This window comes from Pinus tabuliformis, chromosome 3_2 (assembly GCF_031772625.1).
Source record: "Pinus tabuliformis cultivar Carrire ecotype Pingquan chromosome 3_2, CPIR1, whole genome shotgun sequence".
NCBI lineage: Eukaryota > Viridiplantae > Streptophyta > Pinopsida > Pinales > Pinaceae > Pinus > Pinus tabuliformis.
The window spans coordinates 250,080,409-250,152,497 of NC_142302.1; the positions used below are offsets into that span (position 1 = coordinate 250,080,409).

A 72,089-nucleotide genomic window follows, 5' to 3' on the forward strand; every position below is an offset into this window, starting at 1 on the left:
TCTATTTCAACTAATTTGAGTTATCATTAGTGTAACTAGTTCTCACTGTCAATAGAACTAGCGGAGGTCTAGTTAAGGGTGTGTAACTTTTTTCACACTGACTAATCATCCAGTTAACTAATCAATCAGCCAAAAATAATTAATGCATGCAGAGAATTCGAGTTACACTGTTAAGATTAGAGTTCAAGGGAAATGTACTATCAATTGTAAACTATTCCAAGTTGTATAGTTCATGCATGCAGTCAAAGAAGGACCTACAGGAATTGCGGAATCCAAATTGAGGAATTTCCTAAATAATAAGGGGTTAATTCCTTGACGAACAATGCAAGGAAATACGAGCTTGGAGGCTTGGAAAATTGGCAAAGTATTGACCAAGGTCAGTCAGTCAAGCAGAGGATAGAAGATACAGGTGCAGGTTGAGCTCAAGCTTGAGCAGAGCATATTGTATTCATCCAGATTCTTTGATTAATTCAATACAGATAGTAAGGGGTTTTGAGCGTTGCTTTCCCCTAGATAAATATTTGTGTATGTGTGTTAAATCTTGATGCATGTTAAATATTTGTGTTCTCGATCGTGGATTTACTTCAGCAGATGAGTAGAGTAGCTTCAAGTCTTGTGATTTAGTAAATTTCATGAGCAGTTTTGAGTCTACACATTAATTTCTACAAAAAAAAATATAGATATAAGTTAATTCCTCGATACCATCTTCTTGTTTATGTTATTGCTCTGGTAGTGATTCATGAGGGTGTCGAACATCACCTTGGCTATCTTCTTCTCAGACAAGTGAGGAATTATATGACCCTTTATTGCATCCAAGATTACCCACATGCCTCTAATCTCCTTCTCATGAACTTCCAATTGCTATGAACTTGTTGGTGAAATAAATACTTTGTTAACAATATATCAAACATCATTTTCCTCCATAATCAAAGAAACTCTCGCTTTCCAGGGCAAGAATTTTGAAGCTCCATCCAATTTGTCTTCAAACCTAAGACTAGTTGCTACCATCTTCCAGATCTAAACAAAATTTCCCTACAAATGTGCTTATTCCTTAAAGCGCCTAGTGAAAAATAACGTATGGTCCCTAGATCTCTTAGATTTGATTTTTGTAGACCTATATCTACACTAGATTTGTCTACTTGTCACTTAGATCTGCAATATATGCCTATTGTAAAGCCATATATGCACTAGATTTGTGTTGGTCATTAAAATCTGCAATATTTGATTGCTTGCACTAGATCTATCTATTGGTCACTCAAATATGCAAGATTTCTTGCTATCTTGCCGAGCTATGCATTAGATTTTTTTGTTCGTCACTCAACTACAGAAGATCTTCTTGTTGCATACCTATATTTTCACTAGATCTATTGGTTGGAAACTCAAATTTGTAGTAGTATCCTTCATATCTGCCATTGTAACCTTTAGATATGTTATTGTAACATATAGGTATGCTCCAGTAACCTCCAATCCTGCTACTGTAGCCTTTAGATATATTATTGTAACCTTTAGGACTGCTATAGTAACCTTTAGGTGTGTTGATGTAGCCTTCAAATCTACAGTTATAACTACTTAAAAATCGACTTGTCTTAGAGATTAGGCATCAATACCATGTTAAAAATTTTATTCCAGGAACTTAGGTAAATTAATTCCTTATGATTTCCTTATTGAAAAATTAATTTAGATTGAATTCTTCAATTCGTAGAATAAATACACTTGTTGGAAATTTAGCTAAAAATTAAAAATTAATGGAAGTTACAAGAAACCAATCTCCAAAATACACAAAAAAATTATGCCCTTCAAATATCAACTTTTCATTAAAAATACTTCAAGCTTACAAGAGCTCCCAAACTAGGAAAATATCTCATTGAGAAAACAAGAAAACATTACAGCCAAACTTAGTTATTATGGTGCATTGTACATCTTATATGACCTTGCCAAACCCTGTTGTAAAAAATATTTTGTTGTTGTTGAAATATGTCTAAGAAATTTGTACAACCACTCCTCTTTTGTTGGGTCGTATAAACTTCTAAAGTAGCCTCTACACTATGTACGACCCTACAAGAGTAAAAATTCAATATCAATAGGTGGATTTGGTGGAGATGCCCTTGAATTTACTTGGTGTGGTTGTTGGGTGATTCTCAACCACAAATTTATGCTTGCATTACAATGTTTCTTCATATATGGATGAGATTGTACTATCTTCCATCATTAGCAAGTTGGACATTGTGGAGATTCCTAGGGAAGAAGAGAACAAATTAAGTCCAACAAAAGTGAAACATTATGAGATCAAAAGGATAAAAGGGAGAGAATACATCCTTCGTGGAATGAAAAATGTTCCAGAGTTGAATTGTACAAGAACCCTGCAAGAGTGAAAATTCACCTTGGATGGATCACTTCTTAGCAATGATCATCATCAACCAATAAGATATGTTTGTCATACCAAATAATTCATTCTCAAGTATTGACACATTTTGTAGTGGAGGGGATTTTGTCTTCTCGCCTTGTATCTAACAGGGGGGGATATTAGTGATTGTTAGTTGGGCTTCAAGTTTCAATGTCTTACAGAAACAAGAAAACCTAAGCCACACCTAGAACTAGAGCCAGTAAGTAGAGCCTAGAGCTAGAGTCATAGTTGTAGCCTGAGACAAAGTCATGTTCCATAAGCATGATCTGGTTTGTAGTAATCCCAAAACCACCATTTGGTTTTTGGTTGTCCTTAAACCACCATTTAGTAGAAGACTTAAACTTATACTAGACAAGAGTTTATGGTCATCTTTAAACCACCATCTGAGAGCACTTATGTTTCACCATAGACATTGTTTTGGGATCTGCTTTGATCCAAGTTCCAGAGTTAGTAGTCGGCATTAAACCATCATTCAAATTGAGAATTTGACTTATGCTATCCATTTGGTTTGTTGTCCTCAAATCACGAGATTTAGAGAGCAATCAAACCATTGACTTGTTTCGGATAAAGGCATGGAATGTTGGAAACCTAATCCTTAAGGAATATGTAAATTTGCATTATTCACTTGACAAGAAGATGAAAAGTCACAAGTAAATTGGAATAGCCATTTCAAATTTAAGAGACCTCATAGAAGATGGAAAATTTACCTTATTAATGAAATGAATCTCATAATTATCTATTCATCTTATAGTTTTGAACATTATCAAATTTTTATTTTCTTATAAATTATACCTTAGTAAAAATTTCATAAAAAAATTTGTAATACATTTATCAAACTTTTATTTCATTCTATTTCATTACTAGTTTATCTCCATTAAAAAATGAAAATAAATATAATATTCATTCGGTAATATGCCACTTTTAATATTGCGAAAATTACATATTTAATAATATCGGAAAATAAAATTATAGAAAAATATAATCGTACGTTTACACACTACAAACATGAATAAAGATGATTGCTGCAAATTAAGCAATAAATGAAACCAATAATTCATCTTAGTAATGGTTAAGATATATCTAGAAGTTTGTTCATGGATCTCATTTCGTAACCATGGGCCTATCATAAGTCTTGATACGTTGAGTTTCAAATAGCATTAACATAGTCTTCTGATATTTATCATTTATTACCGTGTATTGCATCATGCATAATCTTCTTTTTTTCAGAAGAAAAAGCAGTATATATTGAGGTAATAAAAAGAAAAAAAAACTGATAAGGTACATATCGATGAAACTTGTGGTTTTCCGAGTCGGAGGAAAAAAGTAGCAGAAACTATAGAAGGACAAATATTACAGATTTTGTGAGGTGCAAAAGAAGAACACAACACATTGGGCCATCCATATAGAAACAGAATGCAACAAAGAGGACGTTGTTGCGTGCTGAAAGGAAGTCTGATAGTCCAGATAGTAGAAAAGACAAAACTTAGACAAAAACAAAAGATTGAAACCTGAAACATGCGGGCACTCAGAGCTTATTTCGGCAGCCTTCTAGGGATGGCATCATGGAGAGCCGAGATGTTGAGCAGAACAGACTTGAATGGGAGCTTTGAGTCTTCAAAGATCTTGAGATTCCTCCATTTCCAGACACACCACAACATAATGGGAAGGATGACTCATGGATAGAAATAAAACTTAGATTCTTCTTGCCTTCCCCACCACCCGAACGCTGCATGGATAGAAATAAAACGAAGGTGAGGAAAATGAAAAGAAACAGCCAGGTCGTACCAGATTTGTTGGGAGGCCTCGCATTGGAAGAACATGTGAAAATTTGTCTCCTCATCAGCTTCACACATCACGCATCTGCTTGGGCCGTGCCAACGTCTTTTCCTCAAATTTTCCCATGATAAGTTTTTGTTGTTGAAAACTAGCCATGAGAAGAAAGTCATTTTAAGAGGACAACCCAATTTCCAAACACCATCGAGAATTTCTGTCTTGTAGGCGACAGCTTTTTAGATGCGAGATCATAGTAAATTTCTTTAACTTTTGCTATCAAATGAGAATGAGACAGTGACCAAACTAAGTGATCTTTTAGCCCATCACAAATGATCCCTCCTTTGGCTAAGGCAGCTTTGACATTGTCCCATGATAACAGCAAAGCGACTGACAAGCCAATATCATCTAATAGCACCTCTCCATGGAAAGGAGACTCATGGACTTGTAGACTGAATTTCTTTATGAAATAGAAGAATGATGGATTCATTTTGAGGTTTGCTGTACTGCAATGTCAATTATATTACTGAAATAACTGTATTCTAAGGAGTTTGAGTCATTCATCACAAGATTGGATTTAAAAAGAGAAGAGAAAACCGTGTATAAATTTATATTTATCAAAATTTTAAAATATTTTAATTTCAAATTTTTAAAATATTTTAATGTTTTAATTTACTTGTGTTATTTTTGGAAGGTTTTCCAAGTATATTTTTCCGTTTAATATGCTTAAAATTTGGAAAAAAAAATTGGAGTCACAAGTTCTATCTAATAAGTTTTTCAGAATGTTTAATCTACATATACAGTCAAAATCCCATTTAAAAAAAAAAAAAATAAGATTTAGCTGAAACTAATTTCGCCAAATTAAATATAATATGTTTAAACAACACCTATTTTAAAAAATTTCACTAATTATGCTCAATTTAATTCACAAGTTACCCAAAAAAAAAATTGATCTAGATTGTGTTGGAAGTTTTTCAGTCTGATATGCGCAGATATCTGGATGAGGTTAGAATTGTCACTTGCATGGGAAATGCAGAGATTTTCTAAGAAAACAAGGGAGAATCAAAACAAAAAGTTAGAGAGCTGAAGAAAAAGTAGAGACCCGACTTGGAAAGTGGGAATAGAGCAAGTGCGTTAAATTTGTCAAGCCAAAGTTTGGATGTGGCCTCAACAAAGGCCCTGGAATATACATTAAATTTTATAATTTCATATAAAATGATACCTGTTAACATCATAGGAAACTCGATAATTTTATAATTGCAGAGAATAATACTAGATTAGCATTATAGTAAACTTGATTAGAGATTTTCTGGATGATATATTTGAGGAAGTAAGGAAAGAGTGCGTAGTTACAGTAAGAAGAGCCAACCCACCAAAGGAAAATATCAGCCGTGAGAAATTGATCGATTGAAAATTTTGAGAGAAATTAGGCGTATAATAGTGCTAAGGGTAGACAAGGGCAATACCATTGTTTCCATGAATAAAATGATGGATCATTTGACAACATTCGATAGGTACAGAAGATTAGGGGACTCAGAAATAAGATTACAAAGCAGGTAGAAAAAATTATTAAAAACTGCTAGCTTGATAAAAATCTACAGAAAAGACCAACTCCAAAAAATTGCAAGGTTCCTTACATATACAGACTCATTTATGAAAGACTACTCATCTAGTTAATGAAATGACAGACTTAAGAAAAGACTAACTCCAAAAAATTGCATGGTTCCCTATATATATAGACGCACCCATTTATCAAAGACTAAACACATCCAGTTGATGAAATGACAGGCTTAAAGAGTGGAAAAAGAACGCTAGATTTGACGTGGTATTGGGGTATTATTGTTCACTGAAATTGAAATCCCCATGAATGATGTCATAGAAATAATCAGAAACATCACAATGATGAGATTGCAAAATTGGCAGAAGTTTGTTTGAACACTATGAACCAATCGAAGGAATGGCAATGGGTTCTTTACCTAGACCTACGTCATTCCAAATTAATGGCGTTCACTCCCTACAAAGAATGTGAATTAATGGAGAAAGCTAGTCAGGATTGCAATCTTGGAGATATGAAATGGGTTGCAATAGCATTGATCATCCACAGCTGGCATCATTACTACATAAATAGAGCCTCTTCTATATATATTGCTCCTGAAGTTGTGTTTATCGCTCCTGCCTCTCAATGATGAAGTAGAATTGCTCTCTGCTACTAATACTCTAGCTAGGGGTATTTCAGTGTTGGTTGGGCTCAATGACTTCAGATTTGCATTTCCTTGAACGAGACTTGGACCGGATGGCTCAACTGAACGACAAGCTCCTGGAATTAGTAGCATTTTTGTCGAAGCTCACGAATCAGCAAAATGGCCTAGCAGATAAGGAAAGGGCACTGCAATTGGTGCTACTGAATAAGAAAATTAGAAAATTGAATTGCTCCAGACAAATTTTGAAAAGCTCCAGGCTTTCATGGAGGTAGAGGCAACAGTCCTAAACTTAAGAGTTAGCAGAATGGAAGCGGTGTTCAACCAAAGTCTGAAGTGTAACCATGTGAATGCAGAGACATGTTCTTTAGATAAGAAAAAGAAATTGTGGCACACCCATCTAAGCTTTGGAGGTTTCTGGACAAACTGTAGGCTCGAGCAAAGTTGATCTGGAAGTTGGTCCATCCAGCTCAAACCTCCCCGAGAGACCTAATTAATGTATTACAAGTATGTTTTGTTGTTGGGTTTCTTCTTTGGAATCCTATGGTAGATATGAGTGTCAATACCTAATCCAGAAGTCAGTTGGTTCATCCAGCTCAAACCTAATCTGAGAGACCTAATTAATGTATTACAAGTATGTTTTGTTGTTGGGTTTCTTTTTTAGAATCTATAGTAGATGTTATGTCAATCCTTAATCTAGAAGTCTGTTAGATATAGGGAAGCTTTGTTTTGGAGAAAAATGTTCAGTAAAAGCTCTCAGAGATGTCTGAAAAATGTAAAGGTACTGGCTTGTTTTTTATACAAAATTCTCTACTCATTCCATTAAAAAAAACAATTACGTGAATTGGACACATGTAAGGCAGTGTTTAGGTAGCTTTTTATTAGTTGTGTCAATAGGCATGTTTATTATGGAATAGGTTCCCGAATTTTTGTTTTTAATAAAAAAATAAAAAGCATATTTTTCCTCATCTTCACATATAAAGGGATTAGATTAAACTACTCTGATCTGGATAGCTGATCAGTTTTTCGTTTATTAATTTATTTCAATTACTTTAACAATAACGCATACATGCTTATGCTCATATCTGCAAAAAAGGCATACATAAGCACCTAGAAGTTATAGTGGTAGCGATTGCAATCACATATAAAAGGATTAGATTAAACTACTCTGAGCTGGGTAGTTGATCAATTTTTACTTTATTAGTTTATTTCAATTACTTTAACAATAATACATACACGCATCATAACTATTACCTATGTCTGCAAAAAGGGCATACATAAGCACCTAGAAGTTATAGTGGTAGTGATTGGAATTGACCGCGTGTCAAGCAAGTACGAAACCAGCCCAATTGTGGATTTCTCTGGTCACAAACCGAATTTAAAAAAAGAGAGAGAGAGAAGAAAGAGAAAACAGAAGAAAAGAAAAGAGATATACTCACAAATATTTGCACATGGACACATACTACTATTTGGCACATACACTTTGACATTGTCAATACTTTGGTGACACCTTATGTGCGAATATTAGATAAATAACATCTAAATCAAGAGATGGAACACTTATCTATGGTATCTAAATAATGATGAAGATTCAATAATAATAAAAAAAAACCCAAAAGATTGGAAAGGAAACTTGCATTACAAAACATGACGATGAATACATTAATTATAAATATATTGAGAAGGATCATCAAAGTAACATTCTCCCCTCTTAATATTGACATGAATGTACTTAACAAGCTTAGACTAGTCCAACAAAACATAAAGGGTTTTGTACTATCCCTTACAACTGTGTTAAGCCATCTATTGAGGAAAGGAGACAATCAATGAGTGAGGTTAAAATAATAACCCATCAAAATCATATATACTTTATCAAAAAATTGTAAATCATATATACTTTATCAAAAAATTGTATGGTCAGAGATTATTATAATGTCAACACAATTATATGAAAAATGTGAGAAATTATTACAATTTCAACATATTTATATGAAATCTTTGGAGTGCAAATCTTTTGGAGTGTTGGAAATTTGAAAAAATAATTGCACTTAATATAATTGCAGTGCTTTTCTCAATTTTGACTCTGAAAATGGTTTGCACTCCTAGAGATTCAGTGGCTTGACACTGGATAGATCCAATGGCTAAAATGGATACATACTTGGGGTATTCTAGACATCTATATGTTAAGAGGGATGAAATCTTTATTTCTTAACATCAGTAAATTTAGATTTGCACTCCAAAGATTAAATTTAAATTTAGATCATTATATTTACCTGACCTATATCGCATCAACATTTGTATCACATTACCCACTACCCCACACGGAAATGTAGAAAGTGCCTCTCAATACAGTGGCATGGATAATTTATCATTACCACCCCGGTCATACAAATACCAAACTAAATATCAAGCTTCCAATTGGTTTCGTGCCCAATCTTTCCTGGAAAATCATGAATGCATTTAAAATAAAAGAAAAAGAGCAATCAAATTATCAATAGACAAAAGGCGTTAAATTAGATTATTTATTTGTTGGACAAACTTGGTACATTATTTAAAGCAAAAGCTGTGTTGGTGATTGAAATTGAAAGTTTGAGCTTCCTGTATCTTGATTATAATCGTTCGATGACACCATTTCTTCGCCCATTCTTTGTTAGAAGACATTTGCTACAAAGTAATATGGCCAAATACATTGAATAAAATATAACTCAATCAAATTGAACACTTATAAATATGCCAATAATACACTTCAATATGTTATTGATTACAGAAAGATGGCAACAATAAAAACTCGTGTATTTCTTGATATACGAACAGGTCACGTCAAACAATAATACTGCATTCTTTGTGTTTTATGGTTAAATATAATTATTACAGAAGCCAGAACACGTTAATACTGCATTCTTTGCGTTTTATGGTTAAATATAATCATTACAGAAGCCAGAACACGTTACTAGATTTATAGTTCTGCCTCCTCGTGGCAAAATTCTGCGCTATTAATTAAAAAATCAAATCGATAAAGTAATGCCATTACCGACATTATTACATTCCAAAAAATTACATACACTGAAGGTGTATGATCAGATTTAGATAACAGCTGCTGCCAATATATCAACGTGCACTGACAAGAAAAGGGTGTTGGCATACACCACACTCAACCGTTTCTGTTCCGGAGCTTGGCACTTGAACCTGCAAGATAAATTCAAAGAAAAGTTGAGGCACTGGACAGATGATGAAGGTTATAAAAATTCCCTAAGCAATACTACTTTGATGCCAGTTATAGAAAACTAATTCACCAAGCAGAAGCTATAGAAAAGTAGCGTAAAACTTCAACAACCATGAAGCTAGACAAAACATGAGTTTCCATTAGCTGCTTTACCGATTCCTACTTCTCAAAAGAAATAATAATGCTAGCAATGGGAGTAAAGTTCTCTTTGTAATCCATAATAAGGTCAAGAAAAGAAAACCTGTAAGTGAACCGTGCAAGTAGGGCAAGCAACCTCTCGCATCCGTTTACCCGTTCCATCGGAAGTAGACTGACTAGACCAAAGTGGAGATGAACCACTACCAGTATCTGAAACACATGCTAATAATAAGAGATTAAAATCTATTTCAAAAACAATAATCTCCAAAGAGGGATTGAACCACTACCCATATCTGAAACACATGCTAATAATAAGAGATTAAAATCTATTTCAAAAACAATTATCTCCAAAGAGGGATTATCTGGTATTTCCCATAAACCTACCAGAGCTTCCCTTGCGATTTCTCCCCATTTCCTCCTGTTATCGATCAACACAATAACAGCATCAGAAGCACAATAACAAAAAAATTAACAGATGCCACCAACAAATGCAACCTTTTTATGATCTCCCTTTAAATGCAAGGCCTTGTATGAAGCAGCTTCAAATAATATGGGGCCTTGTACAGACTTAATTCTAAATGCCAAAAAGCGGCATACACATTTCCATATTGTTAAAAAATCCAATGTGGAAAAAGTCGACCTCGGGAATAAATCGGCAAGGGTCCGGAAATTGAAAGTCATTAAAGTCGTAAGGTCTTTTAAAAAATCGGCATTGTTAAAAAAACCAATGTGGAAAAAGTCGACCTCGGGAATAAATCAGCAAGGGTCCGGAAATTGAAAAAGTCATTAAAGTCGTAAGGTCTTTTAAAAAATCGGCAAAATTTAAAAAATACAAAAATATTAATTTTTTAGCAGCTAAAGTATCCATAACATCAAATAAATGCATTGTCACATAAATATGAAAATAAAGCTAATATATAAAATGTATAAAAAGTCTAGTGCTACATCACATATCAACAGTGAATCAAGTCATGAATCTTGAGTCTTGACTCAGTTTCAAGAGTCAAAATATCAACAAAAAATATAATAAATGTATATCATCCTCATGAGTCATCTACATGTTATAAACTAATCAGTCATCAAGTTCCTCTGCCCATTTTACAGAAATAGAAAATGGCTTTTCCTTTTCCTCTAGAGGAAAAGGGCCTTGCTCCTAAAGCTAAAATGGACTTTGTCGTCCTCTAGAAGCAAAAATAGGTGGTCGCCTCTGTCCTCTGCTACTGTCCATCCTAGATGGTGTCACCTCCTCCTCTACCTCTCTTTCCCTTGCATCGGCTACCTCCTCCAGCTCCAGTGCCTCCTGATCCACCTCACAAAACTGGTAAATCTCCTCTTCCTGGGCAGTGACAAACACCTCCTCTCTCCACAGGCACGAATCACAAACACCTCCTCTCTCCAGGCACCTCACTCATGAGTTTTTGGAAAAGCTCCCGATTTTATCCCAAGATTTTCATTTTTGAAAAATCGTGAAAAGCTCGGCCAATAACATCGGCAAGTTGAAAAAATTGTGACTTCCCAATGTTATCGGGACTTTTTCCACATTAAAAACACTGTCAAACATGAAGGGCCTAGTTTATATGACCCTGCTTAAGGTGTGTCTCACTCCTCTCGATGCAAAATAGCAAATCAACTTTGAAACGAAATCTGTAGATATACTTTCTCACAACTCTAATACAAAATAAGGAAAAACAACATAATTCAAAATGAGACATCAGTTCTTTTTCGAAACGGGCTGGCTACCAAATGAGGGGTGGCAGGTGGTGGTCCCAAAGGAAGAACACACTAACCTATTCCTGGGAAAGAGGACAAGCTACGAACAACCAAGCAGAAGCTTTATGCACTCCTACAAGGTCTTCACCTTGCAAGGAAGCCATGTTATATCCTTCATAGTTATTCAAGATTTCACTATGGTCATTAAAGCAATGTTAGGGAAATCATCTCCCTTGAATAGCAGGTTTGCAGTGATCAATGCTTGTTAAAAAGGAGGCCAGCAACCACCTCAAAAATTCATTTTATCATGTACTGCATGCCCTCAACTCGGAAGCTGATTCATGTGCTAAGAAAGCCACTAAGTACAGGTGAATTGGAGAAATATGGGGTGAGATCTTTCTGTTACATCCCCAAAGTCTTTAAGGTAACAACACAGAACCCCCATTAATTCTCACATGAATTTCTATCTAACACATCAATCATCTAACAAGACGATGAGACTAGCAAGAACATTATCCCATTATTTCAGCATGCATGCTCTTACCTCGGTCCTGTCCTCTTGAATGTGGCTTCATGGTTATCTATTGGCATTATGAGATAATGAATCAGTGGTGGTTTGGAATTTGCAGCTTCTGCATATATAGAAACAGGATGAATTTTGACCTTCTTGGCATTATGAGATAATGAATCAGTGGTGGTTTGGAATTTGCAGCTTCTGCATATATAGAAACAGGATGAATTTTGACCTTCTTGGCATTATGAGATAATGAATCAGTGGTGGTTTGGAATTTACAGCTTCTGCATATATAGAAACAGGATGAATTTTGACCTTCAGGTAGGAACCTGTTCAGTTCTTGGGCTGCTTGTCTGGATTTATGATTTGGTCATATCAGATTTGAGTGGCATCTGGTTGTATCAGATTTGGTTATATCAGACTCGAAGAGAATCTGTCAATGTTTATGTCTGGTGAGATGTGTGAGATACTTGTATTCTGGTCATGGTTTGTGTTTTGGAAATGGCTCAGGGGCATGTGTTCCAGCACCATATTTGAAGCCAGGTTATCTATTTGTTATGTATATTTTGTGGAAATTCATGTGTTCACTTTCTTCTGGGGATACTCAGGCCAAAAAATTTAACAGGCTTCAGTTTCTGTATAATTACAGGGTGCCTGTAACTTCTGTCAATCCTGTAGGATGGAGAACCTCTTCCTGGTATCTCTTTCTTCCTGGGATCTAACAAATATGGCAAACAAAGACATATTGTAATGTCCTCTTCTAGTTAAGTTGCCCAAGAGAGGACGAAGTAGCCTGTCCAACCCTGTAGGCTATAGTAATTTGTCAAATGGCAAACCCATTATTTGATGCTATTTGGGTAACATTAGCTAATTTGGGGTAATTGGAGGAAAATTTGTGGCAAAAGCCAAATTTGGGCTCAATACAGGGAAACTTGTTAGCCCCTCAAATTAAAATTAGGAGGAAAACCCCAAAAGGAATCTATGAGAAGGAGAGAGAAGAATCATTTTACTCATCATGGATTGTTGATCTTTCTGATTTGTGAGCTGGGGCTCTTGAGGGTTTTAAGACCCCTTTTCTTTCACTACTTTTTGGTGGTGAAAGATTCCACCCTAGCCAATCCCTCTCTCTTTACTTAGCATAATTTCTTTGGCATCATTCATCTATATGTGGCAACAAGAGTTCTGTGGAAAAATCTGTGGCATTATCTGGGCAGCAAAGGACTATTTTGAGATAGTGTAGGTCTGTCTGTGGCAACGAGGGTTCTAGAGCTCTATCTGACAGCAAACCACCCTTGGGACAGTTCTTGAAGGCAGCGGCCTATCTCAGGGAATTTTGTGTGGCATCATGGTATCATAAGATCAAATTCAGTGACAGCATGGGCTCCCATTCAAGCTCTGTTATCAACCACGGACTACCCCTGCAGTGTTATTTGTAGCAGTGGATCCCTTCTGAGGTCAAATTGGGCAGCAGACCCTTGCTAAGGGATCAATCTTGGCAGCAGATCCTTAGAGGGTCAAATGTGGCAGCGAAATCCTTTCTGAAGTTTGGTCTGGGCAGCAAGGCCTATTAGGGCACCTCTGGCTAAGCAGCAAGGTGTAATCTGAGAATTGAAGGGCTTTGTTAGGGTGTTTGCTGCGGCAGGAAGGAAACAGGTGATCTTGTAAGTTGAATTAGCCAAATGCACAGTTTGCTGATAGGATTAACTGGTGTCATAACCCTTGTGTAAATGGCTGGTGCATTCAGTGAGTGGTTGCCACTGTTTATAAACTTATGAGTACTGTACAGTGTACAGCTGGTGTAACAGATTTTTAAATCGGTATCCTGTTATGTATTATTGGTGATGCTAATGAAATCTACTACTTGATTATACTGATTTTGCATTTAATATCATCTCTGTTTGCAAAAGCTGAAGGAATCCTGTGATACTAGCTAGAATACAAAATTTCATGTGCTCTTTTCCACCCTAAGGGATATTACACATATTGGAAATTAAAAGAACCCTCAAAAGACATCAGGAATATAACCAGTACATGTTCACCATTCACTCTTGTGGACCAGCACGCCTGTGCAAGCAGGCCATTTAATGCAGATAGGGCCAGGTGCAAGTCCTGAGTGTCTCTGGCAGAGCAGATACCCCCCACTTTAAGGCTGCTTGGCCAATGTGTACCCTCATAACATGTGAGACATATCTGCTTCATTAATGTCCCCGATCAGATGATGTCATCTGCAGGTGTTGATCAGAAGCATTCATACAAAACAATACACATTGATAGAAATGTGTGAGAGATGAGTTGTCTATTTCAAAGAGGCTGTCAAAAACAAATATGTCAAGACTCAAAATCACAAAACTTGAACCATGGAATCAGACTTCAAGCACAAATGATGGAAACAGATTCCAGAATTTCCCTCCTACCCACAAACTAGAAAATAATGCTTCCTCTCAATCAATGCCACTATTTGCTCAACAGTTTGCCACAAAAAGCAAGAAAAATGATGCAGGGGCCAATTCATAGCATTTGACATCAGTGAGAGAGGGAGAGATTGTTGCACACATTTGTTTATCTTTTTTTCTTCTGGTAGACCGTAGATTTGAATAATTGCAGACTGTTAGGTGCACTTCTAATTTAAGATGGCATTCGAACCTGCATTTAGTGCTAACTTCAAGCATCTGTCAGGGCATAGTAGATCACAGATACTTATGGACCAGCTCGTGGGTCCACACCAAGAACAGACTGTGCCTAGGCACTTTACACTCCTGGGTAGGATCAGTAACCTTAATGGATGGCACCCATGTTTATGAATAAAGCACTGCAATAGAGCAAATTGCAGGTTATACTAAATGTACAAACCATGCATTCAATTGAGTACATGTAGTGAGCTATGGATTAAAGGGAGAGTTTATGCTTCAGGAAACATGATTTGTGGAGTTAACTACCTACAGATTAAACAAGTTTAAGGAATTGATGGACCCAAGGAGCAGTATTTAAATCCTGCAGTGGGTCACGAGGCTGCTCACAAAGCATCACTATTCATAAATAATCATCTATGTTCAACTTCATAGAATTCTTCATGAAGACCTATGATTAGTGGACAACAAAAAATTAATGTTCTTGAAACTCTTATCCATTGGATGAAGCCTCTGTGTGCATGTTAATGTTGAATACTTGATTTAAACATCAAAAATTGAGAACCCATCTAAAGTAATTTCTATCGCACCATAAGCCTTTTCGCAAGATCATCATGACTTCGTTGTGTTGTGGCTTTGCTGCTTGTCTCCTTCGTACTAGTCAACCTTTGTGTAACTTCTGCCTGTACACACAATTTGAATTATCAGCATACATATAAATAATGTTTGTGTATATTTGCTATTTGTGATTAAGTACTACTTAACAATTACATATCTCACTCCAAACTCACTATATTAAATGAGTTTCCTGTGTATAACTACTTTTTGACCTGATAAACATTTTTATTAACCCATAAAATAAAATAAAAATTAAATTTCCAGTAAGATAATTTATTCCAAATCCTGCTCTTAAGAATTTTCTAAATTCTTACTATATCATTACCAGCATTAAAAATATAAAACTTAAACATGATAGTCACAAAAGACTGTGCCAACATACCAAACATCTGTCACAGACTCGAACTGGTTGAGCATCCTTGTCTGCAGTAAGTGCAGCTCTTCCTTGTGTACACTTGTCACAAAATATATCACCACAGTTTCTACAATGATGCTGCAATATACCAGCAATCAGTTCAGCTGATGGAGAGAAACAAACTCAAAGCCCAAAAACTACAGGAACTCAACAACATAATTAATGGGTAGCCAAGTTACCCTTCGGATAAATGCTCCAAAATCTGTCCCGCATCCTTTACAACTTGTCACAGCTTCATCAGGCACCTGAAATCATAAAGACAGATGAATAATACTAAATCTTCAACGAAATGATTGAAATAACCTTAAGACACAGGCATCACTCATTATAAGGTTTGTTTTCTTATTCTATTGTCTCATCAAAATATGAACACAATATTACTTCTAATGTGACGTGCCAGGCAAACAAGGAAGAAACCTGATATATTCTATCATAATAAATATAAATTCTCCTTGTCTTGGAAAAGCAGTTATACAACAGGAATTAAAGAGCAACAACAAAAACTGGGAAGTAAAATGATGTTGCCTATATTCCTTCTTGGTGAATAAAGCATGCCCCTGATGTTTGGGGACTTATGTAAATCCATGACTAAAAATTAAGAAACTCCATGGTAACTGGACCAATGATTTGTGATCAGGAAGGAAAGCACAACACAATGCTCATGATAGTAAACCAGCTTTCTCAGAGGAGGGCGAGAAATTATTAAAAAACATAAAACATTCAACCAGATATAAAATATTGAAGCCAAAATGTTAAGCCTAACAAAATACCCTTTCATTATAAAGTTACATCTACAGTGAATTTTCTGATAGTTAAAACTCGGCACAGAAAATAAAAAGCAAGAATAGCAAGCTATGAACCTAAACCATTGGCCATAATTTAGAGAATGTGATTGGAAACAAACATACCCAATGCTGTTTTTCTTCCACGGGTCTCTTCAATGTCACCCAGTCTGCAAGTGAACTTCTCCTTTTCTCTGTGAGTTGGTCAGATGTTTTGTTTGTGTCACTATTATTTCCACTAGATTTGTCATCAACCATCTCTCGAAGCTGTATCTCCAAAAAGAAAAAGCATCAGATAAATGTCATAAGCAGTATACACATCAGGGAAACACCAATAGCACCAAAGATTCTGTAAGCATTATTTAAGCACATAAGTTGGAACATAAAGACTTGCAGTGAAAATAAGAAACAGTATATGCTGGTTGGTGACTTTCTATGGATCAAGCTGGAAATCTATGTGGATCCCCCCAAGTGTGTGCGTGCATTTACACTTTCTCAGGTCAAAGGGGTTGTAGTTGTACAGCTGCCAATTTTTCCCATGTTTTGCTGCCCATATGTACTGCTCCAAGGTTGCACTGATGCTATACTATCTTTTGATGGATGCTGCCAGTCAGATTATAAATCAAAAGCCAATTAAACGATTCCACCAGTACCATTTTCTGTTATGCCCAGGGTGTAGCAAAAACTTTTAGCTATAGTTAAAGTTAATACATTGACTAATAACAGCTGACAACTAGTTTACTCTTGCGATTAAGTTTGCCTGTGTCTTTTGAAATATCTCTTGTTTGCAATATATTGGTTGCATAATGCAGTGTCTTATTTCCTCATGCAACAAATAATACCTATATTGATTTTGATATAACTGCTCCTAATAACTACACTCCCCACCTATCGAACAAAGCTTTGATATTTCTGTTCAAACTATATATAGTTCAATAATGAAATTCAACTAGAACCATTAAACAAACATCAAAACTTTGATCTTTAAATTATAACTTCCATCTCAGAATATGCAAGTCTTGAATGAGCAAGGGTAATAAGCTATAAAAATTGCAGCAATAGCTTCTATTTGCAACAAACAAGTCGATCAGATCAGTTACACTTTGGCTAAAACTAAAAAGATGTGTCCCAATAACATTCTGGCAAGTTGAACCAGTATTAAGAAATTCTTTAATTGGAATAATTAGGATATTTTTATGTTTTAGACATTCCAGATGGTGCCATATAAGGGATGCGTTACTTCTTATTAATAGTCACTGAAGGATGAATGAGCATTTGTCCCTAATTCAAAATGAGTTATCATTATTTCCATGTTGTCAAAAGAAAACTGCAGGTACTTTAGGAAGCTTAGATTATTTGTCCATTTATTGATTACTATTTGTTTATGTTTTAGGTTGTTTTGGTTAGAATGACCAAAATCAGTAGCCTCTAGTATGCAAACAATTATCAAGGGTAATTTAGAAACCTAAGGAGATCCCTTGGCATAAATCATCGCTAGGCATAAATATAGGCTAGATGTGACCTCATACATGTGAAATCTAAACCACTATCCATTGTAAATGATGGCACAGTCCAGGAAGTCATTGCAACAGGGGACCTTATGTTTTGAATTTTCATTTGAAAGACAACAAATTTAATATAAGATCATGCCCACCAAGGGAAAGGTTAAATGTCACTCTAGTATCTAGTCCAGCTACTCTCTGAGAAACAATGAAGGTTGATTGTGCTTGTGCATAAAGATAAAGGTTGCTTACCTTTATGTCCGCATGCATTTTCTACACTAACGGGCAGCAAGGTCAAATTCAATGCGTTTACAAGGAACAAAACCACACTGTGCTAGAAATATGTGGATATGTTGTCCAATGAGACTGCGCAATTCATTTCTGCAATGATTTATCATTGTTGTTATAATAGACATTTTCAGATGTGAATTTTCTTCCTTGGATATGTGAACAAAATATAACTTATCCAGCAATTTTTTTGTGAGTAAATGGCAAGTAATAGAGCTGATGCATGATAAAAACATGCAAGAATAATCATTATGATGGCCACTTTATTTACAGTTTACACCTGCAAAAGTGAACAAAAGGAAAACAGTTCCAACAAGCAAAAACTTCTAAATACGCAGCTCATGAAAGCAGTACATTACAAGTTAAATTATTTGCTATATGTCAGTTGGGGACAGTTAAGCATGTCTTCTAATTTCTAAGCTAGAGCAGTTTGGGACCTGTGGAACTAATCTTCATCAAAATACACAACCCTTTTTGTTGGACCTCTCCACTGGAATGCAGTGATTATAGGGGATATGTGGATGATTTTGCAGCATGGTAGAGTGACATGGAATAGTGTCAGGTTGATGGTGATTAATATTCTCTGGAGATGATGCAGGGCCACTTTCAGAGAGGAGACTGTTGATTTCTATTTTAGAGAAAATGATGCATCTGTTTTTAACATAGTTTTAAAATTCGGCCGATTCGAAACGGAAACGGCCGAGTTGATCCGTTTCATTGCCCAGAAATGTGACTCGATGGAGGAAACGGTTCAGTAGGCCGAGTCAGCCATGACTCGGCCGAGTCATTGAATGACTCGGCCGAGTCATGGCTGACTCGGCCAACTCGGCCGTTTTCATATTGACTCGGCCGAGTCATAACCAGTGGCCTGTAATCCCATCAAAACAACGATTTGACATTTTTTTAATGAAATTTTGAAGTGTTTGCTGATTGGTTTGGACTCCAATGTGTTTTATGAATTAGTTAAATGTTATTTGGAGTCCATTTCCCCCTCCCAAACCCTATTTAACACACTCAAATGCTCTCTACTATTGATATGCTATTCAAATTTCAGGGTAATGTTAAATTCTTAAAGTAAAAGGATGAAAATGAAGATTTCATCCTTTTACTTAAATTTTTAACATTACCATGAAATGACTCAGGATGTTTGAGAGTGGTTTCGGCCTCATTGGATTTCATATGGAGAAAGTAGAATTTTAGATTTCATTCAAAATCCAGCAGACTTATCAGTTTTTCAGGATTTCAGGATTGGAGGATTGCAATGTTTCCATCGAATTTGGTCATGTATTAGGGTATGGAACTCGTATTTAATCAAGAGCACCAATCCCTCTATGTACCTTGATGTTAGTGACATTGGTTGTCGAACTCCTCTGGGATTCGCTCCCAAACCAAGAGCTTCTGAAAATGTCGCTCCCGCTCCCGTTTTCGTTCTCGCTCCCCACTTTCGCTCCTGCTCCCAAGTATCACTGAGCCAGATGACGTTGGCAACTCTAGCAGTAGCCAGGGCCTAGTAGTACTGGTCACAAACTTTTGTTGTAGAGGCCATTTATAGCCTCTTTGGTTATGTGTTTTTGTTTTGATCTTTATATCATCATCGTGTATGTATTGGACAATGCACTGGGTGCCATTTTGATATAATGGATATATTCATGAGCCTACTTTGATCATATGTTGTCTTCTATTTATATTCTAATGCTGTGTGTTTGGAAACATGAATGAAAATCTTTAAAATTATGTGTTTTTATAAAAAATAAATATTTAATGTATTTTTTACAACGACCGAGTCATTGAAATTGAGCCGGCCGAGTCGATACCGAGTCAGAGTCGGAGTCAGAGTCGACCCTCGGCCGAGTCGGAGTCGGAGTCGGAGTTTTAAAACATTGGTTTTTAAAGCTGAATTGGCATCAACATTTTCAACCAGGATGAGACTGCATAGGAAAGATAAAAACTCCCTAAAGATGGAGGCAATTTTCAATGAATTAATATAAACACACTCAAACACATCATAATCATTGATATGGTCCATCATCTACAGAAATATAACGAAACTGGGAAAATCAATTGGAATATCAGACTACAACCTGAACACAAGCAGCAGCCACAGTGTCAAGAATTGTACTTGTGGTATAGCGGTTTGATTGTAACCTTATCCTCCTTGGCTCAAGATCAACTGAACTTTTTGCCCAGAAAGTATACACTGAAGGATCATTCACCTGAGAGAATGGACACATTAATGCATTTGAGAAGATGATAACAGTCTCAATCATTTAAAACAGAACTGGTCTATCATGAAATAAATCACTTGAATAGAATCAAAAAACATTTCTACTTAGTGTAGAGAATGTCAATAGATATCTCTACCTCCCATTTTGTAATAGTCTCAAGCGGATAGATTTTTAAAGTTCTATTGGTGCTTGGATCCAACATCCGAAGTCCATCCAGACCAATCTGCATAATTCACATCATTCACGTAAGTTGTGTCAAAACCATGTGACTTCTGTACAATTAAACCATGATTCCATGACATAGTCACTACTTCAAATGTTGTGCCAATATCTCATAACGGACTAGAATTATAAACTTCTAGATATGAACATATCATTTATAATAATCAATGGCATATATATTTACAGCTACAATTGGTTGATACAATCAACTAGTAACAGCCAGGGAAGCTTGTTCTAAATTGTAATAACAAAATCGGATTATGGCCTTTAGCAAAACAAAAACAGTTTGATACCTAAGACAATTAAGTATCAATTGCAACAAATTGTCCAATATACTGTATTTCTCTAGTAGTTTGCTGGATCTGATATGCATTATTGCTACACGAGCCAGCTCTAGAAAGCAAACATTTATCATATTATCTGATACAATTCTATAAGAGACATTTTAGAATTTAAAAAACAACTTTCCTAACCATGCTTCCAGTATATTGTGATATTACCAAGCTCAGAACCAAAAAATTATTTTTGTAAACTTATCCACTCGTATTGGAACAGGGTTGGAATGCTCTCATAGTAAAACAATAAAGCTATCACAGAATAAGTGAAGTGCCCTCAAAACTTAATAAGGCAACCCATTGTGTGGACATGAGTGTTGTTTTAAGATATTCATTGGAGCTGTCCTTCTGCGAGTGTCATGCACTGTTTCGGTCCTTTAAAATTAATGCATCGCCTGGTTTTCAGACTCTTGCTTTATAACTGCAGTGAAATTTGACTTGCAACTTGATCCTTCTTTATATAAAAATGGAACAGTTACTAGGCCTTAGCCCCCAGTTTTTGGTTTTCATGAGATTTAGGCTACTGAAATAGAAAATTTGCACCTTCAAATACACCATGTACGGAATCCCTAGTGTATGCACAAGGCCATTCCAAGCTAAGTTCGAGTGAAAACACATACAGGTGTGCAATATGTGAAACATCAAAAATGGATCTTACCAAGAATCGTGTCACTGAATTCCAACCAAAAGGACCACAAAATTTCCTCATTAGACTGTGTCATTTATATGTGACCTATTAATTATAGAACAATATTTTTTAGCTTCAGGGAAGAAATCAGATGCCCAATTATAAATGTAATTGTCATATATAACATTGATGGGTAAGAGTAAAGCCTTGAAATAATCAGTAAAATTAACAAAACAAAAAATAATAATAATAATAAGGCTTTTAAATCCCATAATAGAATGGAGAAAAGCCTCAATGATTCCAATTTCCAAGCACCTAAGATTACCCACTTTGGGTTTTTCATTTTACCAAATGTCCAACCATTCATTTATTTTTAGCCTCCATAAAGCACTGGTATAACCTTCTTACTTCTGGTATTGCCATTTGCACAATATGTTGTGTTTATTATGATAGGGTAATCTTGTTTAAGTAAACAAGTTAGCTCTGGTATTTTATACCAACATAGATCCATCTTAATTTCGGATCTACCAAGCACTGAGAGGGATCAAATCTCTCAAGATGCAAACTTCTTTTTTGATTGCAAAACTTGAGGAAATGTTTACAACTCGAGAGATTTTATTCCTCTTATCGCTTGGTATATCCTTAGTTAAGATGGATCTATGCTGGTTCTTAAAAATATTATTTAGATTATATAAATTTCACATCTCTATACATAAAAGTATTATCATTTTGATTCTGATAAGCCATAGCATTGGCCCAAGGTATTGTAACAAAGCTTATTTACAAGTTAATAATATCCATGGTAAAGTGGGGGTGAATATCCATGGTTAAGAATCTTGTTATATTGTAAATTTATTGTAAGTATTAAGTTTTTATGTGCTTATTAATTAAATTTAAATATGGTTACGGAATTATTATTTTAATTTATATCGTAAAATGGATCTTATTTATATCCACTATTTATATGTTATACATTTTAATGTGATATGTACATCACCCCCATACTGGGCTGTAGAGCGCGTCTTGGCACAATGATTGATTCAGCTTGCTGCTTAAGTTACTTTCACTTGGCTATATATGTTTTTTATAATTACATGTAAACCAAATATGAATATCATATATACTATAATAGAGATTTGAGGTTGCATAAGGGGTTTGACAATTCTCTTAGACAGTGGATGTCGATCGTAGAAAGTTGAAACTAAATGAATTGTTCTATTATGAAAAGCTAAGAATGGAAAAATTGTGTGCAGCCACATGACACAACAGGTTGTAAAATTGAAATCTAGGGCTAAAGTTCAATCCTGTGACCAGTGGAAAATCCTAGGTGAGCCTATCCTCTTATTTATTGCAATAAGCACTTCAAGTGAGACAAGGAATATCATGGTTGACAATCAGGGGGTTCAATCACCTCGATGCTCTAGTGCATCTACCATTAGATTCAAAATGATTTGTTGGTTCAATAGTATATTACAAACACAACGTAGGAATTAAACTTGATAATGGATTGCTAGGGAACTATGAAGTGGTGACCAATGTCAAAAAACCAACCTTCCATGTTTAAAACTTCTATATTTCATATCTGTTGCTATTCCATAACAAAATTAGTGGGTGATTTTTTTTAATACAAGATCAAAACAGAGTATGACAGAGGAGCATGATGATTATGTTATAGCATTTGCCAAAACATTAAAATTTAGAAGAGTAAAAGAAGAAGGGAAGCTTGAAAGCTATATTCAATGGCGAAGTAAAGTTTAAGCTAATCAATTTAAAGCACAACAAGCACATGATCAATCAGCATTGCCGGATGCATAAGCCTGCAACAAGAGGCCAAAGAACAAAGTCATATTTGACTTACTAAAGCATTACAGAAAACAAGGACCCATGACAAATGTTGCACCCAACAACACTGTCAAACTCAAGAACCTGCAATCAAACAATCTAGAGACAACAAATCCATAGATAGGAAATGCGTGTGGAAAACTAACAATGAAGATGCAAAGAGCCAAAAAATGTAAATTGCACAAAGCAAACCCAAAAAGAAAAATGCACATCAGCCCATAACAACCAAAAATTATGGAATATGGCAATTGAAATCTAAACGATTCTTCTAATGGATCCATCACAGAAACCTATCTTGTTTTCCAATATGTTTAAAGGAATGTATCCACCTCCTTGTCAAGAAGGTAAAAACCATAGCCGAAAGGGTTAACTCAACCAATTCTTGACAATGTGGCTGGCCTTTTGGCTGAGTCTGTGCCTGATTCAAATCCCCTGGCTTAGGCACTCTAGTCCATGCCAATAGGGTAAATAGGGATGCCATCCATGAATATGGGGAAACCTCCATGAATTTCCCATTTCCCAAGGAAATGTTCTCAGAAATATGTTGTTTTCCCAAACAAAATTGTCACCAATAACTCAAAATTTATTGCAGCAATTTCTATGAAGTTTACTCCTGTGACTTCTTGAAGAGAAATTTGTGACAGTAATGGATCACGTATGTAGTTGTAGGCAAAATTTGTTGCAATTTTTTTAGGACATCAAATACAAGAAAAATATAAAACAATTCATATTTCCAAAGCATTATAATGAATCAACTTTTATGGACTATTTTGGCAACATTGATAAACTGTTTGTGCATAAAAGAAAGAAATAAAACCAGTTTGTCCAAGTCCCAAACAAGCATAAGTAAATGTATTTCGTCAAAAATCTGGTGGTCTTGAGAACAATGGATTTCTTAGGCATGAGCAGTAGGATCACACTACACTGGAGGCATTAAGCCATGGCCAAATGGTAAAGCCATTGATCATTCAGAAAAGAGATCCAACGTTCAATCTCACAGAGCCCTCCGCTTTAATGCATAGTTGGGATTCAAACTCCCAACAGATCAAACAAAACGATCAAAAACAAAGTAAGGCCAAGCCACATTCGATACATTCCCTCTGGCTAACCTTTCTTAGGCTGAAATATCGAGTTTCAACTCCTTCGGAGATAGACATCGCTATCAATCGGATCTCTGAAGCGCATGATAAGTACATATTACAGGGCATTGTGTTCTATAATAACTCAGTATAAAGATATATACATGGCCCAAACAACAATATCCTACTGAATTATTAAACATATAATATATATCACAAATTACTGTCAACAACAGAAGAAACTGCAAATATAAAATAAATTCACTAGTTAATGAAAATTTAAAAAACAAAATGAGGGCAGGAGTATGACCTGGCAAAGCACATCCATGTTAGTCTGAGAACCTGAATCTGGAAGTATCTTCACCCTAAATTTCTGCACACCGTTTCCTCCATCCTGCGTTTCAGCCTTTGGAACAGCCTTCGTAATCTTTGTCAAATTCCCATAATCATCAAACGCTGCTAGGGGTTTTGAACCCGCACCTGTACCTGAACCTGAACCTGTACCCGTACCACGGGCCCCATATGGCTCGGTTCGTCCACCATCGTAGGCATAAACTTCACCACCAAAACCACCATCGTCAACATCAAAACCGCTCTTGTCGTAACCTGGATCTTTTCCAACAGGGGTTTCATAATATTTCTGATCAAAACCAGGGTACTGAAAGGAATCGCGGGTTTCATACCCTCTGTGGTCGGGATAGGCGAACCCTTGGTCATATGCAGGGTTTTGGGCAGCGGTAGCGGAGTGGTAAACAGGGGCAGTAGGGCTACTACTGTAGAGATAGTTAGCATTAGTAGCAGGAGGAGGGGGGGAAATTATGGGCGATTGGGGTGTGAATTGCGAAGCATTGGGAGTTGGATATTGAGGAAATTGGTTTGGGTAACTGGCGGGGATAGTCTGGGGCAAATTGTAGCTATAATTAGACGGATCGGAACCATGGGTAGGGGCTACCACAGGTTCGGGAGCAGGGGGGTAATACGCAGGGGCTGCTGCTTCTCCATAGGGAGGGGCTGAAGCCCAATTGTATGATGGATTGTTATTGTTGGGTTGCTCTGCATGATAATAGCTGCTTCCTGGATAATGCATCCTTCCACAACCCAAATTCACACCGATTCGATCCTTACCAAATTAACGTGCCGAACAGTTCGAGACAGGAATCTATCGCAGAGCTTGAAAACAAATGGGTTCAAATCCCAGCAAACCAACACCAGCGAAATGGGTATAATCTGCCGCCTCTGCGAAGTTACAAACGATTCCACCTTCGTAACTACGACAATTCTATTAAATTTCGTGCTGACCGAGGAAGTCTCCTGATGCCAAACTAAATTTGATTGCGTACACAATTACATCCAACATATATACGATCAATCTATGATGAGTCTTCCACAGAAATCCATTTGTCAAATAACATTGTTACGGGTGCTTACCATCTAATTGCTTTTTTTATCATTACTTAAAAATTGGTGTCGGTTGTCCAATATTTGGGGCTACATTGGCTTCTGTGATCCGCAATCATTCATCACCAGCCCCTGCCCCTAAATTTAGGGATTTATTGTAAACTACTTGAGTTAAATTCACTCATCGCAACTATGACGCTAACCAGAGTTGGAGTACGGTTGAAGACTGATTGTAAATTACTAGTTAAGTTAAATTCACTCATCGCGACTATGACGCTAACCAGAGTTGGAGCAGGGTTGATGACTTATCTCGTAAATTAACTCGTCAACGCGTAGTGTAAAGATGTTGTAAATTGGGTGAGTAAATAATAGAAATTTATGTAAGATTATGATAAAATTAGGTGAATTTTTTTGGAAATTTCAAGTACAGTTGTCAAGTTTCAGATTTTGGATATTTTGAAATTTTAATGGTGTTAATCTATTTTTATCATAAAAACAAGATTTAAGCACTCCTACTATCAGTTTTTTTGGAAAAAAATAAAATAAACAAATTTAAATTCACTCATGGCAATTATAACACTAACCAAAATTGAAACATAAAACATAGTTGATTAACATATATTTTCTTACAACATTTTAATAATTTAAAAAATGTGTTTTATTAATATTATAATAATAATTTAAATGAATCTAACCAAACATTAAACAGATGTAGGAGAATTTTTTTATAATAATTCAAATAATTTACAGTTAAATAAATATCAAACGTATAAGATTTTGTTTTTTTTTAAAGTAATTTATCATTTCTATTATATGATAATTTTACTACATGGTTAATGAAAGTCAAACTCGTTAAATAATTTTCAATATCCCAAAGTTAAACTTTAGAATTTATTTTTTTATTTATTATAATTTTTTTATTAATATTTATCTACAATGCTATTGGCTATAATTTTAAAGATTGTATTGGCCTATGCCTCGTAACTAGCGACTTGAATTTTAATGCTTGTATAATCATATCAGCTATACTCTCCTTGAATGAATAAATAAATAAATATTCAGAGCACGCTTCTCTCCAACATACTATATATGACTCTCTAGTATGCTATGTATGACTCTCCATGTTCCATTTTCTTTACGTATTTTTCTCTCCTTAGGCTATTCGTGCAGGTACATATTATTCCTGAACTCTACTATCTGGTATGCACCTTTCGTTCCTTTGGTCGGATAACAACCCATATACCTCCCTTTGGCAAGAGTTGTTACTCATATTCATGACATATAATATAATATATTATATATATTATATATATTATATTATAATATATACTAGCATTTGCACCAAAAAGGACTTGTAGATGAATGTAGAGTGAGGCAAATGTAGCATTGCAAGAAAGCAGGAAACAAGGATGTGGAGTCCAAAGCATGAGGAATGAAGGGGCTAAAGTATTGGTAAAGTAAAGCTTTCCAAATGGGTAAAAGTGCATTGTAGAATCTACAATATATCAAATTTCTATCATTGAACTCATAACTAAACTAGAAGCAATCTTCTAGGAGACATCAAGTATGCTGGAAAAACTAGGTATGTGCATAAGTTTAAATGAAGAGGTATATTCTGTTAGAGATGGAATTATAATTATATTCTTATAGAAATGAATTTATAGTGATAGGCTTATACTGCTAGAAATGTAATTACAATCACAAGCTTTACACATGGTATCAGAGAAAAACATTCTTTGTATTTTTAATACTTGAGATTTGTAAAGTGGTTATGATAAATTGTATAATAATTTGGAGGAAGGATAAAGTTACAAAACCCAAAAATTGGATTTAATCAGTTCCTTTCCATCCAATCTGAGGGTAGGCCATGCACATGGATCGATAAAAGTCAGTTTCTTTTTAAGCTTTAGCCTTCATCAAACCTTCTGTGTACGTTTTATTTTCTAGTATAGGCAATGTTCTTGCTCATTTTGTTGTTTGCACATATACACTAATCCTTTAGAGACAAACAACTATTTGAATTATAATAAGAAGGATTGTCCAAAAAAGACTCTAAGGGCATTACTAAATGAGTAAGCTAGGTTGCTCCTTCCTATTTTTAAAAACTAACAATAATGACCTCGTCATTAGATTGTTGAGGTTATTGAGCTTGCTCTGCCAAAGAGTCTCCTCTCCTTAATGCCATTTCTTACTTTCTATGGTGCAATTTGGGTTCATTATTGAGGTTGTTGAGCTTGCTCTACCAAAGGGTCTCCTCTCCTTCATGCCATTGCTTACTTTCTATCTGGCCACTATAATTTCCATAGTTACTCTTGGAAAGTGTTGAAACAAGAAACCAACCAACAATGTATGACAACAAACTCTTTAAACTTAGAAATTTTCATCTCCATAACTATTCAATTACATTCCTAAATATTTTATACATAAATTTAATTTATTTAATTGATTATTTCTCTTTATATATCTTGGCTTAACTCTTTCATTACATTCTTGAACCTCGATTTATGTAACAGCGCTGGTGAAAATTCCATGTAATAAAAATTATAATAATAACCACGGTTGGTGGGACACTTATTCCAAGCTAAAATGTTGGGCAAGACATCCTAGTGTGGGTGTTCATTTGGTTTATTAATGGCGGAGGAAATTGGAAAAGACTTTGGAAAGGCCAAATGGCATTTTGGCACATTTATTTATGAGAATAATGGAAATTAGGAGAAAAGGGAGGTGAAAGGTCACACAGGTTGCATGTGAGGAAGAAATTGAAGGAAATAATGGAAAATGAAGAAAATATAGGCCTAATTGATAAAAAGGCTTATGAGGATCAGTTTGTAACCTTTTGTTAGTTCAATTTTGGAGCTCTCGCATTATTCTCTCTCTCTCTCTCACTCTTGGACACTTAAAGTTTCTTGGAGCACTCTTGGAGGGTGTCGCATACTTGGAGTTTTGGAGCAAGAAGGCAAAGGAAGAGCAAGAAAGCGCAAGAGGACATCGAGATCAGCAGTTACAGTAGGTTTTTCTTGCAGGTAACAAGTTGCATGTATGTTTTCCTCACTAGTTTTGGAAAGCATGGCATATGCATGTGGTTTATTGGTCATGATCTGTCACTAGCATGGAGGATTGTCTGGATTGACAATGGATTTTCCTAGCCTTGCCATTTCCTAGTTAGCATGGTGTTGTGGGTTCATTTGCTTTATTTTCTGGTTGGTTCTCATGTTTCCTTTAGCTTGGGTTGAGTTACTAGTTCTTGGAGCCTTGGTTGGACAAATGCTCTAAAGCCTGGTATAAGTTGTGGGTTGAGTTACTAGTCTTGGAGCCTTGGTTGGAACAAACACTCTAAAGCCCTGGAAGGCTTGGATAGAGACCAATATGATGATGGTTTTGTGATGTCCGGCCGTGAGGTGGCATCATTGTTTGATGGGTTGAGGTGGTTGGTCTCTAGAAGCCCTGGATGGTTTTGGGTTGATGTGTTTTATGAGATCCCACATTCATGCTTGGAATATGGCATGGGGGTGACTGGCTGAAAGAAAATTTGGTTCAGCCATGTCTACAGTCGAGTGGTACGTGGAAGTCCCGAACCTAGTCATATTTGCCTATGTCTAATAAAATCTAAGTTCTCTTGTGTTTGTACTTATTTATATGTGGATTTAATGGTTGTTATCCCACTGTTATTTTCATGGTTTTATGTTGGTTATAAGCATCGTTAATTGACTGGTTCATGTCATCGTTATTTCATGTATTTACTTGTAATTGTTAAAATGAAGGATGCAAGACCTAATTGATGGCATAACCGTTCAAGGGAGAAGGTGGTGATCCTTCTTGTCATGTCTCATAAGAGTTTTCAGTCATTCATGATCTGTCTTGTATCCTAGACCTGTAGATTGCATTGATGCCAAGTGTTTGACAGAATGACAGTCCCGGTTGGGGATGGTCGGTCCTAGCCCTAGAGTTAGTTTTTGGTTTATTAGTCTTGTCATCATGTGTTTAATGGATTCCAGAATTTATAGCAAGTTCTTGGTAGTGGTCGGAATTCTGGGATTGAAAAGTGCCTTAAATTTCGCGGACTCTTGCACATGTCTGCTGGAAATAGTCCCTGGATGTAGGCATGTAGGCTTGTGGGAGTGTCAAAAGCTCTCTAAAGGTTGGCATGTCCATAGCATGGGAGCATCAAGAGGTTTAATAACCTAAAAAATCAGTGGGACCCAGGAGCATGATACCTGAGTGATTTGGATGACTCCTGGGAGTGTTGTTGTTGATGTGGAAGGTATGTTTGATGTGCTTTTGTCGATTCCACTTCCTTAAAGTCACCTAGGAGGTTGAATCATATTATAGTAGCCTCTCCTCACATGTGTTACCCTGGTTGTTCGATTACTTGGGTAGATGTGGGAGGAGGGTGTTACAGAGTGGTATTAGAGCATGGTTCACCCCTCATACTTGATGGGTTGTGTGTTGGTCATGCATTCATTTCGGTTGCATGTGTGTCTCTTGTGTTGTAGGACCATGTGCTTGTTGCATTCGTATGGTATGGATCATGGTTGTAGTGATGTCGCCATGGTAAGTTGATGGTATTGTTGTGAAGAGTGTTGTCATGAGTGTATGATTGGTTACATGTTTATGCTTGCATATTGTCAGTGTACATTGGTATGGTTGTCGTTGTCATACATGAGGTAATGGTATGTGTAGTTGACATGGTCATGCATTGATGGCTGGACTCTAGCTAGAATGATGGTTATATGGTTGATTTCTTACGAGTTATATATTTATATATGTTATTATGATTATGTTATACATGCATTACGTTGATTTTTTGATCTTGCAGACAAGGTATCCTCCCTGAATTATGCTAAGGTACATTGGTTTATTGTGATTTGGTTTAGCTAACTTGATATACCTTGCATGAGGAATATCAAATATGACTAGCAAGATGGTAGACTACAGTTCCCGAGACTCTCCCATGGATCAGATGAGCAGCATGGTGTTGGGCATTCTTTCGATTTGGCATATACATTGAGAATCTTAAAGGAAGAAATAAGGAGTTGTAAGGCAGACAATGATTGAATCATACAAGAACATGAGAAACTAGCAAAGGTAAATTTAACGATACTTCAAAGTTTGTCAGAGTTGCAGCAACAGGGACCACTTCAGAATAGCCATGAGCAGGAGAACAAAACTAATGGGGCATACGACAGTAGGTCGCATGGTGGTCACAAGTCAGATAGAGATGACAAGGATAGAGATGGAAGATTGTTGGATACTCTGAATGGGAGAGGTGATAGACACGAGTACTATTCTAGTTTTGGTTATAATAGCCATGATGATTGACATCGTTATCATCCTTACAGGAGGAGTGAAAGGGGGTATTTGACGGATGAGTTTAAGAAAGCAAAGCCACCTACATTTGATGGAGAGATGAAAAAATCGCAGGATGCAAAGGCATGGTTGCTTGGCATGAGGAAGTTCTTTAGGTTGCATGATTACTTAGAAAACATGAAAGCCATAATAGCTACATTCAGTCTCAAAGGTAAAGCAGACATTTGGTGGGAAAATGTGAAGAATGTCAGAGGTATACATGAGGAGGACTTGACTTGTAATGAGTTTGAGTGACTATTCAAGAAGAAGTACCTATCAGAGAGATGCTTTGTTGTCAGGGCAAAGGAATTCTATGAGTTAAAGATGGGATCTATGACATATGAGGAGTACACTAACAAGTTCTTGGAGCTACTGAGGTATGTGTCTTACCTCAAGGAGGAGGAGGCCAAGATTCAAAGATTCACATGTGGGTTACCGATGACATTCAAATACAGGATTGAGTTCGATGAGCCTAGATCATTAGCAGAACCCATGCGAAAGCTAAAGCATTGCTATGAAGAATCACAGCGTAGGTCCGAGTCTAAGTTGGACTGGAAGGGTAGTGCAAAGAAGAAGGGAAAGTGGGACAAGAAGCGAGCAAGACCTTAGGATTCAGGTAATAAAAAGAATTAAAATAATGGTGGAATAACCTGTTTAGAGTGCAATGCATCTGACAAAGGACAAGGTCTTCGAACAAAGGAGCAAAATAAGGAGTCGGTGTGGTGTTGGACTTGTGGAGGGGATCATCGCAGGAGAGATTGTCCACGATATGAAGGTGGTAGGCCTCATATATATAGTGCATAAGAGGCGCAAACTGTTGGGGATGTTGGTCAGAGTGCTCTTTGTATCTATGCAATGCTGGATAACAGACAGGTAGACCATCAGGCATCTATCATTGAGATGGACTGTAAGCTTTGTGATCAAGTTGTTTCTATTTTGATTGACCCTATATCTAATTATAGTTATGTTAGTCCTAACTTGGTGGATAAGCGTGGTTTGAATATAGAAGTGCATGTAGAATCTTGGTTAGTGCAATTGTCTACAGGTACAAATAAGCGAGTTCATTATTGGGTAAGAGCTTGTGCATTTGATTTGAATGATATGTCTACCTCAACACATTTGAATGTATTGTTGTTGGGATCATATAGTATGTTGTTGGGCATGGATTGGTTGTACCTTCATAGAACCAAGGTGGACTGTTATGACAAACCCATTGAGTGTTTAGGCGACAATGCAAGGGAACCAAGAGTTTTGTAGGGTAACAAAAAAGTAACATCACTTAGAATGGTGACAGCTATGTAGGCCAAGTGTAGTCACAGGAAAGGGTGTGTGTTATTTGCAATGCACATTTCTAGTGACAAATGTTGAGAAATCTAGGGAATTAGCATTAGGTGATTTCTCTTCGATTAGTAATTGCTTGTGAATGCCTTTTAATTTATTTAGATTAGAATATTCTTCTTCTTAGATTATTAGTGCTCTTCTTCATCAAACAATAACCAATGCATGAACATAAATAGACAAGAGACACGGAATGTAGGCTATGAGTCAAGGCCAAAATCTCTCCCTCTTTGAGAGAAAAACTCACACAAATTCTTCTTATAGAGATTCCAATTGACGAATACCAAGACCAAGACCCTTGACCTATCAACCACTCCAAGACCAAGACACTAGTTCTCTTTACTGCTTCTACTCCTTTCTTCTTCATCACTTCTCTTCCTCTTTCGACCTTCTTAGCATTGACATCATCTCCTATCATAGCAACAAACTGGTATGTCACACCAAGGTCACAGAAAATCATCACTGTCATGTCACCAAATTGTGTTCATTGTAGAAACATTGAATCTTATTGTCATGTCATAAAAGATAGCAACAAATCTTTGTATCATCATTATACCACTGATATGAGACCTCTTCCTAACACCGAGACAAAGATCTGAACTTCTAGTCAGTCTAATCTAAATACAGAGATACATCTAAATGTGGTATTATTATAGTACCAAATTGTGCTCATATACCCTTGTCCGATCTCTGAACTTCTACTATAATATTGATACTTTCCTTCAGAAACCTGAGCCACCATTCTTGTAATTAGACTTCTTCGTTGCTCCCTTATCATCCTACTCATTGCCCCTTCCATCCAAACTCATCTTTATTTTAGAGATCAAAACAGAACTTTGTAATACCCATCCGAAAAACTCATAGAGGTCCAACATCTAAATTGTGTATAATGTGAAGAGCCTGCCCATGTATACATAGCAGTTCATCCTATAAATAAGCTGACATGTTCTTATTGAAGGGATGTGTCTCTTAGTTATGAGCCAACATGTGTTTGATTCATTCATGTGGAGGCTGACTTGAAGAGGAGGACAGTGCTTGTATTTGGAGGGCTTCTAGACACTTTAATAGACTTGTATACATTTGAAACATGCTCAAGAAGAAACCTTCATACATGACATTGACTCTTTGACTTTAATGACAAATCCTAAGGCTCTTAATGGGATCCATCTAAAATAAAATCCCTTTCTCATGAAACCCATGAAGAAAGTCTTACAATAATAATTTTATTCTCTTCTTTTCATCATTTACAAAGGTCATAATTACATGTCATTATGAAGACTGAACCGAGTTACACGTTTCAACACTCCCTCTTAACTAGGGAAGTATTCGTAATGGTACTTTGTCATTCTCAATTTGAATAATTTCTCATAAGAAGAATCAGATTAGTAACCCATTTGTCTAGCATCATATCAACCAGCATTGTCACATAGCAAGGCCTTGACTAACAACTCTATTCACATGATCAGAGCATAATGCTGGCGAGACCAATGATTCATAAACACCATAATCATTGTCTCTCAAGGTACATACTCCACCTGGGTGTTCACATAGTATGACCTACTTTGCACTATCCTTATCTTGGATAGCCATTCCTTAATGAATATTGGTATGTGACTACTCTTACCTTGGATGCCCTATCTCATACTCAAAGAGTATCTGATGCCAGATGATTACCTAATCCTCCATTCTGTCTTCCCAGGTGAAGACTAGAATGATGTGTATATCTCCCCCTTTCTATTGGGGAGGACATATCAATTCCAATACAAGAATGTACTCATTCCTACGGAAGGAATGTACCTAAGCTCCCTCTTGGCTTAGGAATTTCCAAGTTTCTTCCAAGTAAGAAACTTGTTTTCAGGCTCCCTCTTAATTAGGGACCTACAGCAGCTCCGCAACCAGTTGCTTGAAGAGCTCCTTCCTTCGATGTCATGAATTTATTTGTCAAGGAGTCTTCATCTTTTGGGGCTTCTTCATAGGGCACAGACCATCCATCACTTTCATCCATGAGTCAGTCATGTCATTATTCCTTTCATCAGAAAGTGATCCATGCCTTCATCTGTCCTTGCTTCATATCATGTTTCCTTCTTCATGCCATATTTTCCGTAAGGATCTTACATCCTTCTATATGGTCCTATTGGAAGACATCCAGTTCTTCCCTTAGCAGACCTGCATATACCCATCCAAATATTTGTTCAAATATAAGAAATGAACACTTAAATCAAAATTACCTTTGTGATGGTCTTTCATCATGACATCTACCAAATTGCATCAGCATCCTGCATACATGTGGACATATCTCCCAAAGATATCCATTGTCAAGGGTCTCCATATTTTCCAGACTTCCATCAGAGTCTTTATATCTTTTCGGGAGATTTCTTAGTCAAATCTTCTTGGTCTTGATTGCCTTTACCATGGTTGAATATAATATCACAATCTCTTCCTTCCTTTCTTCACACATTTAATTTCATTCCCAGGAGCTTCCAATCAGAGTTCCTCAATTGTAGTCAACCACCTCATACTCCATATGAGGACATATTATGTTGATTTCATCTAGTGTGACCCATGCCTTCCGGCAACCTTTCATAGAAGGAGATTCCTTTCCTTTGATCATGCTTCTTAAGATCGAGCAGTGATCCATGTTACCTGCAACCATACAACATGACTTTATAATATTGAATACAAGCATGCATACCTCATTTACCTTTAGGCCATCTAGGCTTCTTTCAGTAGCTTTCTTGATTGAAAAGAGCTTCAATCCCTTGATCTGCTTCATATGTCATCATACCATCATCCCACGAATTCCACACGTTGGAGTTCTTGATGAAACACTTGCTTCCACTCAAGATCAATGATTCCTCCAATGAGGATTCCATTAGAGAATCTTGAGGATCTTGCATATCCCTATCCTTCAGATGTTTCCTTTTTGACTTGATGTATGACGAGACTTGTCTTGGATGACTTCTTTCTTAAGTTTCCAATTAGGTTCTCAAGAGTTATATCCTTCATATTTGACTATCAGACATCTTTCATGTTTCCTATGGTGATGTCACGAGCTCTTACTTCTAATGATTTTCCTCTTCCTAGGACTTTCTTCTTTCAACTTCCTCCACTTCTTTGGTGTAATGGAGTTCTTCTCTATCTTTCTATTATTGCCTACTTGAGCTTAGGACAATATTTATTGTAATTCTCAGATCATTGAATCTTAGCTATGTTCTTCTTTTCTTTCGGCAAATGTCTGAATATTTTTTGCCCTCAACCTGTCTTCTTCTATCTTGCATAGAAACCACAAGTTGTTGAATGGGATAGCCTTCTTATCCTCATAGACATTTGTTACCTTGTTCATCAGTTAGTTGTATGAAGATTATTTCATCCCAGATCTTGCAATTGAGATCTTATGAAGATAACCCTTTATCCTTTGATACAACTATATATATATATATATATATATATATATATATATCTTTGATGTCTCCAATACTGCTATATGAGGGGACCTTTCATAAGAATCCCTTTCCATGTATTCAGAGGAGACCTTTTCATTGATATATTCAATTACTTCAATTTCTTCTCTTTTTCCATGCAAGGAATTTTGATAACCCAACCAGATTATAGATCTCCTTGCAAAGTGAAGTCATTTTACCAAATTTGATTATAGAATGAAAGATACTTACTTGACAAGTGAAGATGAAAGATTCAACTTGATCACTTTAATGGTGGTTGAAGAAGATGCATTAGTGCTCCTTTTGGATGATCTTCTTCCAAATGAAAAGTCCTTCTTCAATAAAGGAGATTGCTCCTTTTATGATGTTAATTCCTTTAGATCTAACTTCCTTTTTTATGGTGATTGATGAGGATATTTTGATGCTTCCTCGAATGATCTTCTTAAAGGATGAGGGGATCCTTGCTACAATGATAAGGAGTTTTCCTTATATCTTTTGAAGATGATGATAATGCCTTCTCACCTTCAAGATACTTCGACTTCTTTGGTAGTGAATGAGTGTAGATCATAAATGCTTCTAGGATCTCCAAGATGATGTGATCTTAGTCCTAGAAATGCTTCTTTATACTATGGGTTGCCTTGCTTTGTAGATCCCTTCATCTTGATGAGGGTCTTTGTGGTGTTTTTCTAAAGACTATAGGATCCAACACTCTTGTTAGTGTAGACTTCTAGTTGCCTTGATTTGTAGATCTATTCGCCTTGAGTAGAAATAAGGCTTTGGCCTCGATTATTTGATGATCCCAAGACTTCTTTTGAAGTAGACTTCCTCTTTTGGTTTAGGGTTTGATTCTTCAATGTAGATCCTTCACTTTACTTTGATGCCTTCCTTGAAACTCTATCCTTGAGTGTCTCTTTTATTAGATTCCCTTCCTTAACTGTCACCTTATCTCTGATACCATGTTGAGAAATCTAGGGCATTAGCATTAAGTGATTTCTCTTCTATTACTAATTGCTTATGAATGCCTTTTAATTTATTTAGATTAGAATATTCTTCTTCTTAGATCATTAGTGTTCTTCTTCAAAAAGAGGGCATAACAGTAGATCCAGAGAAGATAAGAGTTATCATGGAGTGGGCAACTCCTAGGAATGTGGATGAGGTGAGATCTTTCATGGAATTGGAAGGTTATTACAGGAGGTTCATTAGGAACTTCCCATGGATTGCTTATCCTATTACATCATTACAGAGGAAAGGTAATAAATTTGAATGGACATAGGAGTGTGTGGCTAGTTTTGAGCAGCTCAAGCAGTTATTGACATGCACCAGTGTTAAAGATTGTGGATCCAAATAAGGAGTTTGTAGTATGTACAAATGCTTGCAAGAGAGGACTTGGTGGGGTCCTTATGTGGGATGGACAGGTGGTATGCTACAAGTCACAAAAGTTGAATGAGCATGAGCATAACTACTCCACACATGACCTTGAGACTGCAACGATCATACATACATTGAAGATGTGGAGGCACCATATTTTGGGCAAGAGGATTGTATTGATGAGTGATCATAGTGGTTTGTGGTATCTATTTGACCAACTGAATCTAAATGGCCGGTAGGCTCAGTGGTTAGCCACGATCAGTGAGTTCAATTTTGAGATCATATATATCAAAGGTAAAGAGAATAAGGTGGTAGGTGCTCTTAGTAGGTGGATACTGGTAAATCACTTAGCATCTATGAGCTCCTATGGGACAAACTTACAGGGTATGATCTTGTAGGCAGGTCAGTAGGATATCAGGTATATGGAGATTATGCAAAGGTTGAAGCAGAGTGCAGGTAGTGGTACATGTACAGGTACATGTGGTGGTACAAGTATAGGTGCAGGTAGTAGTATAAATACAGATACAGGTGCAGGTGCACAGGATGTGGACTAACGTCTCACAATAGACATATTGGTTAGATTTAGAGACATGATATATGTGTCATACAATAGTGAGCTCAAGAAGGTAATATTGAGGGAGTTTCATGCGAAACCATGTTCAGGTCACCCAGGCTATCAAAAGACATTGACCACAGTGAATAAATTTTATTATTGGTTGAATCTGAAGAAGGATGTAGCAGAGTTTGTGGCTAGGTGTCTTGATTGTTAGAGGGGGAAGGTAGAGTGTAAACATCCAGGTGGACTGCTACAGTCGATTGTGATTCTAGAATGGAAATGGGAAGTCATTTCCATGGATTTTATCACAGGGTTGCTAAGGATAGTAAGGCAACATGATTCCACCATGGTAGTGGTGGACAAGTTGACAAAGGTAGCACGCTTGTTCCAGTGAAGTCTAAATTCTCAGCGAGTGATGTAGCACAGATCTTCATCAGGGACATGGCCAAATTGCATGGAGTTCCAAAGAAGATTGTGTCAGATAAGGATGCGAAGTTCACTTCCAAGTTTTTGAAGGAGTTGTTTGCAGGTTTTGGCACAGATTTGGCCTTCAGTACAACTTATCATCCGTAGAGAAATGAACAAACTAAGAGGGTCAACAGGATATTGGAGGACATGTTGAGGATGTATGTGATGCACCAATAGAAAAAGTGGGAAAATTATCATCCGCTAGTAGAGTTCCCTTACAACAATGGCTATCAAGAATCCTTGAAAATGAGTATGTTTGAGGCATTGTATGGGTGGAGTTGCAATACTCCCATCAGTTGGAGTGATACGATGAATAGGGTGTTGATTGGATCGGACATGTTGGCGGAAATGGAACATGAAATGCAGATAATTAAGAAGAATTTGAAAGAAGCACATGACAGGCAGAAGAGCTATGGAGATCAGAACAAGTTGTTTAAGGAGTTTTAGGTTGGGGAGCAAGTGTACATGTGTGTCAAGCCTAATAAGAGCTCCTTACGGATTGGATCATGTGCCAAGCTAGCACCCCGGTTTCGTGGACCCTTCAGTATTAGTAAGAGGATTGGGTCAGTAGCTTATCAAATTGCACTACCTCCGATAGTGAAATTGCATGATGTTTTATATGTGTCATTGCTTAAGAAGTATGTCAAAGATGTTGATCATGTGATTGACTGGTCTGTATTGTAGGTGGAGCCATATGGAGAATTCCAGCAGGAGCCTCAGTGTATATTCCATAAAAAGGTGCTCATGCTCTGAAACCGAGCAATCGAGTAGGTTAAGGTGCAATCGAAGCACTTTGGGCCCAATGAAGCTACATTGGAGATGGATGATCAAATGCGGGCTATGTATCCTTCATTGTTTGTCGGTTGAGGCAAAGCAATTTTGGTATGGTGTTTTGGTATATGTTTTTGGTACATGTTTTGGTGATGTTTGGTATATGTACATATGTATATGGATGTAAATAACACCATGAGCTATGTTATAAATCTCCAATAAATGGTATGGGTGTCATGTCATTATGATGTTATACTTGTTATGTTTTCATGTTGGTTTGCTTCTCATCAAGTTGATCATTGTAAATATTACAACGAGCTAAGTTATAAAGCTCCATCGGCAGTATGTTTTTCTTAAAGCAGTCTTGTGCTTATAGGTGTTGTTGAATGCCGAGGATGGTGTTCCCCCAAGGGGGAGGGTTTTGTAACAACCCTAGTGAAAATTCCATGTAATAAAAGTTAATAAAGGCAAAACAATAACCATGATTGATGAGACACTTATTCCAAGCCAAATGTTGGGCAAGACATCCTAATGTGGGTGTTCATTTGGTTTATTAATGACTGAGGAAATTAAAAAAAGCAATGACAAAGGCTTTGGAAAGACAAAATGGCATTTTTGGCACATTTATTTATGAATATAATGGAAATTTTGAGAAAAGGGAGGTGAAAGGTCACATGTTGCATGTGAGGAGGAAAATGAAGAAAATAGAGGCCTAATTGATAAAAAGGCTTATGAGGATTAGTTTGTAACCTTTTGTCAGTTCAATTTTGGAGCTCTCTCATTATTCACACTCTCTCTCTCTTGGACACTTAGTGTTTCTTGGAGCACTCTTGGAGGGTGGGGCACACTTTGAATTTTGGAGTAAGAAGGCAAAGAAAGAGTAGGAAAGTGCAAGAGGACATCAAGATAAGCAGCTACATCGGGTTTTTCTTGCAAGTACTGAGTTTCATGTATGCTTTCCTCACTAGTTTTGGCATGCATTGCATATGCATGTGGTTTATTGGTCATGATTTATCACTAGCATGGAGGATTTCCCGGATTGACAGTGAATTTGCCTAGCCTTGCCATTTCCTGGATAACATGGTGTTGTGGGTTCATTTGCTTTGTTATCTGTTTGGTTCTCATGTTTTCTTTAGCTTGGGTTGAGTTACTAGTTCTCGGAGCCTTGGTTGTACAAACGTTGTGGAGCCCAATAACAACTTGGGTCGAGTTACTAGTCATGGAGCCTTGGTGGGACAAACGCTTTGGAGCCCTTGGTGGGTTGAGTTACTAGTCCTGGAGCCTTGGTTGGATAAACGCTCTGGAGACCGGTATAAGCTGGGGTTGAGTTACTAGTCCTGAAGCCTTGGTTGGAACAAACACTCTAGATCCCTGGAAGGCTTAGATAGAGACCAATACAATGATGGTTTTGTGATGTCCCACTATGAGGTGGAATGATTTTTTTAAGGGTTCAGGTGGTTGGCCTCTGGAAACCTTGGATGGTTTTGGATTGATGTGTTTTATGAGATCCCACATTCATGCTTGGAATATGGCACGAGGGTGACTGACTGAAAGAAAGATTTGGTTCAACCATGTCTACGGTCGAGTGGTACGTGGAATTTCCGAACTTGGTCAGATTTGCCTATGTCTAATAAAAGTTAGTTTCTCTTACTTTTGTACTTTTTTATATGTGGATTTAATGGTTGTTATCTCACTGTTGTTTTCATGGTTTTATGCTGGTTATAAGCATGGTTAACTGACTAGTTCATGTCATGGTCATTTAATGTATTTACTTGTAATTATTAAAATGATGGATGAAAGACCTAATTGATGTCATAACAGTTCAAGGGAGAAGGTGGTGATCCTTCTTGTCATGTTTCATAAGAGTTTTAAGTCGTTCATGCTTTGTCTTATATCCTAGACCCGTAGATTACATTGATGCCAAGTGTTTGACAAAATATTAGTCTCAGTTGGGGATGGTCAGGCCTATCCCTGGAGTTAGTTTTTGGTTTATTAGTCTTGTCATCATGTGTTTAATGGATTCCAGAAGTTACAACAAGTTCTGGGTAGTGGATGGAATTATGGGCTTGAAAAGTTACTTAAATCCCATGGACTCTGGCACAGGTTTGTTGGAAATAGTCCTTGGATGCAGGCATGCAAGCTTGTGGGAGCATCCAGAGCTCTCTAAACATTGGAATGCCCATAGCATGGGAGCTTCTAGAGTTTAATAGCCTAAAAACTCAGTGGGACCCAGGGGCATGATACCTGAGTGGTTGGGATGGCTTCTGGGAGTGTTATTGTTGATGTGGAAGGTATGTTTGATTTGTTTTTGTTGATTCCACTTCCTTAGGGTCACCTAGGAGGTTAAATCATAGCATAGTAACCTCTCATCACATGGTTACCCTGGTTGGCTGGTTACTTGGGTAGATGTGGGAGGAGGGTGTTACAATCTATTCCTTCCCACAATCATAAGTCAACAATCAAATTAAAAACAATTCCAAAACACACCATTTTTAAACATATCTAACTTATTTTATTAAATATTTTTAACAAAATCATGTGAAAAAGGTATCCTAGGAGTTTCATCAAAACCTAACGCAGTGGAGTCTTCAACGCTAGAACAGTGAAAAACTAATAAACTTCCATACAGAGTATGAGACTTTCCAAAGGGGTAGGTAAATTCCAAACTCAAGTTACACTATTAAATCCCCAATGTAATGTGACAAAGCCCTATGGAGACTAAGTGTTTTGGATTCATGTTGTAATTCCACATGCCAATGATTTGAATCAGTAGTAAGGAAAACTATGAGAATATTGACAAATGTGCCACCTACGTGTTTGTTTTCTTATCAAAACCACAATCACCTAATTAGAGTTACACTTGTCGTCCATACTAAGAACCTGGGTGATGTGGCGACTGCAATTGGGTGTCCTCGTCTTACACGCGTGGTGTCTGCAGTCTGTTCACGGTTCACCCCAGGGATACCTTATCTCCAACAACGATGAAGCCCATGTGTTGTTCTGTTTGTCAGATGACATACAATGAAGAGGATAGGGTTTCAATGATGCTTCAGTGTGGACATAGCTTCTGCAAGGAATGTTTGTCACACATGTTTTCAGTTAGCGTAGATAATACCCTGTTGTGCCCCAGGTGCAGGAAGTCGTCTAAGGTCAGGAACAACGTCGAAGGCCTATGCTAGAATTTTGCAATGTTTTCCATTCTCCATAACACTTCCCCCGATTGCATGCTCGAAGATGAATCCGATGAAGATGATGAGCTCAATGACTATGGATCCAACTCGAATAATTTCTCTGATCGCTCTAGGGGAAGCAACAACAACCACAACAACAATTCTCATGCCAATGGCCTAGGGTGTCCTTCGACTAAAATAAATAAATAAAATAAATTTTTTTTCTAATACACGGGAAAGAGAGAAAGAGAGGGGCTGACCAACATAGGTCTGCAATTCGAATCCAATTATGATTTCAATCCTGTTGTGTTGAAATAATGGGAGTTCCAAAGGACGAAGCAACGGTGGAAATGGTGGTCACAGAGCAGATCAAGGGGCTGTGGAACCCTAAGGAGGACGTAGCACTACACAAGGTGGTGGAGAAATATTGGTCATGGAACTAGTCTTAGATTAGCAGAGGAATTTTAGGACGCTCAAAGAAATCTTTCAGGCTACGGTGGTGCAACCAGCTGAGCCCCCAGGTGGAGCATTGCCCTTTCATCCCATTTGAAGATGCCATCATCACACAAGTCCATGTTCTCCATGACAATAAGTGGGCTACGATTGTGTGCCTCCTCCTCGATCGCACCAACAACGCTATCAAGAACCACTGGAACTCGACCCTATGACATCGCTATCATGGTGAGAAAGACTAGAGAAACAGGCTAGCTTTGAACTTGGAGTCAACAGCTAAGGACAAAGAAATGATGACTCTGATGACACCTATCATATCCATGGCTACGGAAATAGCAATGCCAACAGCCTTAGTATTCCCATTGATTGCGGACAATGTCAGGAAACAGAGCTGCAACACTGATAATTCGTGAGATGTAGAGGTCAAGTCCTGTAAGCTTAAAAGGCTCAATCGAAACGTGATGGAGAGAATTGGTCAACGGGGTGACATTGTTGAGGTTTGGAAATTGTTGAGGACGACGAATCTCATTAGTGTCACCAACAAGAACCTCATAATAAAATTCATATCAACATAATTATATTAATATAACAACTTAACGTTTTAGAACAGGAAAAACATAAAATTAAAGTAAACATAGCATGGATGCATAGCGTTATTTCTCCATGTACAAGGTGATGACATGGACATATTAACGTTATCCTTGATGACTAATTAGTGTTTTTAATCCACCTCGTGATAAGAAAATATTCAATTTATAAATCAAATTTCACAGAGCTTTATATTATTTGTTTGCACTAAATGCCTTGTTAATGATTGGAATAGAGAATATGTTGTTTGTTAAGATGACGAGCCAGTGTTACATTTTTGATGATTGACATTGTTTTCGATCAAATATTGCTTTATAAATATCACTTTTTCGTCTTTAATAAAATGATGTTATAAAATAAGTTAATTTCCTTTACTATGATTTAATCTTGAACTGACATTCTTATTAAAAATCTCATGCTTAAACAAAACCAAAGGTATTCAAGATCATGTAGAAATCTGATGTAGGTTAACCTGATAATGCAATATAAATCAAAGCAGAATACTATAACCTACTTATACTATCAATTTGCGAAAGCTTAAAGATCGAGTTGAAAAATATAACTAGAAGAAGAAAAAGCAATCTCACAATACATATGAAAATACTTTGGGGAAAGCCTCAGCTAAAAACCCCACTATCTGTATTATCATACAAGGTGGAAATACATAGGAATTATATAAAGCCTTAGCTCTCATAGCTAGCCAGCTCTCAGTACAATCCTCATAGATGCTCACATGAAATCTTGGCTTATCTCTAGCCTTCCTCTCTGCCCTCCAATCTCCTATTTCCTTGCGTTGTTCCTTGCGGATGATCTTCACCTCACCAAGTGGAAAACCTTCTACCAAGTGGATGATAATCCTCCAAAACTGCGCAATCTTCAGGGATGATTCCTTGACTACATGCATGAGTTTTCTTTATAAGAAAACACATGCAACTGATAGTACACTGTCCTTGGCTTTAATCTCAACTGAGTCTTTCTCATAATAGACATGCATGCGTTTCTGATGAGGGAATATTTAGTTAATTGGAGTAGCACTAGTTGGATGCATGCATGCATCAACTGACTATTAACTCTCTATTAGTTCCTCAAACAGTTTGGAACTAATTTAACTGGACTTAACTCAGTTTAGTAAACTAAGATAACTAATTACAACTCAAATATAACTCAATCTTATATCCTTAATTTAAGGGATAACTCTTGCATGACTTTAGAAAGACTTCTAACTTGAATTTCTCCAACTAATTAATTCAAAATGAATTAATTAATTATTTCCAAGTAGTTATTAAGATTAAATTCAATTTTAATTCACAATTTAATTCAATTACAAATTAAATTGGAATATTCTTGTTGCCATATTTCAACACTTCCTCTCAACAAGAAAGGGATTATCTGCCACCCCAATCCTGTCTCTATGGAACTCGAATTTACACTTTGACAATGCCTTTGTCAAAATCTCAGCATCTTGCTCCTCTGTCGAAATATATTGTAGCAACATGATTTGTGAAAAGCCATGGGCAACAAATCTTGCCTTACGCTTCTCCACACTACCATCAATAGCTTGTTTTACCTTGTAAAGCCAATGGGAACTCACAACTGACTTGTTCTCCGGTCTCGGAACCACGTCCCAAACACTGTTACGAACTATGGAGTCATACTTCTCCACCATAGCATCAACCCAAATCGGCTGCTACACTGCTTCTTCAAAGGAAGATGGCTCAGTCTCAACACATTCCCCAGTAAGGGCCATGTATCCAGTGTACCTCTCAGGTGACCTCCTCTGTCTGCGCTGAGAAGATGGTGCTCCCACATTCTCTCTCTCATCCTCCAACAATCTGTCAGCTTCTCTTGTGCGCTTCTGTCCATCTCTGGAAGACTCTACTTGAGTGGATGTCTCCACTCCTGGAACCTCTACATGCGACTGCTCCGCATCAGTTTGAGGCTCCTCCTCCTTAGGAACCAACAGTTCCTCCACAGCCTGTAGTTGGAGCTCCCTCTCAAGGGAAACTTGCATGGCCTTCTGCTTATCAAACTTGAGATCTCTGTGAACCACTGTCCTCTGACTGGTAGGCAAGTACACCCAATAGTTGTGAGATGTATCAGTGTACCCCACAAGTATCCCCAACTCTATTGTCGGCTCAAGCTTCTTTTGTGCATCCTTTGTCACATGGCAATATACCGATGAGCCAAAGATCCTGAAGTGACCCACATCTGGTCTCTTACCGGAGAAAGCTTCCTCTGGTGTCTTCATCCCAAGTATGCAATGCAGGCTTCTATTCTACAAATAGACTGTTGTGTTACATGCATCAACCCGCAAATGAAGTGGTAGGCCTTGGTCATGCAACATTGCCTGCGTTGCCCCTACAACAGTTCCGTTCTTCCTCTCGTCCACCCCATTCTGCTATGGGTTATGAGGTGCCGTCAACTCTCATTTAATTCCTTCCATTGCACAGAAGTCCTTAAACTCTTGAGAGACATATTCTCCATTGTTGTCGCTTCTCAAGGCCTTGATATTCTTCCCTGACTCTTTCTCGACCAAAGCTTTGAACTCACAAAACTTTGTGAAGGTTTGGTCCTTCTTCTGCATGAAATAAATCCAACATTTACGAGAATAGTCATCAATGAAAATCACATAATACCTTTGCTTCGCTATGGATGCCGTCGAGAATGGTCCACACACATCAGTATGAACTCGCTCTAAGATAGCCTCTGCTCGACTGTCTCGATCATGAAAAGAAGACTTGGTGTACTTTCCCAAGGTACAACCTTTGCATGTGTCAACTTTCTGAAGTTTACCTTTGGGAAGTCCTATAGATATCTCTTGCATTATCTTCAAAGCCCCATGATGCAAATGGCCCAACCGCTTGTGCCACAACTCGCTAATGTCTTGGCTTTGCACCAATTTTGCTTTCGTACTCAATGCTGCACAATCATCTACCTCTAGTTTATAGAGATTCTTCACCTGAATCCCTATCCTCTTGGTCTGACCCATGGCTATGTGTCTTAGGAACGCATTTACTTTACTAAAGACAACATCATAGCCTTTGTCCTCCAACATCGCGACCGATGCCAAGTTCTTCTTTAGTCCAGGCACATAATTCACATCTGTCAAGGTGAGAGGAGCTCCATGCTCCCTTTGAAAAGCAATTGTGCCCACTCCTGAAACACTATACCTTTCGTCGTCACCCATCTCTATGCGCATATTGAGGTCTTTCTCCTCCAAGGCACTGAATAAATTTTTATCACTAGTCATGTGGAATGAGGCTCCACTGTCAAGATACTAGACACAACCCATCATCGATGACACCATGCATGCGATGAGGGTAAAGTCCATTTCAAACTGAGAGGCTAATGCCTCACCTTCCAATCCTTCCGAGGATCCCTTCTTGGACTTCTTCGATGGGCAATTAGTCGCATAATGTCCCATCTTGTGACAATTGAAGCATCTTACTTTAGACATGTCACCCTTCTTCCCTCCATGAGAAGAATTCGATTTGGAGTGGGAAGCCTTCCCCTTCCCTTTCCTTGCCTTACTTGCTAAGGCCAGATTTTCTTCATCATCATCCTTGGATGAAGAACCATCTCGTGTGCTCCTCCCGATCTCCTCCTGCATAAGATCCAACCATAGTTGTTCCCAATCTGACAATTTCTCCCTTCCATTCACAAAGTCCTGGTAGCTATTCCAACTCTTTTGAAGGCCAAGGAGAGCGAGGCTCACCATATCATCATCGACAGTAGTTATTCCTACACTGCCAAGCTCATCTCTGTAGGTGGTGAGCTTATTCAGATATGTGGAAAGAGTATTTTCCTTCTCCATCTTGATTCTTCAAAGCTTATCCTTGAGCGCCAATTTCCTCTGGTCGCTATTGTTCTGGTAGAGTTCCTTCAATGTCTTCCACATTGAAAATGGAGTATCCTTCCCATGGAGACTCGAGACAATATGGTCTCGAACTCCCTCAAGGATGATCTGTCTCACCTTCACCACACACTTCTTCCACTTAGCCAACTCTCGTGCATTAATTGAAGCTGGCTTTGGGATTTCTTGATCAATGAATTCCTTCAAGCCATTGTCTTCTAATACAACCTCCATTCTATCTTTCCATGCTATGTAATTCGAGCTACCTTTCAAGGCATACTCGAGTCTCAAGCCATAGAATGCCATTGGCCAACCTTGAAGTATGATATGAATTCGATTTGCACCTACAAACCCGAACTTCAAACTTCGAATTCTCTTCTGAGTATACTATTCACAACTCTGATACCATGTAGAAAATTTCTACAAATCTAGCTCTGATACCATGTAGAAATCTGATGTAGGTTAACCCGATAATGCAATATAAATCAAAGCAGAATACTATAACCTACTTCTACTATCAATTTGTGAAAGCTTAAAGATCGAGTTGAACAATATAACCAGAAGAAGAAGAATCATTCACACAATACACATGGAAATAATTTGGGGAAAGCCTCAGTTAAAAACCCCACTATCTGTATTATCATACAAGGTGGAAATACATAAGAATTATACAAAGCCTTAGCTCTCACAGCTAGCCAGCTCTCAGTACAATCCTCACAGATGCTCACATGCAATCCTAGCTTCTCTCAGCCTTCCTCTCTGCCCTCCAAGCTCCTATTTCCTTGCGTTGTTCCTTGTGGATGATCTTCACCTCACCAAGTGGAAAACCTCCTACCAAGTGGATGATAATCCTCCAAAACTGCAATATTCAAGGATGATTCCTTGACTGCATGCATGAGTTTTCTTTATAAGAAAACACATCTCAATTGAATCTTTCTCAGAATAGACATGCATGAGTTTATGATGAGGGAATCTTCAGTTAACTGGAGTAGCACTAGTTGGATGCATGCATGCATCAACTAACTGTTAACTCTCTATTAGTTCCTCAAATAGTTTGGAACTAATTTAACTAGACTTAACTCAGTAAACTGAGTTAACTAACTACAACTCAAATATAATTCAATCTTATCTCCTTAATTTAAGGGATAACTCTTGCATGACTTCAGAAAGAATTCTAACTTGAATTTCTCCAACTAATTAATTCAAAATGAATTAATTAATTATTTCCAAATAGTTGTTAAGACTAAATTCGATTTTAGTTCACAATTTAATTCAAGGACAAATTAAATTGGAATATTCTTGTTGCCATATTTCAACAAATCATTCTAGATAAATATAAAATGATAAGAACGATATAATAGTTTTAAATGATAAGAATTATAGATAAACTGCTATTTGGTTCTTCTCATACTATCTGGGTGAAGAAGAATTGAACGATGACCTTAAAGAATCTAAATCTAGTCTTCCCTTTCCCTCTAGCCTTTGAATTTATAATCAATATGTGTGTGTGTGTGTGTGTGCAAATTTGACTTTCCAACATGTGTGTATGATTAAATAATCAAAAATTCATTATTATTGTTGTTGGGTAGGATTGGATTCTCCACCATGACAATGTTGAATTACAAATAACCAAATACCTCAAGTTGATTTAGAATCTAAAGTGACGAGATTCTAAACCTTAATACTAACTTGAACTTGATATTTTTACATTGATTTAGTTACATTTAACTAAGCAACATGCACTAGCTACTATGTAGCCCTTGTTTTTTTGGATTTAAATTTATGATTTCAAGTAAAAAGAAATATTGGTTCATAATGATTAAGTTTTCTTTAGTTGTACATCAAATTAAATATGGCACAAAAGGTATAACATAGGTTCATCAATGATATTAGCGAAATAGTGAGGGGCAAGTTAAGAATTTGAACCATAAAACCAAATTTTGAATTAGCAAAGGTGTTTTTGCATAAGGCACAACTTATAAATCATCCATCTCTTACAATTGAAATACCAATTAGTAACATACTTCTAGGTGAGGCTCAATATTAATTTTTTTGGTTGCCACTATAACACCAAGAGTATATCCAATAGCCCGCGAACCAGATATACCATTAACTTATGACTTAGCAAGAGTTGAGATGTCATGTGGGTTGGGGCACTTACTCTTCAAGCCTTATCACAACATGCTAAACATGTCACTTGGAATTGAACTCGTGTGGATGGGAGAACAAATTGTGCTCCCTACCACTTAAGCTGCCAATCCAAGATATGATCCTTATTAACCCTTCTCTAAAGAAGAGTTGGGCTTTTTAAGCATGTGGAGAGGAAGGTTGGCCCTAAAAGGAAGGTCTTAGTTAGAGCCAGATCTACTCAAATAAGGTCATGAAAGGTCTAACATGAGCTATAAGGGTTGGTTAGTGTGAGCCTACATTGAGAATCAAGCTTCATTTGACCCAAATCCTCACTACCATGCAACTAAGGATTGTTAGTGTGCACACACAAAATTTAGAAGAAGAATATTAATGTGAAACAAATCCCCAATGATTTGAAACAATTTAGAATTACGCAAAACCCATAGGGGCGTCATTCCACCATGCATAAAACATTGATCATATCTATAATTTCTTTTGGATTTTTATCAAATTTGTGGCTAGAAAGAGGATTATCTTTTTACAAAATTAGCATACTTCAACTAAGAAAGGATGTGATTGCATCAATCTAAACGCTCGTACCCCAATTTATCTTCTACATTTTCAAAGCTTTTGCTCACATAAGACCTTCTTTATTTACTATTTCTTCAATTGAGCTTGAATTTTTACAAACCCCTTTCATAACGACATCCCCTCCACCCATTAAATATTCTTAGGATGAGGAAGGTGTTACTTGTTTGACCTGAACCCCAAGGTCTGCTAGCAAGACGGGGTTAGCAAAAACTTCATTTTTGCAAGTCTATGGAATTTAATTCTAAAACCACCATTGTGATTAACTCATTGACATATTTAAGTTGATATAAATTTTGGTATATTTTAGACTTTTGTGGTTTGTTTTTGTAGATAGAGAGTTCAGATTTTCTAGAGTAATATATGAAGGTTGTTGACGTTTCGAATCGATAAGAGGATCCAACTTTAGAACAATGGATCAAAATTTATTCCCATAAGAAGTTTGACTTGTTAAAAGAGATCATGTCATCACATTGCCCAGATGGCGCCCAATTGGACTTCATCAATCTAACATGACCTTGACATGTCAACCTTGCGGGGCCCACAATGCCCACTCCACGTTACGTCGGCATGGTCATTACTCAGTGCTCTCACCAACAACACATAACAAGTAACAGAGAACGAGTGGAGGGCGTTCCCCCGGTGGGTAGTGTTCCATTGTTGGAACCATGGCTAGATCAACTAATACCTTGTTTGCTTCATCTACGAAGTTAACAATGCATGACAAGTACTAGTAGTAGGCAGTGACAAGGTTTCATTATGGAACCATGCTTGGATTATGTTACACAATATTTTGTCACACCTCTCGCACTTCCCTGTGACATACCCCGAAGTGCCCGAAACATGACCATCATGCAGTGTACTCATTCAGATATGCAACTCAGATCCTCCCTAAAACATTGATTGGAAAATGCCTTGAGCTTCCCCTAAAGGAAATGGCTCTAAAACCCTAATTTTAGAATCATCGCTCTTATGATACTGAAAACCGCGATGGTCACTAGTTGCACTATACTAGCCCCATGATGCCATCGCTCTATTTTCTTGTATACCCGCGATGATCCCTAAAAGGCAATTTTCCTAAAGAGGATGAGAAGCTTCGTGATCTAGAAGCTTCCAAAGCGACGAGATGGAGGTTGTTCGGCGTGGATGAGGTCAAGTTCTCTCAACTCGGCCTTTTGGTTTTATCCTTATGAACTACCTACTTGAGATGAGGTCCTTCTCCTATCTTTGGAGAGATCCTAACTCCCTTTCCCTGCCTATATATTCATCCTCTCCCATTCCCAAATGGTTGGTCTTTGGCTATTTGCACCCTTATGTTGAGATTGTGCCTCCATGCTACTCATTTGGCTTGGAGAGCTTAAGCTTGGACTTGGACATTCATTCAAGGAGAGCCTATTGACATCAAGGTTTGATTGTATGCTTCCTCCTTTATTCTATTAATATATAACTGTTGGATCATTTTCCATAAATGTGCATGCTTATGTATCATTTATCTTAACGCTCGTTGATCTGTTAAATAGGTTACTTTTGATTATTCTATTTGTATTTGCATGCCTTGTTGTGTCTTGATCTCTTGTGCATGTGTTTAAACGCTGTGAGTAGTAGGATCGAGCCCGTGATGCAAGTGATTCAAGGTATTGGAGATACTAAGACATGATAGCATCATAACGAGGGAGGCCATCTTCTTCATCTCTTATTTCAATTGTAACTTAGGAAAGTGTCCAGTAGATTGTCACGTAGGTTGCTAGTCCCACCCATTGGGCTAGAGGGATCGTGTATGTCCGCAGAGAGGATTTCCTGGACAACAAATCAACCCACACTTCATCAACACCGCTCGATAATCAGGGTTTAATGAAATGCTAAGGATTTCAGTGGTGATGACAACCTAACGATAAGGTTTCACTAATGAAACCATAGTCAGATTGGCCAATTCTTCATTGTTCAACCCCACTAGCAAGGTGTTAAGGCATGAAGGCAATGGTATTAGGTGATGGTCCGATGACATGATTACACAATCCAAAACCTCCATTGGATCAACTCCTAGGAATCAGGTTATGATGACCATTAGAACATCAATGTTCGGGGTTCTTAACAAAAAAGGGGGCAACTACCCTAAACCCCGATTTCTCTGGGTATTGAGGCAAAAGGTCCCGACTCCCAAAAACATCAAATTTCAGTGAATGCATATATCAAAGGAGTGACCTTAGAACGTTAATTTCTTTGTATGTCATGGCATGAGTGCAAAACCCTTAATTTTTGCATGATAACCAACAATAGAGAACAACTTCCATAACATCCAATATATACATTTTTTAAATAAGAAGGGCAAGGCCACAACACCAAAATATACACAATTTTTCATTGTTGCGCTAGGGGGAATGCACTAATCCATCCAACTTGGCTGACCTATTGCAGATTAGTTAAACTTATTCTAATAATTATGATAACAATTAACTAAAACCACACATATTTACCTGATTGCACAAGAAGAGTTACAATCCAACTATCAAAGATAAAAAAATCCTCTAACCAAGTTGCGCTATATATATTCATCATATTTTGTTGTCAAATGATAGAGAAAGGGATAACATAAACACATAATTTCTTATATCAATCATGAACTAAACATTGATCAACACAATCTAAACATTCATTAACATTCAGAGATATACCAAATCTCGTACCAGACGTAGGCATATAAAGGAACATTACAAATCATAATTAAAACATATAAATGTGTTAGACTTATTTGATTGTTTTAAGATGGCTGGAAATTGAAGGAGGGACTTCCACTCTCCACCCGAACATAGACTAACTACACTATAGTCTTTCTTGTAGCTGACCACCCCCAAGTTGGATCCAAGGTATGAGGGGATGCTTGGTCAGGGAAAATTCACACCAACGCTTGGTGGATACTATTGAAATGTGGCAATAAGAATATTCCAATTTAATTTGTCCTTGAATTAAATTGTGAATTAAAATCAAATTTAGTCTTAACAGCTACTTGGAAATAATTAATTAATTCGGTTTGAATTAATTAGTTGGAGAAATTCAAGTTAGAAGTCTTTATGAAGTCATGTAACAGTTATCCCTTAAATTAAGGAGATAAGATTGAATTATATTTGAGTTGTAATTAGTTAACTCAGTTTACTGAGTTAAGCCCAATTAAATTAGTTCCAAACTGTTTGAGGAACTAATAGAGAGTTAATAGCTAGTTGATGCATGCATGCACTCAACTAGTGTACTCCAGTTAACTAAAGATTCCCACATCAGAAACTCATGCAAGTCTATTATGAGAAAGACCTAGTTGAGATTAAATACAAGGACAATGTGCTATTAGTTGCATGTGTTTTCTTATAAAGAAAACTCATGCATGCAGTCAAGGAATAATTCCTTGAGGATTGCGCAGTTCTGACAATGTGTGAGATTAGAAGTGTTCCACTTGGTGAGGTGAGAATCATCCTAGAGGAACATTGCAAGGAAATAGGAGCTTGGAGGGCAGAGAGGAAGGCTTGAGAGAAGCCAGGATTTCCTGTGAGCATCTGTGAGGATTGTACTGAGAGCTGGCTAGCTGCGAGAGCTAAGGCTTTGTATAATTCCTATGTATTTCCACCTTGTATGATAATACAGATACTGGGGTTTTTAGCCGAGGCTTTCCCCAAAGTATTCTCATGTGTATTGTGTGATTGATTCTTCTTCTTCTGGTTATATTGTTCAGCTCAATCTTTAAGCTTCCGCAAATTGATAGTAGAAGTAGGTTATAGTATTTTGCTTTGATTTATATTACATTATCAGGTTAACCTCGACCAGATTTTCTACATGGTATCAGAGCGAGATTTGCAGAAATTTTCTACATGGTATCGGAGTTGTGAACAGTATATTGAGAAGAGAATTCGAAGTTTTAAGTTCGGGGTCGCAGGTGCAAATCAAATTCATATCATACTTCAAGGTTGGCCAATGGCATTCTATGGCTTGAGACTAGTATGCCTTGGAAGGTAGCTCGAATTACATAGCATGGAAAGATAGAATGGAGGCTATATAAGAAGACAATGGCTTGAAGGATTTCATTGATCAAGAAATCCCAAAGCTAGCTTCAAATAAAGCACAAGAGTTGGTTGAGTGGAAGAAGTGTGTGGCGAAGGCAAGACAGATCATCCTTGAGGGAGTTTGAGACCATATTGTCTCGAGTCTCCATGGGAAGGATACTCCATTTTCAATGTGGAAGACATTGAAGGACCTCTACCAGAACAATAGCGACTAGAGGAAATTGGTGCTCAAGGATAAGCTTCGAAGAATCAAGATGGAGAAGGGCGATACTATTTCCACATATCTGAACAAGCTCACCACCTACATAGATGAGCTTGGCAGTGTGGGAATAACTACTGATGATGGTGATATGGTGAGCCTCGCTCTCCTTGGCCTTCCAAAGAGTTGGAATAGCTACCAGGACTCTGTGAATGGAAGGGAGAAACTGCTAGATTGGGAACAACTGTGGCCGGATCTTATGCAGGATGAGATCAGGAGGAGCACACAAGATGGTTCTTCATCCAAGGATGATGATGAAGAAAATTTGACCTTAACAAGTAAGGCAAGGAAAGGGAAGGGGAAGGCTTCCCATTCCAAATCTAATTCTTCTCATGGAGGGAAGAAGGGTGACAAGTCTAAAGTAAGATGCTTTAATTGTCACGAGATGGGACATTATGTGACTAATTTCCCATCGAAGAAGTCCAAGAAGGGATCCTCGAAAGGATCGGAAGGTGAGGCATTAGCCTCTTAGTTCGAAATGGACTTTACCCTCATCGCATGCATGGTGTCATCGATGATGGGTTGTGTCTGGTATCTTGACAGTGGAGCCTCATTCCACATGACTGGTGATAAAAATTTATTCAGTGCCTTAGAGGAGAAAGACCTCAAGATACACATAGAGATGGGTGACGATGGAAGGTATAGTGTTTCAGGAGTGGGCATGGTTGCTTTTCAGAGGGAGCATGGAGCTCCTATCACCTTGACAGATGTGAAGTATGTGCCTAGACTGAAGAAGAACTTGGTATCGGTCACGATGTTGGAGGACAAAGGCTACGATGTTGTCTTTAGTAAAGGAAAGGTGTTCCTAAGACACATAGCCATGGGTGAGACCAAGAGGATAGGGATTCAGGTGAAGATTCTCTATAAACTAGAGGTAGATGATTGTGCAACATTAAGTATGAAAGCAAAATTGGTGCAAAGCCAAGACATTAGCGAGTTGTGGCACAGGCGGTTGGGCCATTTGCATCATGGGGCTTTGAAGATAATGCAACATACATCTACAGGACTTCCCAAAGGTAAACTTGAGCAAGTTGACACATGCAAAGGTTGTACCTTGGGAAAGTACACCAAGTCTTCCTTTCATGATCGATACATTCAAGCGAAGGCTATCTTAGAGTGAGTTCATACTGATGTGTGTGGACCATTCTCGACAACATCCACAACAAAGCAAAGGTATTATGTGATTTTCATTGATGACTATTCTTGTAAATGCTGGATTTATTTCATGCAGAAGAAAGACCAAACTTTCACAAAGTTTTGTAAGTTCAAAGCTTTGGTCGAGAAAGAGTCAGGGAAGAAGATCAAGGCCTTGAGAAGCAACAATGGTGGAGAATATGTCTCTCAAGAGTTTAAGGACTTCTGTGCAGCGGAAGGAATTAAACGAGAGTTGATGACACCTCATAACCCACAGCAGAATATGGTGGCTGAGAGGAAGAACATAACTATTGTAGGGGCAACATGAGCAATGTTGCATGACCAAGGCCTGCCACTTCACTTGTGGGCTGAGGCATGCAACACAATGGTCTATCTGCAAAATAGAAGCCTGCATTGCATATTTGGGATGAAGACACCAAAGGAAGCTTTCTTCGGTTAAAGACCAGATGTGGGTCACTTCAGGATCTTTGGCTCATCGGTATATTGTCATGTGTCAAAGGATGCACTGAAGAAGCTTGAGCCGACAGTAGAGTTGGGGATACTTGTGGGGTACACTGATACACCTCGCAACTATTGGGTGTACTTGCCTACTAGTCGGAGGACAATGATTCGCAGAGATCTCAAGTTTGATGAGTAGAAGGCCATGCGAGTTTCCCTTGAGATGGAGCTCCAACTACAGGCTGTGGAGGAACTGTTGGTTCCTAAGGAGGAGGAGCCTTAGAGTGATGCAGAGCAGTTGCATGCAAAGGTTTCAGTAGTGGAGACATCCACTCAAGCAAAGTCTTCCAGAGATGGACGGAAGTGCACAAGAGAAGCTAACAGATTGTTAAAGGATCTGAGAGAGAATGTGGGAGCACCATCTTCTCAACACAGATAGAGGAGGTCACCTGAGAGGTACATTGGATACATGGCTCTTGCTGGGGAATGCATTGAGACCGAGCCATCTTCCTTTGAGGAAGAAATGCAACAACTGATTTGGGTTGATGCTATGGTGGAGGAGTATGACTCCACAGTTTGTAACAACGTTTGGGATGTGGTTCCGAGACTGGAGAACAAGTCAGTTGTGAGTTCCCGTTGGCTTTACAAGGTAAAGCAAGCTGTTGATGGTAGTGTGGAGAAGCATAAGGCAAGATTTGTTTCCCGTGGCTTTTCATAGGTCGAAGGGATTGACTATGATGAGACTTTTTCTCCTGTTGCAAGATACTCATCTATCAGATCTATGTTGGCACTATTAGCACAGATGGGTTGGAAGATCCATTAGATGGATGTGAAGACTGCATTCCTCAATGGCAAGATTGAGGAAGAGGTGTACATAGAGCAGCTGGAAGGTTTTGAGACCTTCAATCGTGAGTCGCATGTGTGCCGACTCAAGAGAGCATTGTACGGGTTGAAGCAAGAACCTCGTGCTTGGTACACCAGGATAGAAAACTACTTCACCAGGTTGGGCTTCAAAAAGAGTGAAGCAGATAAGAACCTATACAACATCGTGGTGAAAGGTAAGTTGTTGATCATTGTACTTTATGTTGATGATCTCATATTGACTGGTGATGATCAGTTGATCATGTCTTGCAAGGAGGACCTTGCAAGAGAATTCAAGATGAAAGACATGGGTCTCATGCATTACTTCCTTGGCATGGAAGTGTGGCAAAAGGATGGGGAGTTGTTTGTGTCTCAGGGTAAGTATGCCAATGAGATACTTAGGAGATTCCACATGGAGAAGTGCAAGCCCATGAAGACTCCTCTAGCAGGTAACTGGAGGAAGGAGGATGCTACTTCAGGAGAAGTAGTGGAAGCTACTGTGTACAAGCAGCTTGTGGGTTCACTGATGTACTTAGTGAACACACAACTAGATTTATGCTATGCAGTGAACCAGCTGAGTCAAGCAATGGTTCAGCCTACCAAGATGTTTTGGAAGGCGGCAAAGCATGTATTGAGATACCTCAGAGGCACATCTCAGTATGGATTATGGCACATACGAACAGAGGGAGTGAAGCTACAGGGCTTCACTAATGCAGATTGGGCGGCGAGTCCATCAGATCAAAAGAGCACATCAAGAGGGATTTTTAACCTTGGGTCAGCAACAATTTCTTCGTATAGTAGGAAAGAAAGGTCAGTTGCACTCAACTCGGTAGAGGTAGAATACATGGCTGCAAGTCAAGCAGCATGTGAGGCCTTCTGAATGCGGAAAATCCTAGTTGGTTTGTTTGATCAGAGGATGGATCCAACTGTGATCTATTGTGATAATCAGAGTTGTATCAAACTCTTTGAGAATCTAGTATTTCATGATAGGTCCAAGCACATCGACATCTGGTATCATCATCTCAGAGATTGTGTAGCGAGGAGGAGCATGTTGCTGCAGTATATTTCGACAGAGGAGCAAGATGCTGACATTTTGACAAAGGCATTGTCAAAGTTTAAATTCAAGTTCGATAGAGACAGGATCGGGGTGGCAGATAATCCCTTTCTTGTTGAGAGGGAGTGCTGAAATGTGGCAACAAGAATATTCCAATTTAATTTTTCCTTGAATTAAATTGTGAATTAAAATCAAATTTAGTCTTAATAGCTACTTGGAAATAATTAATTAATTCGGTTTGAATTAATTAGTTGGATAAATTCAAGTTAGAAGTCTTTCTGAAGTCATGCAATAATTATCCCTTAAATTAAGGAGATAAGATTGAGTTATATTTGAGTTGTAATTAGTTAACTCAGTTTACTGATTTAAGTCCATTTAAATTAGTTCCAAACTGTTTGAGGAACTAATAGAGAGTTAACAGTCAATTTATGCATGCATGCACTGAACAAGTGTACTCCAGTTAACTGAAGATTCCCTCATCAAAAACTCATGCATGTGTATTTTGAGAAAGACCCAATTGATATTAAAGACAAGGACAGTGTACTATCAGTTGCATGTGTTTTCTTTATATGCATGCAGTAAGGAATCATTCCTTGAGGATTGCACAGTTCTGACAGTGTGTGAGATCAGAAGTGTTCAACTTGGTGAGGGAATCCCAGATGAATAGCACAAGGAAATAGGAGCTTGGAGGGCAGAGAGGAAGGCTTGAGAGAAGCCAGGATTGCTTGTGAGCATCTGTGAGGATTGTACTGAGAGCTGGCTAGCTATGAGAGCTAAGGCTTTGTATAATTCCTATGTATTTCCACCTTGTATGATAATACAGATAGTGGGGTTTTTAGCTGAGGCTTTCCCCAAAGTATTCTTAGGTGTATTGTGCGATCGATTCTTCTTCTTCTGGTTATATTGTTTAGCTCGATCTTTAAGATTCCATAAACTGATAGTAGAAGTAGGTTATAGTATTATGCTTTGATTTATATTGCATTATCGGGTTAACCTGCACCAGATTTTCTACACCCATGAGATGAAATTGTTTGTCCTTTTAGTTTAACAACTTCTTTCTACCAATAAGCACCATAGTGACTCACTTACTCTCTGAGTTTAATCACAATACTTCACCCAAAGTCCAAATGGGTTATTTCTCAATTCTAGGAGATTTAATCCACTATTTAGTTGGTTTCGTAGTTGTATTTTAATAGAAAAACCATAATGGCTTTGCGATCTATGAGGATCCCAAAAGAATCAAAATTTAAAGTCCTCAAACCTTAGAAAACCAACACCAAGTCATATATCTGAGCAAGATCTTTCCAACAACGCAAACGACACCTTAATCTAACTTCGTATGTGAAAGTTATGTCTATCTGAAGTTTAAGTCAAACAGTTAAAACAAAATCGTAGTGGCCCACAGGGTGCCACATGGCACTCCTATAGGCTGTAACGTGGCAGCCTTGTCAGTAGCCCAAATAGAGTTACAGTTGATTGAATGAGCATCACATGGCAAGGTACGGTCTTGACACTTGGTGGTTGACTGGGCTTGACATGGCATATTCATGACCTGATAGCACGGGGCCACGTGACACCCAATTGGTGACCAAATTGGCCCAACCAACCCACAAATTGAGCAACAACTTAGAAACATGGCAAATTGAGTGACAACTTGGCAGGTGGTTTGGCAGACGGTTAAATGACGATCAACATATATATATATATATATATATATATATATATATATATATATATATATATATATATATATATATATATATATATATATATATATATATATATATATATATATATATATATATATATATATATATATATATATATATATATATATATATATATATAATATGTATGTATGTTATTAATACAAATGGTTACAATGGTGGTAATATATATGTTATAGATATTCATAACCATTGCACAAGAAGAGTCACAATCCATCTATCAGACATCTAAAATCCTCTAACCAAGTTGAGCTATATATATTCATAAGCTTTTGTTGTCAAATGACAGAGAAAGGGAGAACAAAAACACATAATTTCTTATATCAATCATGAACTAAATATTGATCAACGACCAAATTGGCCCAACCAACCCACAAATTGAGCAACAACTTGGAAACATGGCAAATTGAGTGACAACTTGGCAGGTGGTTTGGTAAACGGTTAAATGACAATCACACACACACACACACATATATATATATATATATATATATATATATATATAATATGGTTGTAATACAAATGGTTACGATGGTGGTAATATATATGTTATAGATATTCATAACCATTTCACATGAAGAGTTACAAACCACTTATCAAATATCTAAAATCCTCTAACCAAGTTGAGTTATATATATTCATAAGATTTTGTTGTCAAATGACAGAGAAAGGGAGAACAAAAACACATAATTTCTTATATCAATAATGAACTAAACTTTGATCAACACAATCCAAACATTCATTAACATTCAAAGATATACCAAATCTTGTACCAGGCGTAGCATATCAAGGGATATCACAAATCATAATTCAAACATATAAATGTGTTAGACTTATCTGATTGTTTTAAGATGGCTGGAAATTGAAGGAGGGACTTCCACTCTCCACTTGAACACAGACCAGCTACATTGCATTCTTTCTTGCAGTTAACCACCCCCAAGTTGGATCCAAGGTATGAGGGGATGCATGGTCAAGGAAAATTCACACCAATGCTTGGTAGACACCCATGAGATGAAAGTGTTTGTCCTTTCGGTTTAACAACTGATCTCTACCAATAAGAACCATAGTGACTCACTTACTCTCTCAGTTTAATCACAAGACTTCACCCAAAGTCCAAATGGGCTATTGCTCAATTCTAGGAGATTTAATCCACTATTTAGGTGGTTTCATAGTTGTATTTTCATCGAAAGCACCATAATGGCTTAGTGATATAGGAGGATCCTAAAAGAATCAAAACTTTAAGTCCTCAAATCTCAGCAAAACCAATACCAAGTCATATATCTCAACAAGAGCTTTCTAATGGCGCAAACGACACCTCATTCTGACTCTGTATATGAAAGTTCTTCCTATATGAAGTTTAAGTCAAACAGTTAAAACAAAATTGTAGGTGGCCCACAGGGTGCTACATGGCACTCCTATAGGCTTCCACATGGCAACCCTGTTAGTAACCTAAATAGAGTTACAATCGATTGATTGAGCATGACATGGCAGGGTACGATGCTAACACTTGGTGGTTGACTGGGCTTGACACGGCATATTCCTGACCCAATAGCATGGGGTCACATGGGCCAATCAAATGGTGCCAAGTGGCACCCAATTGTCAACCAATTTGGCCTAACCAACCAACAAATTGAGCGAAAACTTGGAAACTTGGCAAATTGAGTGACAACTTGGTAGGTGGTTTAGCAAACGGTTAAATGATGATAGATATATATATATATATATATATGGTTACGATGGTGGTAATATATATGTTATAGATTATACAATAAAACAAACACAACCAGGGGTCTGCGGGGTTGGAACCCGCGACCCCCGCTAACCATGCGCCTTATTTACCACATGTTATCCAACAGCTCAATGGGAAAACTTTGGTTATTCCACCTCCCAACACATATAAAAACCCATACCAAAGCCACAGATGGGGGAGGACCGACAGAGGTTGAGTGGAACATAGACGGGAAGAACCCTGACACAAGGTGGAACTCTGACATAGGAGGAACCTTGTGGGCGCGTGGATTGAGAGCATATTCCAAATGAATATTCCCTATAATATTCCCAAAATATTCCATACAGAATCTGCTGTGGAATCTTGGAGATTCACTGGGGGTTCAGAGTTGACAATGACAGAACACATTTGAGTTTATACTCATTTTTCACAGAATTTCGCCGCGATTTTAATGCTGCAGTCTATTTTTGGATCTGAGCAACCCATTTTCAGGTCACTTCCAGGATTGGAGGTATAATGATGTAATTTTCCATGTACTCATTTTCATTTTGCTAAGATGAATGAAGAGGCCTCCCCACTACTGAAGCAGTGCCCAGAGACGTAGTCCACATTAGACGAACTCCATTATCAAATATTGGTTGCATTATCTTTATGGTCTCCTTTTATGTTGCTTCTTCTTTAAGCATTTTCATATATGGTTTTTACATGTTGTTTCATGCAATTATGAAAACATCAATGACATAAAGATCCTAGATCATGTTTGATATTAGAGTGGTCTTCTTGCTAATGTGAATTGTGAGTGTGGATAATAACTAAGGCAAAACTGAAAAAGGGTGAAGGAAAACTTAAGTCTTTTGACATAGAGATTGGATGTGCAACACAAAGAAGGACAATGGAAGATGATGATGTTCATACCAATAATGAGAAAATTTCCGTAAAATTTTCTACAACATGGAAAATAAGGTAGATAATTTGTTTGCAGATTATGATAAGAAATTGTTCAAGAAGGAAAAGAAGAAGAAAGAGAAAGAAGAGGGCAATGCTTTGGTAAATCACGGAAATGGAGGAGAACCTCCTAAACCTTCATCTCCATATTCAAGTGAATGTTCCACTTCTTCATCTTCTTCTCATCATTCTAATAGACAACATAAATATGCTTCTAAAAAGCCTTTTTTTTAAGCATGATTTGCTCATGTTTAATGGATAATATAATGTAGAAAATCTAAACAATTAGATCAAACATATTGAAGTATATTGTTGGATAAAGTAGATCTAAGAAGACGAGGTAAAGATCCAATTAACATCTTTTCGACTAAGAGGCACTTCTCTTGTATGGTGGGAGAGAAAACTTCAAAAAATTAGCAAGCATATGGGAAAACTTATTTCTTCTTGGTCTAAATTTTTTTCTACATTAATAGGGAAATTTTATCCATTGAGATACCGACAGAAAGCCATGATGGAACGGAAAAATCTGAGACAAGGCAAAGGTCAAAATGCTCAAACCTTCACAGAGGAATTTAGGAAGTAAGCATTGGCATTGGGCACTCCTTTAGATTCACTTGATACTTTGATGAAATATGTTGGTGCTTTATATAGTTATCTTCGACATTCATTGTTGTTGTTTGAACCCACTACTCGATGTGGCTAGTGTGAAAGCTTTTCATCTGGAAAGAAAGGGTAATGTGGACAGGAAGATCATCCAAATAAGTCATCATCCAAGCCTCAAGAAAAAGAATTCAAAGGGAAAGTAAAGGGAAAGGATAAGAAGATAACAACAACAAAGAAATAAGGAGGGAAGCCATCTTGCATGCATTTCAAGAAAGAAGGGAAAATTGAAGAGAATTGTTGGAAGTTGCATCCATAATTGAAGACAAAGAAGTGTGGTGGAAAAGGAAACAAAAAATGGTTGCTACAGTGCAACAAGACCTTGGATCTGATCCCGATGACGAGGCAAGGATTACAATTGCTAGCATACAAGGTAAAAATTCCCTTCATGTTAATTCAAGCTTTGAAAAGCATTCTAGTTCAAGTTCTACAAATGAATCTCACGTTGATGAATGAAAAATAAGTGAATTGCTCCATATTACAGTTGTATATAAGCATACCGAAATTGATGCATTGTTTGACATGGGTTCTCAAGTTAATATATTTCATAAGCAATTTTTAAGAAGTTGGGCATGGAAACCAAACGTCATGCAAAACCCTACCCTCTTGGTTGAGTATGTGATAATGCAAAACTAAATGTACCCAAGCAATGTAGGGTTAGGTTGAAACTACTTCAAAGTTGATAGATGAGGTTGATCTAGATGTTGTCCCGTTAGATATTTGTGGCATAGCCTTGGGAAGCCCATATTTATATGACAAGAAAGAAATATTTTTTAGGCATGAGAAAAAATATCATCTCACCAAGAATGGGGTGTCAGAGCTTATCACTTGAAGATAAATCCAACCCTTGTTAATGAAAAATAGATGAAAAGGCTCATCAACTCTAGCAAGAAGTGTATGCTCATGGTTGTGAGAGAAAACCATGTTGAAGCATTTGATGCTTTCAAAGGCTGTAATCCCTCTCACTGGAAATATTTGTATGATATTATCTCTAACTATGATGATATTTTTCAAGAACCAAGTGGGTTTCCTCCTAAAAAGGAGATCCAACATGAAATGCATCTCCAACAAGATGCCCCTTTGCCAAATGTGGGCATGTATAGGTTGTCAGTTGTTGAAATGGAAGAACTCAAGAAGCAAGTGCAAGACTTGTTGAACCAAGGAGTCATTAGACTTAACAAATCTCTGTGTGGTTCACCAATTGTGTTGGTGCCAAAGAAGGATGGCACGTGGAGGATGTGCGTGGATTATCGATATCTCAACAAGATCATGATGAAAAATCGCTACCCTCTCCCTTGTATAGATGATTTACTTGATCAATTGGAGAATGCTATTTATTTCACTAAGTTAGATTTGTGCGTGGCTACCATCAGATCGGGATTGTAGAGAATGATATGTGGAAAATTGCCTTCAAAATTAAGCAAGGGTTGTTCAAGTGGTTGGTAATTGTCGTAATTCCCCAACTACATTCATGAGGGTAATGAATGATGGTTTTCGACCCTTTCTAGATGATTTTGTGCTTGTGTATCTAAATTGTATACTTATCTTCAACAAAACTTGGGATGATCATTTAAAACATGTCAAACTAGTGCTTGGTATTTCGCAAAAGGAGAAATTTTACGTAAAATAGTCCAAATGTGAATTTGGCAAAACTTATTTGGTATATTTGGATCATATTGTCGGAGGAGGTCAACTGAAGATTGGTCCTTCTAAAGTTGATGTAATTGTTAAATGGCCCAATCCTACCAATGTAACAAATGTAAGAATCTTTTTTGGAGCCGTCAATAATGGGGAAGATTCATAGCTAACTTCTCCATAATTGCATCTCCTTTGCATGCCCTAACCAGTGTGAAGTAGAATTTTCAGTGGGGAGGAAAGTAACATAAGGTTTTCAACACCCTAAAGGAAAATATCAATACTACACCAATATTAGCCTTGCCTAACCTTCAACGACCATTTGAGATTGAGACAGATGCTAGTCGTTACACCATAGGTGCATTGTTGATGCAACATCAGAAACTGGTTTGTTACCATTTAAAGACTTTCTCTCAAGTTGTTGTAAACTATCACACTTATGACAAGGAGTTGTATTCTTTGGTGCAAAGTGTCAAGAAATGGAAGCTTTACTTGATTGGGAAGGAGAATATCATTCATACAAACCACTAGCCTTTATAATATCTCCAGTCACAAACCAATTTGCAATAGGCTCGTCATTTCAGGTGGATGGGATCCCTTCAACAGTTCCATTTGGTAATCAAGTACAAAAAGGGTACAAGTAACAAAGTGGCAGGAATGCTCTCTAGACCTCTTGTTTCTGCATCTATTGCTTTGAAAAATGCATCTTTATCTCATGAAAGCAATGTTCAATAATATGTTGTTGATGAAAATTTTAAGGAATTTTATGAGAAGCTAACCCATGGATCATAGGTGGAAAACTACTATTTATAGGGAAACTACTTTACGACCTTGGAAATATATGTATTCCTACAAGTGAAAGAGTCCATGTAATATGAGAAGCTGACACTTCTCTTGTATCTAGTCATTTTGGTGTAGGAAATACTATGTCTCACTTGCAAAGTTTTTGTTATTGGCCTTGTATGAAAGAAATTGTAAACACATATGTAAATGGGTGTGTGATATTATGTTATGTTTGTAAGCCCACAAATAGAAAATTGGGGTTGTACACACCACTCCTTGTTCCTTCTCATCCTTGGGAGAGTATGTCCATGGATTTTGTAGGAAGGTTTCCTTTTTTAAGAAAGGGTCATGACTATTTATATGTCGTGGTGGATAGATTTAGTAAGATGTTCGTCTTAATGCCATGTAAGAAGCAGAGTACTACAAAACAATCTGCTCAACTTTTATTTCAGCATATAGGGGTCCATGTTGGACTACCCACATCCATTGTTTCAAATCGAGACTCTCGATTCCTTGAAGAGTTTAGGACAAGCTTGTGGAAGATGATGAACACCAAGTTAACGAGTAGTACAAAATTCCATCCACAAACCAATGGATAGATAATGGTTGTCAACATAACAGTGGTCCATTTGCTTTGAGGTTATTGCAGCAAGCATCCCAAGTTGTGGGATGAACAGATCCCTTATGTGCCAGATGCATACAATAGGGCTTTACACTCTTCTACTCAAAGTTCACCATTTGAGACATGTTTTGGTTACCTACCAAAAGATCCCTTAGATTTGGTCTTTGGGAAGGATGAGGATTCTAGCCAATAAAGCGACGAAGATAGAACTCACAAGTTCATTAATTGAAACGAAATGATTCATTGGGCAATCCAGGAACACTTGGAGAAGAGTCAATTTTAGTGAAACTAGTACCAAGTCATAGAGCTCAGCGAGAGCTTTCCAATGATGAAAACGACACATACATCTGACTCCGTATGTTAAAGTTCTATCCATCTAAAGTTTAAGTCAAACAACTAAAAAAAATTGCAAGTGGCCCATAAGCTGCTAGGTGGCACTTCCATAGGCTGCCACGTGGAAGCCCTATCAACAACCCAAATAATGGTATAGTCTCCTGACTGAGCATAACATGGCAAGGTACAATGCTGATACTCTATGGTTTAATGGGCTTGACATGGCACATTTGTGACCCAATAGCATGGGACCACATGGCCCAATAAAATGGTGCCACGTGGCACCCAATTTGTGGCCAAATTGGCCCAACTAACCTATAAATTGAGCGACAATTTGGCAAACTGAGCAACAACTTGGCATGTGGTTTGGCAGACAATTAAACGAGGTAATACAGTTGTAATACAAACGATTATGGTAGTGGTGATATATATGTTATATATTATATGGTAAAACAAACACAACTGGGGGTTTGCGGGGTTGGAACCTGCAACCCCCACCAACAATATGCCATACTTACCATGCGCTAGCCAACCGCCCAATGGGCGGACTTTGGTTAGTCTTCCTCCCAACACATAAAAATCCATACCAAAGTAGGAGACAGGGGAGGACCGCCAGAGGCCAAGCATAACATAGACAGGCAGAACCCCAATGTAGGTTATAACTATGATGTAGGCGGAACCTCATGGATGCACGTATCAAGAGCATTTTCCAGAGGAATATTCCCACAATTCCATACATAATTTGTTTTGGAATCTTGGAGATTCCCTGGGGTCCAAAGTTGACAGTGATAGAACCCAACTAAGTTTATACTCATTTTACTCAGAATTTTGCAATGATTTCACTAGTGTGGTTTGTTTTTAGATCTGAGAAGCCCATTTTTAGCTCACTCCCAGGATTGGAGGTATAATGATGTATTTTTCCTTCTACTCGTTTTCATTGTGTTGAGTTGAATGAAGAGGCCTCCCCACTATTAAAGCAGGGCTCAGAGACGTAGTCCACATTGGACGAAATTCGTTATCAAATATTGGTTGCATTATCTTTATGGTCTCCTTTTGTGTTTTTTCTTCTTCAATGTTTGCATATATGGTTGTTAAATGCTCTTTCATGAAATTTTGCAAACATCAATGAAGTAAAGATCTTGGATCACTTAGATTTCCTTGTCCAAGTAGTTTGATAGCTATACAACGAACACGACATTGATTATGTTATTCACTGAACCTCCCGCTGACCATTTAGGATTATACACATAGTCTAGTGGCCTCAAACACATCAATACATGGAATATCACCCCAAATCATTGAGCATTGTGCTCAGCCACAACTCCACCATTGCTTAGCCTTCACGCTTAGATCTGGTAGCTCCTTACTCTTTTTCTACGACTAATTTTTTTCACTACTCTCCTTAGCTGAGTGTTTTGATCCCTTCTTTGCATGAGCCTACTTTTTCCGAGGCAGTTGTCCCTCAACCTTGATCCCTGATGGATATGGTGATGGGAATGGTCCTCTACCCACACCACCCAAACCCATCTCATTAATTTATGTCGAGGGTGGTGGCTCTATTGGGTCAAAATAGACCTCAACAAGTTAACCAAGATGACTATCAGCTTCTAGAATTCAATGTGGAGTTGGCTCAAGGCTTGTTCATGGCTCACGACTACTTTTCCCCCTCTGGGTTATCTCATCATCTACTATCAACAATCAACTTCGAGCTAGGTTTGTGTCCTTTTAAGGCATACAAGCAAGTTAGCTTCCCTTAAACAATGGATCCGTAAGGAAATCTGTCCTTTAGTGGATCAACCATCCTTGGCTCTCTATGCTAGCAGTACAGTTGTAATTTAATATTACAAGGACAGGGCAAGCAAGGGGTATTGCAAACCCCACCACCCTAAAGGAACATTGTCCTCGGTGTTTGAGGAATTGAGAACAGAAATAAAAATTGAGCTTGATAGTTACAACCCTTACATTAATGACATCTTCCATGTCCCGAGTTTCCATTTTAAGCTATGTCATTCATTATCCATGGTCTAGCCACCTCTAAACCATCTGGCATGCCAACACATTCTAGCCTAGTTATTCGTTGCTCCACATGGAATCCATAGGGAACAAATTCAACTCATTAGATTCCAGTGTCTCCATAATGGCCTAGTCCCTAGGGCCTTTAGCTCCATTACACTCTTGTTACACTACTCTAATGTCACCTTGTAATCATCATCATCTATCCTTGTTTAATATTTTATTAGATCAACTATATCATAGGAATATAGTTCTTATGAGATTAATCATAATAAATTATATCAAATGAAGCCAAAATTTCAACAGGTAATGCTTTAAACTAATACTTATCTTTGTGGTTATTATTAGCTTCTTTTGCCTCCAAAGACAACTAGTTCAACTCATTGTCTGCATTGAACAAGCCCTCTTGTGTTCACATCCCAGTGATCATGTAATGAATTTCTTCTCCCATCAATTACTCAGTCTTTTGATCCCAGGAAACCCCCATTCCAGGTAGTCTACATATCTGGGGGTTTTCTCGCTTGGGCCCCCATCAACTACTCATCCTTTTGAGCCTAGGAAACCCCAATTCTAGGAAGTCTACCTGTCTATCATGTTATATTATATTTCACATGGAGTCTTATATCAAATTTCATGTCTAACTTGCTCCAATACATTGCTAATGGAGTCTTACAATCAAGGTGTCGATTATGACTTGCTCCCAATGAGGTAATCGAAGTATAACAGGGCTGCAATGTCACCACAATGGTCTTGTTGATGGGATCCTTGCTCCATAATTACACTTGTGTCACAACATTTAGTTTCCATGAGATATACTTGAAAATTTAAATAAATAAAATATTAGTTGCCTAAATGTGCTTCATTCTGAAGCCAAATCTCATAAACATGAGACTTTTAGTCATGGTGGCTTCTATCTCACATCCCATTCCAACACTCTACCTGAAATTTGATATTTTAATTAGTTAAACAAATGTCAGTGTTCATACATACAATCTCTTTATTACAAGAATTCACATCTTGAAGTGATCTCGAAATTATTACACATATAATAATTTTATCACCTTCAACTGAGTCCAAATATAATGAAATGAAATTTTCATGGCATTGTATATGTGTATCACATTCATTCTAAGCATTCCACAATGTAATCAAATATTTATTTCAAAAACCAAAAGGGTCAAAAATAAGAGACATGTGTCCTTAAATTCATGAGCAATTTAGCTCTTCACCTTGTTTTGTAGGTATTACAAAAATCCTTGCAATCTTTTCACATTGAAGGCTTCTCGCCTTAACAATACCCCTGCTTGGGTATTCATGCAATAAATTCATTAATTTAGAAACAAAAGATACCAATTTTAGTTGAAATGGATTCTTACCCAATTCCTTTCCTTTATCTTGTTACCTTTGCTTTTTGTTTTCCTTATTAACTTGTTTGTCGTTACAAGCACTCTCAACTAAACTCTTTTTAAGGACTCATGTTGGTTTTTAACATGCGTACTGTCGCAATATTTAACAAACCTTGAAATTGTCTCATCCTCACATATTAGTCACAACTCTATCAATTCAGTTGCTTATGGGTTTCCATGAGATTTCTTTTTCAAAAAGCTAAGACCCTCTTGGAAGAGGCTCATATATATTAACATCAACGACAACATGTTACATCATAGTTGTGTCATCAGACAACAACTTTTCTTGTGTATCAACAACGATTTGAACTGGGGTGGGACAGGTATAAATGAACATGCCCAACCACTTGGGATAGCATCCGCGTACATAGGGTTTCCATGAGATTTCATAAAGGGCATTTGCATTAGGTATCGAGTTTACAAATTCAAACATTGTCCTCTACCATATACCCAAACATGTGCATATGAATTACATCATGCATGTGCCATACATGCACATATTCCATGTTATTCGTATGCTATTGTGTTTTAGAGTTAACTTTCAGCCTTATTGTTTTCAATTATTCACACAATCATATTATTTCGATAAATAAATTATATCAGCCAAGCTCGAGTTTTAGTTAAGGGAAACTCCCTTCTTGAGCCATTTTCATAGTTGTAACATCACATTCCATCTAATTCATATGGAATCAGTCAAGTCCTCCTTTATTGATCTTGTATCCACATCTACGCTCCAATGTACTTCTGCAAGGCACACTTCCAATGCTCATTAGGAATCTCATCACATGAATAAACATAACAATTTTATTAAACATAGAATAAGTTTTCTCAAATTTTTATCAGGCTTGCAACCCAAAATTCTTTCTCATAACAACTATGGGGTCCTTTCCCCTTTACACTCCTTTGCATATCAGTGGTCTACTCACACATTGTTAGTTATTTAATTAATTCATGCATGAGCTATGACATCTCAATTTTACTACAAGTCAAATATATATTTAGATATTTTTAATAACCCCAAACTTTCTCATGCTCATGGTGTCTTGTAATTCAGTGTACAACCTTATTTCACTTATCGAAAAAATTTCCTCTACATTTACTTTAGCAATAGCACTTGACATACAAATATTTATTAAAGTTTTTCCTAAGGTTTATAGTGACTGTAAATGTCCAAAATCTTTCTTAATAAATCAAAAGGAACCCTTCTACCTACATTCATATGCAAGTTGATTACTTTAGCTATATACCAATAGTAAATAAATTTCATTATCGTGGACCCCTCGGTATATTAGAGAGCTCTTGGGGTTTCTCCCTCATCTTTCTTCACCTCACTCCCAAAGGTAGGTGACTCAATATCACTAAGTCCTCCAGGTAACATCCAACACCTGCGTGAGCTCTACTTCAACTGTTAGGGGTTCTTCCTGGTAGTCTTCCACTTATTTACCTACCCCTAATGCACTGATGTGTGATGTTGTCACTTTTCTAGCACCTATAGCACAAGTGCTTCAGGAGATATGAAAGCTTCCTAGAGACAACCTCAGGTTGAAGGGGGAGACCAGTGCCTAGGACGTTTTAAAGAGTGCTTGACAAATTTATATTAAAGACTTGCAACACTTTAGTTTGTCAGAAATGATGTAAATGGGTTTGATTAAGAGCCATTCATAAATGTACAATATATGAAGTAGCTTGTACAAAAGACTACTCAAGAAATAATCTTCGAATCACAGGTGGCCAAATCAGATTAGGAATGCACAACGATTTAATCGTTGAAACATAGGTAATGGGAGAATACAGTAGAAGAGGAGTCCATCATATAAAGCTTAAGGTCTAAGAATTCTATATATCAAGACTCAAAGAGAAACAAATGAAAGAGAGTGTTGTGAAATGATAAGATGCATGGAGCGCTTTTTAAAGACTCAATTTCCACCATGAAATAGGCATTATCCATCAATGTTTTGATTTAAATCAATTTTCATCTGAAGGGAAATAAAACTAGTTGCTACTTGACATGTAATCTGTGAAGAATTTTAAACATATATGATAATACAGAGAGAGGAGAACATATTGAAAATCTAATAGGTTGGAATCACCTAAAACTTTGTATTAATCTCTTGAGAAAAACCAACGTACATCAAGTTCAATACATGTCTTTATGAAACTAGGAACAAGTCTCTTAAGAGAAGTCTTTTCCAAAAATTTTGAACCTTTCTTAAGTGTTTCTTCCCTCCTTTTATAAGGAGAGGGAGAGCTTGAAAATTAGTTACAAAAATATCTCAGGCCTAAGCATCCAACTGTCTACTTGACTAGCTGTCTCGGCATGCAAGCTCTATCACCTCAAATTATTACAACAGAAAGATGCCTTTCTTTAAAATAGAATAACAAAAACAATCAAAATCAACAAAACATAATTAACATGTGAAACTGAAATGATGGTCC

At 37.4% G+C, this 72,089-nt stretch overlaps 1 protein-coding gene across 2 annotated transcripts; it reads right to left on the reverse strand.

Annotated features, from left to right (window-relative positions):
- Nucleotides 1–9,144: 9,144 nt before the first annotated feature.
- On the reverse strand, nt 9,145–26,021 carry LOC149180623 (RING/FYVE/PHD zinc finger superfamily protein). 2 transcript variants are annotated; one of them, XM_089416206.1, is made up of 10 exons: nt 24,831–26,021; nt 20,551–20,637; nt 20,271–20,402; nt 16,526–16,666; nt 15,797–15,862; nt 15,585–15,695; nt 15,175–15,267; nt 10,118–10,151; nt 9,837–9,955; nt 9,145–9,558 (listed from the first exon to the last, which is right to left on the reverse strand). In XM_089416206.1, the coding sequence occupies exons 1-10, from the start codon at nt 25,605–25,607 to the stop codon at nt 9,481–9,483; spliced, it is 1,638 nt and encodes a 545-aa protein (XP_089272332.1). In that variant the 5' UTR covers nt 25,608–26,021; the 3' UTR covers nt 9,145–9,480. The 2 variants fall into 2 exon arrangements, with proteins under 2 accessions (XP_089272332.1, XP_089272333.1); XM_089416207.1 differs by having other exon boundaries at nt 9,837–9,943; nt 24,831–26,019.
- Nucleotides 26,022–72,089: the final 46,068 nt, after the last annotated feature.

Bases quoted from the DNA above. Each gene is read 5' to 3' on its own strand.
- LOC149180623 (XM_089416206.1), bottom strand. From the start codon at position 25,607: ATGCATTATCCAGGAAGCAGCTATTATCATGCAGAGCAACCCAACAAT. The intron at 20,403-20,550 runs GTAGAGATATCT...CCATTCTCTCAG, and splicing joins AGACTATTACAAAATGGGAG to GTGAATGATCCTTCAGTGTA. The intron at 15,696-15,796 runs GTAACTTGGCTA...GGTATATTGCAG, and splicing joins TTGGAGCATTTATCCGAAGG to CATCATTGTAGAAACTGTGG.